Source organism: Hemiscyllium ocellatum, chromosome 4 (assembly GCF_020745735.1).
Source record: "Hemiscyllium ocellatum isolate sHemOce1 chromosome 4, sHemOce1.pat.X.cur, whole genome shotgun sequence".
In the NCBI taxonomy this organism is placed as follows: Eukaryota; Metazoa; Chordata; class Chondrichthyes; order Orectolobiformes; family Hemiscylliidae; genus Hemiscyllium; species Hemiscyllium ocellatum.
Window position 1 is genome coordinate 48,580,392 of NC_083404.1, and position 72,089 is coordinate 48,652,480.

The following is a 72,089-nucleotide window of genomic DNA, read 5'->3' on the forward strand; positions in this document are numbered from 1 at the left end:
ATTTTGGAAAGTCAAATCAAGGTAGGAGTTTCATGGATAATGGAAGGGCCTTCAAGAGTGTAGTGGAACAGAGGGATCTTGGAGTTCAGGTTCACAGTTCTCTGAAAGTGGAGTCACAGGTAGACAGGGCAGTGAAGAAGGCTTTTGGCACACTGGTTTAATAATTTAGGGCATTGAGTATAGAATTTAGGAAACTATGTTGCAGTTATACAGGATGTTGGTGAGGCTACACTTGGAGTATTTTGTTCAGTTTTGATCACCTTGTTATAGTAAGGATGTCACTAAACTGGAAAGAGTACAGAATAAATTTACAAGGATGTTGCCTGGACTCAATGGTCTGAGTTATGGGGAGAGGTTGGAAAAGCTAGGGCTTTTTTCTTTAGAGCAAAAGAGACTGTGGGGAGACCTTATATAGGTGTATATAATCATGAGAGGCATGGATAGGGTGAATGCACTCAGTCTTTTTTGCAGGGTTGGGGAATCAAGGACTAAAGGGCATTAGTTTAAAGTTAGAGGAGAAAGAATAAAAGGGAACCTGAGGGGCAATTATTTTACACAGAGGGTGATACGCATATGGCATGAGCTGTCAATGGAGGCGGTTGAGGCAGGTACATTAACAACATTTAAAATGCATTTGAACAAATACATGATTAGGAAAGGGTTAGAAGGATATGGACCAAATGCAGGGAAGTGGGGCTAGCATGGATGGACCAGTTTGGGCCAAAGGGCCCGTCTCCATGCTGTAGGACTCTATGACTCCATGATTGAACAGCCTTAGAATCTGCATATGTCAAAAGTTGTCTTAGAACTACATTTCTGTTTTGTCAACAGTCCTGCTTATTCAGTGGTATTTCTTATACCTAATACAATGCTATTTGAATGAGATTATCTTTCAGTTGTCCAAGCAGACAAAATTCAGCGAGATATATCAATGCCATCTGACAGTGTTCAATAATCTCCCTTTCCACTGAGTTCTGATGTTGGACACATACCATTCTTATGTAACATTAACCTTATTGTATGCTATAACCTTTTTTGTTTATAATATATATTATATAATTTAGATGAAGATGTTGGGGGATGATAAGTAAGCTTGCGGATGACACAAAGATTGGAAAGATAGCTGACAGTGAAAAGGAAGGTCTTAAGTCACTGGTCAGATGGGTAGATCAGTGGAAAGGTGGAATTTAACCCTGATAAATGTAAGCTGATGCACATCGAAAGAAGTAACAAAACAGAGAGGTATTCATTGAATGACAGGACACACAGAGGAACAAAGGGATCTTGGGTGCTTGTCCACAAATCTCTGAAGGTTAATAAGGTAGGTAAGAAGGCAAAGGAGACTTACATTTATCAGTGGAAGCATAAATTACAAGAATAGGGAGGTTATGTTGGAGCTGTATAGAACTTTAGTTCGGCCACAGCTGGAGTACTGTGTGCTATTCTGGTCACCACACCATAAGAAGGATGTGATTGCACAAGAGAAAATGCATAGGAGATTCACCAGGATGTTGCCTGGTATAGATTACATGAGCTATGAAGAGAGGGTGGAAAATCTCAGGTTGATTCTTTTTGAGCAGAAATAGTCGAGGGGGTATCTGTTTGTGGCATATAGATTATAAGGGGCATGGACAGAGTGACAAGAAAGGAACTGTCCCTTTTAGTTGAAGGTTCAATAAGGTGAAAGCCAAGAGGTTTAGAGGGGTGTTGAGGAAAACCCTTTTTCACACAGAATGTGGTGGGGTTCTGGAATACACTGCATGGGAAGATAGTTGAAGCGGGTAACCTCGTGTACCTTAAAAAGTACTTGAATGAGCACTTGAAATATCAAAGCGTTCAAGGCTACTGACCTTGTGCTGGAAGGTGAGACTAGTGTAGATCTATTGTAGTTTTAGCAGTACAGAGTTGATGGTCCAAGGGGCCATTAGTATTGCATAATGCTATGAAGGGTCACATTCTATCCTCAAAGCCTTCAAAATCTTTCATGTTTGAGATTTCTACTTCTTGGTGAGGTTTAGGGTGCAATATAGATTGTAGCTTACTTTCCCCAGCATGGATCAACGTTTCTATTCTTATTTGCTCAGTTTTTTGTTTAGCTCTGTGGCAATTTCGCAGTTTTGCCACTGAGTGTAAAAATAAATCCAGCTCTGTTTCAGGTTTCCCATAATTCCAGAATAGCAGGTAGAGGAAAGATCACAGACATCTGATTCAGCCAGCACTTCAGAATTGCAGACTGCAGTTTTAATGATTCTTTACTTTTGTTTTATAATAGCTGGTGCATTTACAACTCTGAAATCAATTCAACCTCAGCTTCACACTTCTGAAACCATGGGTAGAAGTTTTGTTCATACTTGGTGTCGAGGCAGGCTTAAACTGAGAGGTACATTTCCTCAGGATTTGTCATAAAATTACATTCTTCTCAGCTCATCATTTATGCATGTAAGGTGATGCAACAAATTTCACAGATTCATACATTGATGCAACACAGAAAAGGTCCTTTGGCCCATCCAGTCTGCACCTGCATAACTACCTCCAAAAGTGTGTTAATCTCAATTTCCTGTATTTGTTCCATATCCTTGAATGCTGTGATATTTGAAGTACTTATCCAGATGTTTTTTTAAGGTTGTAGTGATTCCAGCCTCCACAATTTTCCGAGGCAGATCGAACCAGAATCCCATCAGCGCCTAAGTGAAAAGATTTTTTCGCAAATCCCCTCTGAATCTCCTGTCCCTTACCCTAAAACTGTGCCCTCTTGTGATTGACCCCTCACCCTAGGAGAACAGCTGCTCTCTCTTCACCCTTCATAATCTTCTCCACCTCAATCATGTACCCCCATCATTGTTTACTCAAAAGAAAACAATCCAAACCTATCCAATCTCTCCTTATAGCTAAATTTCATTTTTCCCCTTGGGACAGTCCAAGGTGCAATTTCCAGGTACCAAATTTAAAACATACTTCGACAACATTGTGACCCAAGAGCATCACTGAACGTTTGCTCATCAAATCACCCATGCCTGGAAATTTCAGACAGCAGGCAAAGAGCAATGCTATGCTTTAGCAAAATCCTTCTAGAGGTTGCCCTGAAGTCTGTATAGGAGAGAGTGAAGTTATTTTCTCAAGGAATAGTAATAGGAAGCCCACGTAACTGATTAATTGAGTCTGCACAGAGGTGGTTGTGGAGGCCACAAGCATCTTAAGTGAACCAGGTACCAGTGTCATAAAGGGATGAATAATCTGCTATTCCTGCCAGGGTATGTACCAATCTTCATGACTGTATTATTGTCAGATAGCAGTGTAAGTTTGCCACAGCAGAGTACTATGACACACAGTATTGGGTGCAGGCATCTCTATCAGAATCACAGAATTGCTAGACTGCAGTCATTTGGCCCCCTCATGTCTGCACTGGGGGCAGGGTTGGTGGGGTGTGGGGTGCTTTCCAAATGAGCTTCATGACAATGTATTCATGCAGCCTTTTTCCTGTAACCCTGCATATTATTTCTACTTAAACAATTAGCTAATGTCCTCTTGAGTGCTTTGATTAAATCAGCCTCCTCCACACTTTCAGCCAGTGCATTCCAGATCCTCCATGTTCAGTCGAGTCTATTGTTTCATTGCGGCTACACTCCTTGCACTACAGTGATACTGTCTCCTATGGCGTTCACATGTAAAATATAAAAGGAACTGCAGCACTCAGCAGCTCATTATCATGCAAGACGTTCTGAGCACCGGAATAAATTTGTCTTTCTTCAATTGGGTAGAACACTAATGGGAGTTCACTGGGAGTATTGTGAGCAGTACCGGTCCCCTTACCTTAGAGGCAGCACAGCAGAGTTTCACCAGACTAATTCATAGGATAGTGGGACCCACCCAGGAGAAAAACTTGAGGAGACTGGGCTTGTATTTGGTGGAGTTTAGAAGAATGTGAGGCCTTCTCATAGATATGTACAAAATTCTTAAAGGGATCGGCAGGGTGGATGTAGAAAGGAAGTTTTGAAATAAAAACAGAAACTGCTGAAGAAACTCCACAGGTCTGACAGTCTGTGGATTGAGAAACTGAGTTAATGTTTCAAGTCCAATATAAGTCTTTTAGAGTCATAGAGATGTACAGCATGGAAACAGACCCTTCGGTCCAACCCATCCATGCCGACCAGATATCCCAACCCAATCTAGTCCCACCAGCCATCACCCAGCCCATATCCCTCCAAATCCTTCCTATTCATATACCCATCCAAATGCCTCTTAAATGTTGCAATTGTACCAGCCTCCACCACATCCAATGGCAGCTCATTCCATACACGTACCACCCTCTGTGTGAAAAAGTTGCCCCTTAGGTCTTTTTTATATCTTTCCCCTCTCACCCTAAACCTATGCCCTCTAGTTCTGGACTCCCCAACCCCAGGGAAAAGACTTTGTCTATTTATCCTATCCATGCCCCTCATAATTTTGTAAATCTCTATAAGGTCACCCCTTAGCCTCCGATGCTCCAGGGAAAACAGCCCCAGCCTGTTCAGCCTCTCCCTATAGCTCAAATCCTCCAACCCTGGCAACATCCTTGTAAATCGTTTCTGAACCCTTTCAAGTTTCACAACATCTTTCCGATAGGAAGGAGACCAGAATTGCATGAATATTCCAACAGTGGCCTAACCAATGTCCTGTACAGCCGCAATATAACCTCCCAACTCCTGTACTCAGTACTCTGACCAAGAAAGGAAAGCATACAAAACACCTTCTTCACTATCCTGTCTATCTACGACTCCACTTTCAAGGAGCTATGAACCTGCACTCCAAGGTCTCTTTGTTCAGCAACACTCCCTAGGACCTTACCATTAAGTGGATAAGTCCTGCTAAGATTTGCTTTCCCAAAATGCAGCACTTCGCATTTATCTGAATTAAACTCCATCTGCCACTTCTCAGCCAATTGGCCCATCTGGTCAAGATCCTGTTGTAATCTGAGGTAACCCTCTTTGCTGTCCACTACACCTCTAATTTTGGTGTCATCTGCAATCTTACTAACTATGCCTCTTATGCTCACATCCAAATCATTTATGTAAGTGACAAAAAGTAGAGGACCCAGCACTGATCCTTGTGGCACTCCACTGGTCACTGGCCTCCAGTCTGAAAAACAACCCTCCACCACCACCCTCTGTCTTCTACCTTTGAGCCAGTTCTGTATCCAAGTAGCTAGTTCTCCCTGTATTCCATGAGATATAACCTTGCTAATCAGTCTCCTTTGTCGAACGCCTTACTGAAGTCCATACAGATAACATCTACTGCTCTGCCCTCATCAATCTTCTTTGTTACTTCTTCAAAAAACTCAATCAAGTTTGTGAGACATATTTCCCATGCACAAAGCCATGTTGACTATCCCGAATCAGTCCTTGCTTTTCTAAATACATGAACATCCTGTCCCTCAGGATTCCCTCCAACAACTTGCCCACCACCGAGGTCAGGCTCACCAGTCTATAGTTCCCTGGCTTGTCTTTACCGCCCTTCATAAACAGTGACACCACGTTTGCCAACCTCCAGAATGGTTCATCAGGTTGGGTGGAGCTAATGCTCTGTTAGGACATAATAACAGTCTTTTCTTTTGGGATACTACCTTTACCTCACTTCAGATAACTAAAAAGAGGGGCTTCTCTGCATGTTTACCAGGAATCGCAGTAAATGTCTGGCATTCCATTCATTTGTCAAATCACATGTGAATTCCGCTTAGCCAGTTACCATGATTTTTCTATCCTGAGGCCAGTCCAATGCACCATTAATCTTTGCTGCTGGAAGGAAGGTGTCTACATGGCTCTGTGAAGATACAGGCTGCAATCATGTCTGATGACCCAAGTTTTAGTTGCCTTGTGTACAAGATGAGGACCAAAATGAAGGATTCCTCATTACAGTTTAGATCCTCTTCCCACTTAGCACTGTCGAGTGCAATGAACAGTGATCAAAATTGTCTATGTCAACTTTCATTATATGGCACCTCCACCCAAGAAAAATATTTCCTTCGGCACTTTACAGTGCCAATCTAGCATTCATTTTGCAAAAAATTGAGGTTTAGCACAACACTTCCAGCCAACTATTGGCATTTAAATTAAAACAACTTAATTTCCCTTCCTCTTCTCCCCATTAGTTTGAATAGTGTGAGATGTCATAACATTTGTATCTTCAGTGTTACAGCCGCCAATTAATATTTTCTACAAATGTGAATTTTTCTTTTATGATTTGAGGCTTCAGCAAATATAGCATTATTTTCTCCGTCATATACATTAATGTGATTATTTGAAAGTTTCCATTCTTGTGTTTGTCTTGAATGAACAACAAGAACAATTGACAACATTTCACTTTTTAGCAATATTAAATTATTACATGCCAAACAGTATTTGTCATAAAGCTTTCTGGCTTTGTTTCTGTCTGCCATTATGTCTCCACATATGCTTCTGCAACTTGCCTTACAATTCCACTGTCTCCTTTTTTTCCCATGGTAAAAGCACGTATTGTCTTGTTGATGTCTAGTTGTTCGACATCATTAAACTATAAGCTTTATATATTGCCTTTAAAGTTGGAAGACATCACAAAGCTTTTGTCTTGTGTTTTCTCAGCCACCATGGTGGAATGATTAAAGTTGAAATGATCAACTGACCAGAATTGGAGGAACAAAGAGATCTTGGAGGACTATAGGCTGGAGAAACTTACAGAGATGACAAGGGTGCGGCATAATAGAGGATTTTGCAGACCTAACTGAAAAATTTTGATGGAAATATTAATTCTCCTCTCCAGTGGCAATGACTGATATTGCTCACTGTTGTACTTCAAACTGTGATTTATACTGGATGTAATGTATTGATCTCTCCCCAGAGACTGATCTCCACCTGTAAATTGAATTGTAAAACAGATACTGCCAGACCTACTGAGTGTTTCCAGCAATTTCTGCTTTTGTTTCTGATTTCCAGTATTCACAGTTCTTTGGGTTTTTGTTTAGAAATTCATCAACCAGATAATCTTCAAGGAATAATAAAACAGAAGATAGCTATTCAATACATGTACCTGTGCTGCTTCTTCAGTGAAGTTATTCCACTAACTCAACTCCACTGCCCTTTGTCCATAGCCCATTTTTAAATGTTTCCGCTTCAGGTAATTATTCAATTCTCTTTTGAATGTTTAATTGAATCTGCTTTTGTTACTGTATAAAATCATTTCTTTTCATTTCACCTTTGTTCTTTTGGAAATTATCTTTCTGCCACTGGAAGCAGTTTCTCCTTAGTTAATCTACCAAAACTATTTGATGACTTTGGATACTGTTATTAATATTAAGAAAGATATAGGCAACAGTTTATGTATGGGGCATTGTGATTAATAGACCCATTGTTCGAGTTTCCCATTTCTTAATTTCTCTTTTTTAACATTGCCTCACACAGTAGCTTCAGACTGGTTTTTGTGACAATGTTCTAAGTTGGTACTTGCAACAGCAATTGAAAACATATCTGTGACAACAAGTTACTTGAGAAATTGGTAAACAAATTACTGGTACAAATGCTTACAAACTATATCTGTTTTGAGGCCAGAGGTTGCAAAAATTATTTTAAAAAAGACAGAGTTAGAGCCTTTGTACTTGAATGAATGTAGCATTTATTGCAAAATGGATGTATCTTTTGCATTGACCAGGAATAAATGTATATGACTTGATAGCCATTGCAGAGACATGGTTGCAAGCTAACCAAGACTGGGTCCTGCATATTAAAGAAAAGTTGCCATTTTGAAAAGACAGCATGACAGGAAAAGGTGTTGGAATGGTTCTTTTAATTAAGAATGTTATTAGTACAGATGTGAGAGTTAACCTTAGCTCAAAGGAGCAAGATGTGGAATTAGTTAGAGTAGAGATATGAATTAGGAAAGGTAAGAGGTCACTTGTGGGAGGAGTTTATAGATCCCCTAACAGTAGTTATGCTGTTGGGCAGAATATATAGTAACAAATATGTGGGGAATGTAAGAAAGGTACTACAAAAATCACAGGATATCAATTTAAATGTAGAATGGATAAATCAGATTGGCAGAGATAGCCTGGAAATAGAGTTCATAGAGTGTATTCAGGACAATTTCATTGAGCAATATATTCTGGAGACAAATAGAGAACAGGCTATTCTTCATCTTGTAATGTGAAATGGGAAGGATTAATCTGCAGATCTTCCTTAGGGTAATGTCATAGGCCCAACCATCTTCAACCATCAATGAGCTTCTTTCCATTGGAAGGTCAGAAGTGGGGATGTTTGTTGATGATTATACAATGCCTAGCACCATTTGTGACTCCTTAGATATTGAAGCAGTGCATGTTCAAATGCAACAAGACCTGGACTATACCCAGGCTTGGGCTGCAAAGTAGCAAGCAATATCTGCACCACACAAATGTCAAGCAATGGCCATCTTTAACAAAAGGCAATCTACCCGTCACCCCTTGACATTCAATACTTTACCATCACTGAATTTGGCGCTATCCACATTCTGGGAATTACCATTTACAAGAAACTGAACAGGACTCTCACGTAGTTACTGTGGCTATTGCAGTCAAGAGGTGAGCAATCCTGCTGCAAGTAACTCACCTCCTCATTTCCCAAAGCGTGTCCACTATCTACAAGGTACAAGTTAGGAGTATAATGTGCAATTGCCAGGATGGGTGCACTGCCGTTAAGCCCCCAAACGTGCCCATCCCATAAGCCCTAAAGGAGTCACAATTCCACAAGTGCCCCAATGAACCCATCTACACACACCAACACCTGCCTACTTATTCCACTCAAATTCTTAGCATATGAGGTGACCATGCCTGGTGTAATCATACACTACCCACCACTTCCCTTGAAATTAGGATGCTCATGACTGTGGATAATCTCCCTCATGCATTACACCCCTCACAGTTATGCTTTCCTGTGTGCACCCCTTACAAATGCTACTCTTTTACCCCTCACAACTTTACTGTGTCCTTCCCTACAGCATCAAGGCCTCAATGCCAAAGAATAACCTGCTGTGACTTTGCGCTTTGGCACTGGCATATGCACCTCCACCCTTCCCCCACATCCAGTGTTTGACCTACTGTGACATGACTGGATAGCTCATGGACAAGGCACCTCCTGATTCCTAATTGGTGCATACACATCGCCCCAGCCACATTAGCCCTATCTCTTTGGAGTGGCTGCTTTGGAGGCAGCAAACTAACTATCAGCCACTCATTGATAAAACCCCAGACATTGTGGCCAATGTCCTTGACTTGTATGGGAGGTGCCCTTGACTTACTGTGTCAGGACTATCTGACTGATGGGTGCCTTCACAGACTTCATTGAGACATGCTGCTTGCTTGCTGCATGTGCAGATATATGAGATTGACATAGCGGACCATCATTTTGCAAAATGTATGGCCCTTGACTGAGGACTGCTTAGCAGCAAAGCAAGCTGTTTATTTTTGTGACTGTGCTCACTGGTATAGCAAGGCAAGTCAAACAAGGCAAGGTGGCTGTGAACTTGCAGATAAGCATTAAGTTAGTGAGCACTAAGAGAAAGCGAGCAGCCCTGAGAGGCAATCTGGTCCAGTCTCCAGGCTAGGTCCCTGTGCCCGTGTAGAAGATCTCCCTGCTGTGACCTTTCAATGTTTGTTTCCAGTGCACCCTGAAATACAAGTTTGGGTTTCCAGATTATGCTGCCAGTACATTGGAGAAGTGCCAGCATGGCTGGGCATGATACCAATGTCCATGAATGAAGAGTGTGCGTGTGTTTGGTGGCCCATGGGTAATGTTCTGGACTGTTGTTTAGTTGTAGATAATATTGAGATTATTCAGAGCAACTGGTGAGCTAAATCTGCCAGATACAAGCCCTGGTTTCCTTGTCAAGTTTTCTCACAATCAAGCATGTTTGGAGAGTTTGATAAGATGGGAGTCTTTTAATGAGATGAGGTTTGCCATTAATAAAGTATTAATCCCCATCAGTTGGCATTTTGTCACTGCCTAGTGAAAATCTTGTCATGCTGCTTATGAAAAGCACAAGAGGTGGCAAAAGATGATTTTGATGTAGAAATGGGCCTTGTTGGATCTCACATCCAATTCTGCCATCGATCTCACCATGGATCACAATTGCTCAGAATCCTACAAAATACAACGAAAGCTTTTCAGAAACATGTGAAGAAAATCATTAACGATTTTAATCTACATATTAACTGGAAAAGTCTGATAGGCAAGTGGAGCCCAGGTGAGGAACTCATAGAGTCACAGAAGTAATCGAATCATACAGCATGGAAACAGACACCTCAGTCCAACTTGTCCAACACTGACCAGACAACCCAGTCTGACCTAATCCCATTTTCCCGAATTTGGCTCAAATCTCTAAACCCTTCCTATTCATATACCTGAGCAGTTGCTTTTTAAGTGTCGTAATTTTACCTGCATCCACTATGTCCTCTGCTAGCTCGTTCCATACATGCACCACCCTCTGTGTAAGTCTTTCCCCTCTCACCTTAAATCTATGTCCTCTAGTTTTGGACTCACTCCTGATCCCAGGGAAAAGACCATGCCTATTTACCCTATCCATGTGCCTCATAATTTTATAAACCTCTATAATGTCACCCCTCAGCCTCCAAAGTTCTAGGGAAAATAGTCTATTCAGCCTCTCCCTATAGCTCAAACTCTCCAGTCCCAGTAACATCCTTGTAATCTTTTCTGCTTCCTCTCAAGTTTCGCAATATCCTTCCTATTGAAAACAACCAGAATTGTATGCAGTATACTAAAGGTGGCCTCATCAATATCCTTTACAGTTGCAGCATGTTGTTCTAACTCCTGTACTCAACGTTCTAACCAATGAAGGCAAGTTTGCCAATGACCTTCTTCTTGGGATGGTTTCTTAGAATAAGCATGTTTTGGAGCTGACCAGAGAGCAGGTTATTGTAGACGTGGTGTGGTGCAATTAGATTAATTAATGATCTTATTGAGTGAGTGCCTTGAGGTAACAATGATCAAATATGCTTGAAGTTTATATTCATTTTGAGGGAAGGTTGGAGTCGGTCTGAGAACACTTTATTAAATTTAACTCAGAACAATTAAGAAGATATGAAAGCCAAGCTGGTGACAGCAAATTGGCAAATTAGGTTAAAGGATAAAGATGCAGTGGCAGACATGTACAGGAATATTTTAGACTGCATAGGATTTCTTACAAAAGGTGAGAAAATATCCATGAGATAAACTTGCTATCTCATGCTAATTAAAAATGTTAAAGTTTATAAATTCATTTAATTGTAGAAAGACAAGTGACAGTTCATAAGATTGAACAGAATATATAAAACAGCAAAGAATAGCTAAAAAAAGGAAAGAAATAAAGCATGAGAGAAAGCTAGCCAGAAGTATAACAACAAATAGTATAGACTTCCAATAATACTACCAATAATTCAAAAAGAAGATTGAATAAAGTGAGTAATGGTCCTAATGAAAACAAGACAATTGTTTTAACTACAGAAAATAAGGAAACAGCAGATGAATTGAACAGGTATTTTGCAATGATCTTCATGAAAGAGGATACATCCCAGAATTAATAAATCAAGAAATGGGAGGGAGGAACGCAGGGAATTTGCAATCACTAGAGAAGTGGTACTTAGTAAATTGCAGGTTGATAAGTGCCCAGGCTTTTTCATCTTAAAAGAAGTAGCTAATGACATAATTTATGCATTGGCTTTAACTATTCAAACTTAATTGATTACCAGAAGATCACCTTAGATTGAAAGCTAGAAAATATAATAGTTTTATTCAAAGAGGAACACTAAAAGCAAAATATTACAGTCCAGTTAGCATCTGTCATAGGGAGAATCCAGAATCTCAGAAGTTATAATTAAAGAGGTTATCGCAGGCCACTTGCATAAGTTCAAGACAATCAGATATCATCAACATAATTGTTAAAAGGGAAGTCATGCTTGACCAATCCCTGGTGTTGTTAACACATGCTTTGGATAAAATGGAACCAATAGAATTACGGTACTTGGATTCCCTGAAGGCATTAGATAAAGTGCCATTGAGAAAAAATAAAAGCTCATGGTGTAGGGTGCAGCATGGATAGAAGATTTGCTACCAGAAAGTAACTTTTTCAGGATGGAAAGATATACCAAGTGATGTGCCCTGGTGTTTAGTGCTGGGACCTTGACTGTATATAAATGATTGAGAAGAAGGGATGGAAGTTATGGTCATCAAACAATGGGTGGGAGATTGCAGAGTTCTGCCTTCCAAAGAAATCAAAATGTCCAAAGATTAGTACATAGGTGCAAAATGTAATTAGTAAAGCTAATTAAATGTTATAATTGTCATGAAGGGAATTAGTTACACACACAAGGAAGCTAAGCTTCAATTAAGTATTGCACTGGTGAGACCATGTCTGGAGTACTGTACAAATCTGCACAGTTACTGCCTTTTCTGTTTGAGTTCAAGTACCTCTGGACATCCAAGTATGTTTAAGAAAAAATTAACAAACAGCAAAATTCACAGCTGACCTTGGAGGAACCTGTGTGGGAGAGCTCACAGCACAGGAACAGATAAGTGCATAGTTTTTAATGTGTAACCTTGCAAGAAATCTGCAATAGTGAGTCAAGTGGATTCTTTTTTATTATGTTTTATTCAGATCTGTCTCTTGCTTAAATTTAAAAATGTAAAACATAGGTACTAAGTTAGCCTGGAGCAGTGTCTTTTAGAGCAATAAGACCATGCTATTTTCAGGTCTGTAGATGGAAAAGGTGCAAAGGTGCCCTTTAGTAGAGTGTCCTTCCAGTCAGATGTGGGAGATTAGGGAGAGTTTCCATGTTACTAATGATTATGTCTGAGTGGTGTTTTTGATAAGACATAACATTTCAGCTATACTTAGGGAGGATAGTCATGGGAATGCATGATAAGTTATTTGGTGGAACTGAGAAATAAGAAAGGGATGATCACTTTATTGGAATTGTATTGTAGACCTCCAAATAATCAGCAGGAAATTGAGTAACAAATTTGTAAGGAGACCTCAACTATCTATACAAAAAATAGGGTGGTTATGGTAAAGGATTATAACTTTGCAAACATGGAGTAGGACTTTGTTAAGAATGCACAAGAAAATTTTCTGAATGAATATGTGGATATACCTACTGGAGAAGATGCAAAACTTGACCTACTTTTGGGAAATAAGGCAGGGCAGGTGACTGAGGTGTCAGTGGGGGAGCACTTTAGGGCTACTGACCATAATTGTATTTGTTTTGAATTATTAATGGAAAAGGATAGACCAGATCTAAAAGTTGAAGTTTTAAATTTGAGAAAGTCCAATTTTGATGGTATGAGACAAGAACTTTCAAAAGTTGATTGGAGACGGATATTCACAGGTAAAGGGACAGCTGGAAAATGTGAAGCCTTCAAAAATGAGATAACGAGAGGCCAGAGACGATATCTTCCTGTTAGGATGAAACGCAAGGCTGGTAGGTTTAAGGGAATGCTGGATGACAAGAGAAATTGAGGTTTTTGTTAAGAAAAGAAGGAGATTGAGTAAATCGTAAGAGAAGAAGACAGTAGGAGTATATTTACGAGGGAAGTCAGAAAGGCAAAAAGGGGACATGAGATGGCTTTGGAAAGTATGTTTAATGAGAATCCAAAGGGTTTTTACAAATACATTAAGGACAAAAGGGTAACTAGAGACAGAATAAGGCCCCTCAAAGATCAGCAAGACAGCCTATCTGTAGCTGCAGGAGTTTGGGGGAGATACTAAATGAGTATTTTGCATTAGTGTTTACTGTGGAGAAGGACATGGAAGATATAGAATGTGGGCAAATAGATGGTGACTTGAAAAATGTCCATATTACAGAGGAGGAACTGCTGGATGTCTTAAAATGGATAAAGGTGGATGAATCCCCAGGACCTGATCAGGTGTACCCTAGAACTCTGCGGAAAGCTAGGGAAGTGATTGCTGAGCCCCTTGCTGAGATATTTGTATCATCGATAGTCACAGGTGAGATGCCAGAAGACTGGAGGTTGGCTAACATGATGCTACTATTTAAGAAAGGTAGTAAGGAAAAGCCAGGGAACGATAAACTGGTGAGTCTGACATCAGTGGTGAGCAAGTTGTTGGAGGGAATCCTGAGGGACAGCATTTACATGTATCTGGAAAGGAAAGGACTGATTAGGGATAGTCAACATGGCTTAGTGCATGGGAAATCATGTCTCATGAACTTGATTGCATTTTTTGAAGAAGTAACAAAGAGGTTTGATGAGGGCAGAGCGGTGGACATGATCTAGATGGACTTCAGTAAGGCGTTCGATAAGGTTCCTCATGGGAGACTGGTTAGCAAGGTTAGATTACATGGAATACAGGGAGAACTAACCATTTGGCTACAGAATGGCTCAAAGGTAGAAAACAGAGGGTGGTCATGGAGGGTTGCTTTTCAGACTGGAGGCCTGTGATCAATGGTGTGTCACAAGAATTGGTGCTGGGTCCACTGCTTTTTGTCATTTATATATATGATTTGGATATGAGTATAGGAGGAATAGTTAGTGAGCTTGCAGATAACACCAAAATTGTAGGTGTAATGGACAGCAGAGACAATTACCTAAGAGTACAACAGGATCTTGATCAGATGGGCTAATGGGCTAAGGAGTGGTAGATGGTAACCTAGATAAATGTGAGGTGCTGCATTTTGGAAAGCCAAATCAGGGCAGGACTTACACACTTAATGGTAAGGTTCTGGGGAGTTTGGAGCGCAGATTCATAGTTCCTTGAAAGTGGAGTCTCAGGTAGATAGGATAGTGAATTAGACATTTCGCATGCTTTCCTTTATTGGTCAGAACATTGAATATAGGAGTTAGGAGGTCAAGTTGTGGCTGTACAGGACATTGGTTAGGCCACTTTTGGAGTGCGATATTCAATTCTGTTTTCCCTCCTATTGAAAGAATGTTGTGGAACTTCAAAGGGTTCAGGAAAGATTTAAAAGGATGTTGCCAGAGTTGGAAGATTTGAGCTATAGGGAGAGGCTGAATAGACTACGGCTGTTTTCACTGGAACATCAGAGGCTGAGGGGTGACCTTAATGACATTTATAAAATTATAAGGGGCATGGATAGGGTAAATAGACAAAGTCTTTTCCCTGGGGTTGGGAAGTCCAGAACTAGAGGGCATAGGTTTAGGGTGAGAGGGGGAAAATTTAAAAGGGAGCTAAGGGGCAACATGTAAATGGTTGTACATATATGGAATGAGCTGCCAGAGGAAGTGGAGGAGGCCGGTACAATTACACCATTTAAAAGGCATCTGTGTGGATATATGAATAAGAAACATTTAGAGGGATATGGGCCAAATGTTGGCTAATGAGACTAGATTAGGTTTGGATATCCGGTCGGCATGATCGAGTTGGACCAAAGGGTCTGTTTATGTGCTGTACATTTCTATGATTCTCTATAAATGAATGGAAACAGTTCAGACAATGGCACAGTCACGCAGTGATTAGCACTGCTGCCTCACAGCGCCAGGGACCTGGTTCGATTCCAGCCTCAGGTGACTGTGTGGAGTTCGCACATTCTCTCTGTGTCAGTGTAGGTTTCTTCTGGGTGCTCCAGTTTCCTTCCACAATCCAAAGATGTGCATGTTAGGTCCATTGTGTTCAGGGAAGTGTAGGTTAGGTGTATTAGTCAGGGATAAATGTAGAGGAATAGAGGTGTGGGTCTGGGTGGGTGGGTCACTCTTTGGAGAGTTGATGTGGACTTGTTGGATTGAATGGCCTATTTCCACAGTGTAGGGATTCTATGTTTCTACAATAAGGTTTACCAGAAAAATACCTGAAATGGGATGGTTATCAATTGAGGAGAGGTTGAACGGGCTAAGTTTGTTTCCATTGGAGTTTAGAAAAATATTAGGTAACTTTATTGACAAGTATAAAATCATGAGAGGTCTTGACAGAGTGAATGCAAAGAGGCCATTTCCTCATCTTGGGGAATCTAGAAAAGGGGTTACTGTTTAAAAATCTGGGATCACCCAACTGAACATAGTTTTGCTATGATGCATGTTTCTTCGACATGAATCGGCTTTAACATGATTAAAGAATTTAGGCTGTTATTTGTAGAAAGTGAACTTACCCTTGGTTAAATGGTGGGGTTATTGCATGATTTTTTTATAATGCAAGAACACATAAGAATGGAACTAGCGCGTTAAATCAGAATTGATTGTATTTTCTTTTTTCTCTCTGAGGGTTGACAAATTTGAAAATCATACGACACCAGGTTATAGTACAACAGGTTTATTTGAAAGTACAAGCTTTTAGAGTGCTGCTCCTACATTAGGGTAGCTGATGGGGCAGCATCACAGGACTCAGAATTTATAGTGAGAAATCAAAGTGTCATACAACCGAAGCGATGCATTGAAACAACCTAGATTACTGTTAAGTCTTTAATCATTTAGAATGGGTTGCAGGTTTTGATTCATTAATATGTAAATCCCAGAATTTCTTTAAAGTCACATTTCCAAGATAACTTAAAGTTTTATATTAAAAAAGTGACATCTCAGCTCAGACAATGCATTAAAGGTGCGAGGTTAGAATCTGTGTGTATTCCAACCTTGAGTCAGAGCAGTTCTACTTCCAAAGTAGGAATTTATAAAATGTCACATGGACTGAGTACCTACAGATTGTGTGGTTTTTGAACAAAGTAGAATGTACCTGCAAATACAAATCTGCAAATGCAAATTCACATCATAGACATATATGTGCTTGTGCATGCATGTGAGTGAGAGAAAGAACGAGCAAGAGAGAGAGTGTATATATGTGTGTGAGTGAGTGTGACGGAGTACATGCCTGTGAGATGGTATGCGCATGAGTGTGGTGTGTGTGTATGAAAGCATGTGTATAAGAGAGGGTCTGTGTGAGTGTGTAAGAGTGTGTGTGCGTAAATATAGTGTAGTGGGGTCACCTGTACTGTGACATGAACCCAAGATCCCAGTTGATGCCATCCTCACGGATACTGAGCTTGGCTCTGCTCGATGACTCTGCGTTATTGCGTATCTGAAGTCCGCCTTGGAGAATGGTCACCAAAGGATCCGAGGCTGAATGTCCTTGACTGCAGAAGTGATCCCTAACTGGGAGGGAACGTCCCTGTCTGGTGATTGTTGCACAGTGTTCATTCATCCGTTGTCACAGAGTATTCTTTGTCTCACCAATGTACCATGCCTTGGGGCATTTTTGCAGCTTTTGAGATAGACAACGTTGGTCGAGTCACGAGTACCTGCCGTACACATAGTAGATGGTGTCCCAATGTGTAATGGTAGTATCCATGAAATCACTCTGACTTATCTTGCAATGGTTGCCATGACAGGTTTGTATGGTGTTGTGGTCGATGTTGTTCTGAAGGCTGGGCAGTTTGCTGCGAACAATTGTCATGTTTAAGGTTGGCGACTGTTTAAAGGCATAGGGAAGATCTAGGTGAGGTGCTCATCCTCACTAATAATGTGTTCCAGGTTGTGAAGAGCATGGCGTAGTTTCTCCACTCCCAGATAGTAATAGACAACGAAAGGTACCCTATCGGTCACATCCCATGTCTGTCTCCTGAGAAGGTAATTAGAGTTTCTTGCTGTGACAGGGATGTTCCCTCCCAGTCGGGGAACACGTCAGCGGTGAAGAACATTCAGCCTCGGATTTTCAGGTGACTGTCCTCCAAGGTGGACTTTGGGATACCCAACAATGCAGAGTTACCGAGCAGAGGCCAATAGCCAAGTTCAGTACCCATGAGAATGGCCTCAACTGGGACCTTGGGTTTATGTCACACTTCAGATGACCCCACTACACTATACATACAGATAAACACACACATATACCCTGTCTCATACACACTCGCTCTCTCAGACACACACATCCCCATACTCACTTGCACACCCTCTCACAGGCATATACTCCGTCACACGTGCACACACACACTTCCTCTCTCATACGCATGCACACACTGATATAGGTCTGTGGGTTGACTTTGCATTTGCAAATTTATATTTGCAAATACATTCTGTTTTGCTCAAAAGGACACAATCTGTAGGCTGTCAGTCATGTGACATTTGATAAACTCTTTCTTTGGAAATAGACCGGTCTGACTCAAGGTTGGAATTCAGACTCACATCTTTAATGCATCGTTTGAGCTGAGATGTCACTTTCTTAAAAATGTAAAACCTTAAATTATCTCAGGAATGTGACCTGAAAGAAGTTCTGCAATTTACAGAGGAACCTCGATTATCCGAATGAGATGGGCGGGCACTATTTTGTCCGGATAATTGATTATTCGGTTAATCGATTTCCTCTGGGGCTCGGAATTTTCTGTGAAGTCTGTTCCCCGTTCAGGAGACTTGGCAAAAGCACACTGCGTGCAAAACCCCGCTTGCCCCAACCCCGTCCGACCCCACCCTGCCTGCATCCACCCCACCTCCCCATCCACTCCCACCCACATCCAACACCACCCCCCTGTCCATCCCCCCGCCCACCTCCAACCCCGCATACCCGGCAGGTGCCCCCCCCACTCCCCCGGGGCAGCCGGACTGTAAACCAACAATAAGACTGCTCCTGCCTTTTGCAGGGTAAGTCTCCAAATAGCACATGCACCAACCACACACACACACAACCTTTTGACAGGTTCTACTGCTCTCCTGTACAGGACAATGTTGGAGAGATTATCTGGGGAAGGGGGGGAGGGGAAAAGAGTGTGGTTTAGGGTTCACCCCTGTGTACAACTCCAGGGAAAGTGTTGGGGAAGAGAGAGAGAGGGTGGGGAGGTCAGTCATTTAGAGACAGTGCCTGGACTGTCCAAAACTGTTCTCGGCAGCATTTCAAAGAGCTGAGTTCATTTTTAATCATTGTACCTATAAACAAAAGACACAATCAAGGTTGAAACAGCTCTTTGACGTAATGTTTCTACTGGGACCTTGAGATCCCCTTTGAATAATGCGATATTCGGATAATCAAGGTTCTTCTGTACATATTAATGAATCAATAAAACACATAAAACAGATTCTTATTAAGCAAAAAGGTTATTGGAGTGGACAGGCTTGTGGATTTGTGGTTACAATTAAGATTGCCCATGATCTTATTGAATGGCCTGTGTATACTCCTTGTTCATATGCTCATATTACCTCATGTTTTTCTCAATTTGAAAGAATATAATTGCATTCTATTTAATCTTTCCACATAGGATAACCCCCCATTCCAGGAATTAATTTGGTGATCCTTTCTGGCACTCTCTCTATGGCAAGTATATCTTTCCTTAGGTAATAAGGATACCAAATCATGAAGGCTCTATTTCTAATTGTACAAAGTTAAAAATCACACAACACCAGGTTATAGTCCAACGGTTTAATTGGAAGCACACTAGTTTTCGGAGCGCCACTCCTTCATCAGGTGGTTGTGGATAACCACAACCACCTGATGAAGGAGCAGTGCTCCGAAAGCTAGTGCGCTTCCAATTAAACCTGTTGGACTATAACCTGGTGTTGTGTGATTTTTAACTTTGTACACCCCAGCATCTCCAAATCATTTCTAATTGTAGTGAGACATCTTTCCTCTCACATTCAAACCCTCTTGTGATAAATGCCAACATACTATTTGCCTTAATTACTTGCTGTACGTTAACTTTCACTGACTTCTGGACCAAGTTCCTTTGGAGTTCAGTGCTGACCACAATCTCCTTACTTTACAAATAATCTGCATTTATTGTTCCTACTAAAGTGGATAATCACATTTTTGTCCACATTGCATTCTAACTGCCAAATTTTTGTTCACTCATGTAGTCTCTCCTAGCCCCCTCGAAACATCTTTGCATTCTCCTTTCAACTCACCCTTCCACCTAATCTTTTGCTGTCTGCAAACTTGGATATATCGTTGCTAATTCTCCCATTCAACTCATCAACATGAGTGTGAATAGCTGGATCCAAGCACCAATTTTTCTGGTACACCACTAGTCACAGCCTGTCAACCTGAAAATACCCCAATAATTCTGAATCTGTTAACCAGTATAGTCATGGTGTAGGAGGAATCCGTTTGGCCCATCATGTCTGTTCCAGCTCTCCAAGCGAGCATCATGACTTACTGCAATTCTCCCAATCATTCCCCTAATCTTGCACACTTCTTAATACTCTAATGCCCTATTGGTACTGTCAATACCACACTTAGAGGCAGTCCGATCTATACTGAACCACTCACGTTTACATTTTTCTCTCACTTCACATTTACTTCTTTCACAAATCATTTTAAATATTTCCTCTTGTTCTTGATCCATTTGTTTTGTTTTTCCCTGCATCAACTGTCCAGACTTCTCATGGTTTTGACAACTTTGATTAAAAGGGCGACACGGTGGTTAGCACTACTGCCTCACAGCGCCAGAGACCCGGGTTCAATTCCTGCCTCGGGCAACTGTCTGTGTGGAGTTTGCATGTTCTCCCTGTGTCTGTGGGGATTTCCTCCCACAGTCCAAAGATGTGCAGGTTAGGTGAATTAGCTGTGCTAAATTGCCCTTAGTGTAAGGTGATGGGGGGAATGGGTCTGGATAGGTTGCTCTCCAGAGGGTTGGTGTGGACTTGTTGGGCTAAAGTGCCTGTTTCCACACTGTTTTTTTAAAAAAAATCAGTTTAGACCTCTCCTCTTTGAGGACAAAGTCCCAATTTAATCAAACTATCACAAAAACCCAACTTCCACCAATCCTAAATTCAGGTTGCGTATGTTCCCAGGGCCAGATTTCTAATTTTTGTGAAATCTGTGTTTGATAACTTATTGAAAGCCTTCTGAAAATCTACATCCACCAATTCTCTATCTATTCTGGTAATTATATCCTCAAAAAAAAGCCAAGTAAGTTTGAGATTTGTCAAGAATAATTTCCCTTCCAGAATTCCATGTTGACTTCAGGACTATAGAAATCAGCAATCCTTATGAATCACAGTACAGACTGACTTGAAACCCAGGGAAACTGCATTCTGAAATGCAGTGCTATTAAGAATGTCAGTTTTTCCATTAGAAATTAATTTCCTGTTATACATATTCAGAAATGCAAATGTACTCTTTTTATTGGGAGAATACAAGGAGAAAGTCATGAGCACAGTAAACACTGCTAACATGACAAAAGAAAAATATGGCAGATAATGCAAACTATTTAACTTATTAGAATTCTGAATAATTAGCCAATTTGTCACAAATGGCTTCATATTAATCTTAGGATGTTGCCAGGGATAGTGGGTTTGAGATGTAGAGACTGGAAAGGCAAAGACTGTTTTCACTGGTGCCTTAGAGGTTGAGGGGTTACTTTATGAAGTTTATAAATTCATAAGGGGCATAGATAAGGTGAATGACAAGAGTGGGGAGTTCAAAACAAGGAGACATATTTCTAAGGTGAGAGGAGAAAACCCCTTTTACAGCGATTCATTTGAGGAATGAACTGCCAGAGAAAGTTGTGGATGCAGGTACAGTTACAATGTTTAAAAAACATTTGGATAAGTTCATCAATAGGAAGGGTTCAGAGGGATATGGGCCAAGCACAGGCAGGTGGGACAAGGTTAGTTTGTCTGCGTGGGTTTCCTCGGTGCGCTCCGGTTTCCTCCCACATGCTAAATTGTCCATAATGTTAGTTGCATTAGTCAGGGGTAATTATAGGGTAGGGGAATGGGTCTAGGTGGGTTACTCTTCGGAGGGTCGGTGTGGACATGTTGGGCCAAAGGGCCTGTTTCTATACTGAAGGGAATCTAATCTAGTTTGGGAATGTGGTCAAAGTGGATTGGATGGATTGAAGGGCCTGTTTCCATGCTGTATGACTATGTGCACAAGTTTCACATGGCCAAATTAACAAGCTGCCATTTTCTAACAAAAACCAAGTTTCACCAATTGGAGCTTCTTTTCATGTGCTGCTATACAATACCCATATTAGGTAATAGCAAGCAATGTCAGAATCTCTCTGAACAGAAATTGTAGCAGAAAGAAGGACTGACTCATTATTTCATTTCTGAACTCCCAACCTTGGTCCTGCAAAGATGCTATAAAAATATCTGCAGTTCTTCCATACCATTTTAACCTTCATGTCTCTTGAAAGTCTGGTGAGTTATTACACCTGCTATTGCCGCTTATGTAGATTTCAATTACTGAGTTTGTTCCATTGACAACCAGTGATGCTCAGACACTAAACTGAGAACCATTATCTTAATTACAAGACACCAGCCTTCAGTAGTACATGTCTGAGTAGCTGACAATTGAGTAACACTCATCAATCAGAACTATCACAGAACAAGATGGATTACTATTATGACATTCTTTGAAATGAGCAATGTATTTTTACATAAACGTATTAATTAGCAGTTCATTTGACTACAAAATAATAGTTGAGTTGCAACAGTCGAGTGTTATCAATATCACTTCCATTATCCTTTCTGTCAAATATGAAATTATTCATTAACACTACTGAATGTAATTAGCACAAAAAAAAGGAAAAATCAGTGCTATTCACTTCTAAATGGTGACCATGAAGTTAAGCAATACATCTGAGTAAATGAAATATGATGGGGTTGCTTTCAGATTAAGGCACTTGACTTTTGAACAGAAGGTGAGGCTCACATATGCAAGAAACAATGACCTTAATCAAGAAATGATAGAATTTACAACATTTCAAACACATGGTCATTTTGATTAAATTCAGTTATTTGCCAAATTAACTGGTTGGTACAGCCCACATGTTTCGTTTATGGGTGTTTATTTAATACAAAGAGGAGACACTACATACTGAACATCAATATCTTATGAAATACACAATAACAAGATTTTGTAGTTTGTGGACCTCATCCCTAGCTCACAAAAGACACTAAGGCACATAATTGCTCTTTTTTTTGGGTGGGAGTTAGAGAATAATAATAATATGTGAAGGCTATGCAGTCAGGAATAAATGCAGGGAGCAATGATTCTTGTCAACAGTTGAAGTTAATACTCATTTTCACACAATCAATGCTTGCTGAAAATTTAGCCGAGTACTCGGTAGGGTTTATAAAAGTATATAATCACTGTTAATAAAAGGATTGGTGGTTTATTTCTTCGACCAAAATACTGACAGAAACTTTAATTGGGTTTCCATCTGTAGAATGACTGGAAAACCCAAGTCCAATCATGTGGCATTGTTCAATTTTTATTTGGATATTAAGAAAGTGCAAACTATACTGAATCAAATATTCAAAAGTATTCTGCCCAAAATGTAATATTACCAGATATGGGACAGTTACATAATTTATTATTTCTGTAAAAAAACAATAATGGTAAATAAATCAATTTATATTTATCACAACAAAAAATATTTTAAAAACATGACTTTCCATTCATATATAGTCTATGAATTGGGTAGTAGATAATAGTGAAGGTATCCAAGGCAAACATACAAACAGATGCATTTTGAAAGTTGGTGCGTCCTATTCGAGAATGGTACTTCCAGGATGAAACTTATGGTAAACTGTTCAGCTGAACATACATAACTCCTCAATATCTATATTTGGTGGAATAGTCCTTTGGAGATACCACAAGACCCCTTCCTTTGCGTGCTCCTCTGTAAACTGTCTCAACAATGTCAATCATCTCCTGCTTGTCTTCCATGGGCCAATTAATTTTGTTATTGTTGCCTGTGCCCAAATCAATCATGATGTGCTTATTTCTGGAAAGAAATAAAGAAATGTTAAGCAAGGATATTTTGTAACAAAAAACCCTTTTGGAGTGTGCAATGTTTTTGACTGTAAAACATGCACATTGATTTTTTTTTATTCATTCGTGGGACGTGCGCCCCGCTGACCGGCTAGAACTTATTGCCCGTCCCAAGGTCCAATCTGCTGTGGGTTGACCCACAATTTGCAATTTCTTTGAGTTCTCCTGATAATTAAAACTGAGTACAGAAGCACTGACAATGCTTCATCATCAACAGGTCAAAAGTCTGGAACTCCCTACCCAATAGCAGCGGATATTCCTACATCACAGACTGCAGTGGCTCAAAAGCAGCCATCCACCAATTTCACAGCAATTAATGTATGAAGAATTAAAAATAAATTGTCCAAGACCCCCAAGGTTTTAAATCTTGGGGAGAGAAGGCTAAAATAAAAGTAAAATAATATTTAAAGCTTAATGGCATTATTTTTCACAATAAATAGTCTGTTGAAAAATTGGTTTTAAAAAAAAGTCCAATTTGCTTTAATTTGTTCAACAAGTCAGTACTTAAACTGGATTGCAAATTAAATTAACTGATCACTCCATGAACTGCAGCAATCTATAAGGGAGTGTGAGAAAGTTCACTTTAAGTGATACAACTTAACTGAGTACTTAAAACTTAAGACAGTAAGAAATAAGTGGGGCAAGAAATGTATATTTAGTATGGCAGAATGTCAATGAAAATGATCAGAACAAGTATAAGCCATCATCTACTCATAGTAAATTGACCAGCTCATAACACAAGTAATGAAAAAGTCACATGCTTCCTTCAGAGAGAACGGGGTGAAGAGAGCGAGAGAGAGTGCGCGAATGTGCGTGATGGTGGGGGAGAGAGCGCACGCGATGGTGAGGGAGCAAGAGCGCGAGAGCTTTTCCCTTATAGCCTTAACTGTCTCAATAGCTGTTTTATAGTAGAAACTCCTCAACGTGCTTTTGTGTTAAAGAAACCCAACTATAACTCAGCACAAAGTGCTGCAATGTAGCTTTAGTGCTACATTGCTCATTTGCAAGAACTGGTGAAGTACTGTCAATAATTTCAATCTTGGTACAGGCAAAAGTAACGGACAAGAAATGCATTTTATTAATCAGTCAGAGTATTTATCGCACAGAAGCGGCCATTCAGACTATCATGTCCCTGCCAGACACATGCAACAGCAACTCAGTTAATCCTCCTCCCCTGCCTTTGACCTCCTAGCCCTTTATTGAAATACTTCTGCCACACTCTCAGGCAATGCAATAACTCATTGTGCAGAAAGGTTTCTCATGTCACCATTAGTTCTTCCGTCAATCTCCTCAAATCAGAGTACACTGGTCCACAAATCTTCCATCAATGGGGCTAGTTTCTTTCTACTCTGTCCAAATCCCAAAGTATTTTGAACACCCATCAATTCCCCTCTCACCATCTCTTAGAAAAAAGAAAATTACAGCACAGGAATAGGCCCTTCAGCCCTCCAAGCCTGCGTCGATCCGGATCCTCTATCTAAACCTGTCGCCTTTTTTCTAAGGATCTGTGTCCCTTTGCTCCTACCCATTTGTGTATCTGTCTAGATACATCTTAAATGTCACTATCTTTCCTGTCCACTACCACCTCCGCTGGCAACACGTTCCAGGCACCCATCACCCTCTGCGTGAAGAACTTTCCACGTATATCTCCCCTTTGGGGCGGCATGGTGGCTCAGTGGTCTCTCAGAGCCAGGGACCTGGGTTCAATTCCCGACTCGGGCAACTGTCTGTGTGGAGTTTGCACATTCTCCCTGCGTCTGCGTGTGTTTCCTCCGGGTGCTCTGGTTTCCTCCCACAATCCAAAGATGTGTAGGTCATGTGAACTGGCCATGCTAAGTTCCCCATAGCGTTAGGTGCATTAGTCGGGGGGGGAAATGTGGCGAATAGGTCTGGGTGGATTACTCTGCGGAGGGTCGGTGTGGACTTGTTGGGCCTAAGGGCCTGTTCCCAAACTGTAGGGAATCTAAACTTTTCCCCTCTCATTTTGAACTCGTGACTTCGAATAATTGAGTCCTCCATTCTGGGAAAAAGTTTCATGCTATCCACCTTGTCTCCACCTCTCATGATTTTGTAGGCCTCAATCAGGTCCCCCCTCAGCCGCCTCCTTTCCAATTAAAATAATTCTAATCTACTCAATCTCTCCTCCTAGCTAGAACCCTCCATACTGGGCAACATCCTGGTGAACCTCCTCTGCACCGTCTCCAAAACATCCACAACCTTTTGGTAATATGACAACCAGAACTGTACGCAATATTTCAAACGTGACCAAACCAAAGTCTTATACAACTCTTGTATTGAAGACCCCTGTATGATGAAGGAAAGCATGCTTTATGCTTTCTTGACCACTTTACTGATCTGTGCTGCCACCTTCAGGGAACAATGGACCTGAACACCCAGATCTCTCTGTACATTAATTTTCCCCAGGACTTTTCCATTTAGTGTATAGTTTGCTCTTGAAATGGATCTTCCAAAATGTATCACCTTTTGTTTGTCGGGACTGATCTCCATCTGCCATTTCTCTGACCCAACTCTTCAATCTATCTACATTCTGCTGTATTCTCTGACAGTCCCCTTCACTATCTGCTACTCCACCAATCTTAATGTCATCTGCAAACTTGCTAATGAGGCAACCTACAACTTCCTCCAAATCACAAACAGTGGTCCCAGCTTGGATAGCTGTGGAACACCACTGGTTACAGGTCTCCACTTTGAGAAGTTCCTTTCCACCACTACTCTCTGTCTCCTGTTGCCTAACCAGATCTCTATCCATCTAGCTAGAACACCCTGGACCCCATGTGACTTCACCCTCTTCGTCAGCTGACCACAGGGAACCTTATCAAACGCCTTACTACAGTTAAAGTATATGACATCTCCATCCCTTCCTTCATCAATTTTGTCACCTCTTCAAAGAATTCTATTAGGTTTGTAAGACATGACCTTCCCTGCACAAAACCATGCTGCTGATCACTGATAATCTTCCAAGTGGGTAAATATCCTATCCGTCAGTATCTTCTCTACCACTGACGTCACGCTCACAGGTCTGTTACCTGGATTATCCCTGCTACCCTTCTTAAACAAGGGGACATTAGCAATGCCCCAGTCCTCTGGGAACTCCCCCAAATTCAAGGACACTGCAAAGATATTTTTAAAGCCCCAGCTAATTCCTCTCTCACTTCCCTTAGCAACCTGAGATAGATCCCAGCCAGACCTGAGGGCTTGTCTACCTTAATGCCTTTTAGAATATCCAACACTTCCACCCACCTTATGCTAACTTGACCTACAGTAAACAAAGATCTATCCCTAACTTAAACAGCCACCATGTCTCTCTCCTCGGTGAATACCAATGCAAAGTACTCTTCATTATGGAAAATAAACTTAGCTCCTCTAATCTATCCATGTGATTAAAGTCAATCATTACTGAATCATCTAACAAGAGAGAAACAAAATTTTCCAAAACAGGTAATTAAAAAAATTGGGGTTAGGACAATCAAAGGAAACGTAATGAGGTCATGAAACGCAGATAGATTGTTGAAGATATTAAAAATTTCTCTTGTTAACTCTTGTTCTGAGTGTTACCACCCTCCCACATTCTTTACCTAAGGTCAAAAGGTGGCTTGCTCCCTGCCAACGTGCTTTTACTATACAAATGAAGTTGGAGGGAGACAGGATGTGACACTTAATAGATGTTCTGTGATAGATCATAAATGCAGATTTTACACTGCAGTTTTCCTGACAATCTGCAGTGAAATTCTTAAGATAATGGACATTTACACCTTTACCAACAATACGTGTTACAAACACCTGAACTATTTAGAATTAATCTGAATATAACAGTAACTTGAGTTTGCTGACTAAGTAGCCATTTCAGCGTACAAAATTAACATGTTCTCTTTCTCAGCAAAACTGCCTTACAGGCAAGATACATTTCAAAGCTTGCATGAGGTTCCTTTTAGGATTTGGCTCTCAAATTGATAGAAAAGAGTGATCAAGATGTGCCTGACATTATAATCCAAGCTGCCATGGACCAACATGAGTTAACAATGCAGCAATACAATTTGATTTACTGGAGCAATACCTTCAGAAGCATAAACTCCCACCCAAGCGTGAAAGCTTGTGGATGTCTAACTTGGCTACAGCCAAAAACCTGCAGATACTGGACTCCAAGGTAGACAAGCAGGAGGCTGAAGAAGACAGCAAGTCAGGCAGCATCAGGAGATGGCAAAGTTAACATTTTGGGTGTAACCCTTCTTTGGGACTTAACTTTGCCACCTCCTGATGCTATCTGGCTTGCTGTATTCTTCCAGCCTCCTGCTTGTCTACCTGTGAATATCTAACTGGCCACATATCCAAAATCTATTAACTCAAGGTTTGTGCGAAGATTTGTAGCTCGGGTGCTTGTTGTTGTGGTTCTGTTCGCCAAGCTGGAAGTTTTTGTTGCAAACGTTTCGTCCCCTGGCTAGGCGACATCATCAGTGCTTTGGAGCCTCCTGCAAAGCGCTTCTTTGATGTTTCTTCCGGTATTTATAGTGGTCTGTCCTTGCCGCTTCCGGGTGTCAGTTTCAGCTGTCCGCTGTAGTGGTTGGTATATTGGGTCCAGGTCGATATGTTTGTTGATGGAGTTTGTGGATGAATGCCATGCATCTAGGAATTCCCTGGCTGTTCTCTGTCTGGCTTGCCCTATGATAGTAGTGTTTTCCCAGTCGAATTCATGTTGCTTGTTGTCTGAACAAACAGCCTGACCACAAATTCAACCCAAACTCTAGGTCAGATATGTCGATGACACGTTTGTAATCATCAAAAACACGGAAATAGAAAATACACACCGGATCATCAACGCCACACTCACAGAAATCCGATTCACGAGAGAAGAAGAAAAGGATAGCCAACTCCCATTCCTAGACGTGATAGTACAGAGAACACCGAATGGAGAATTCACCACAAGGGTACACAGGAAAACAACACACACAGACCAAGTCCTAAACTATGAAAGTAACCACCCCAACACACACAAACGAAGCTGCATCAGGACACTATTCAAAAGGGCCACAACACACTGCAATACACCAGAACTGCAGAAAGAGGAAGAGGAACACCTATACAAGGTATTCGCCAAAAACAGATACCCACGCAACTTTATCAACAGATGCCTAAGAGACAGACCATGGAACGAGGACATGCCACAACCAAAAGGACTAGCCACACTACCATACATCAGGAGCGTTTCAGAACTGACAGCCAGACTACTGCGATCCTTAGGACTCATAACGGCACACAAACCAACAGCCACGCTCAGACAACAACTCACTAGAACAAAGGACCCGATACCCAACATGAGCAAAACTAATGTAGTTTACAAAATACCATGCAAGGACTGCACAAAACACTATATAGGACAAACAGGAAGACAGCTAACAATCCGCATACATGAACATCAACTAGCCACGAAACGACACGACCAGCTATCCCTAGTAGCCACACACGCAGACAACAAGCAACATGAATTCGACTTGGAAAACAGTGGATACGTGGAGAGAGCAGTAAATAAAGCATGTAGTGTTCTTGGCTTTATTATTGGGGCATGGAATACAAGAGCAAGGAGTTGATGTCGATCTTATATAAATCACTTGTTAGAGCTCAGCTTAAGCATGCACACAGATGTCAGTGCCATGTAATAGGAAAGACAGAAATGCATTGGATCGTGCGCAGAAATGAGTTACAAAAATTATTATAGGTATGAGAAACTTCAGCTAAGAGGACAGATTGAAGGAGTTGGGAATATTCTCCCTAGACAGGTGTTTGAGAAAAGATCTGAGTGAGGTTTCAAAATCACAACCACCTGGACAGAATACATTATGGTGAATCTGCTTCTGCTTGCAAAGGAAACACAAACAACAACATTGATTTAAAGTGGTGTGCAAATGAAGCAAGGGTAACGTGGGGGAAAAGAAAACTTTTTCAGACAGCAACTTGTTAGAGTATGGAATGCATTGTTTGAAAGTGTGGAGGAGTCAGATTCAGTTGAGACATGCAAAAGGGCATTGGAAAATTAATTATAACCAGAAATGGTGTGCAGGAATATGGGGAAAAGGCAGGAATTGGCCATTTTGGGCACCTTTCACAATGTACTGAAATTTACCAAATCGGGAAACTTGATGTGGATGTGAATTGCTCTGCTATACACTAAAGAAAATGGGGTGTTACATGATTGATAATATATAATTATAGTCATACCACAATTTAAGAACACAAGACTTTTAATGCAGCTAAGATTCCTATTCTTTGCATACTGCAGGATTTTGGCTGTGTCTATTCAATTACCAAAAATATAAAGTCATAAGTTTTTATAAGGATTGTTATTTATTCTTGTTACATTAGTTGTTTAAGAACTTTAATGACACATACCTGAAAAAAAACATAACAGTGCATGGATCATACAACTCGTACATCTTGTTGAAGTCTGGTACCTCTGTGATATCCACTAAATAAATAACAGCAAAGTTTTTCACCTAAGAAAAAAGATAAGAGGAATACACTTTTACAACTACAATAAGAACCTAAAATCTGGACTCCCTAGAATGCCATGAAATTAAGTATTATATAAAACAAAAAACTGTGATGCTGGAAATCTGAAACAAAACATAAATTGCTGGAGAAACTCAGCAGGTCTGCTGATATCTGTGGAGAGAAAGGAGAGTTAATGTTTTGAGTCCAGAGACCCTTTAGATTGCTAACTCTGCTTTTTCTCCAAAGATGCTGACACACCTGCTGAGTTTCGCCAGCAATGTCTGTTTTTGCTTAAGAAAGTTTTACATATAGTCAGAGTTGTACAGCATGAAAACAGATCTTTCGGTCCAACTTGTCCAATGCAATCCAAAGTAAAATGAGTCCCATTTGCCAGGATTTAGCCCTTATCCCTCTAAACCCTCCCTATTCATATTCCCTACCAGATTTTAAATGTTGTAATTGTACCAGCCTCCACCACTTCCTCTGGCAGCTCATTCCATACATGCATCACCTTCTGCGTGAAAAAGTTGTCCCTTAGGTCCTATTTAATTCTTTCCCTTCTCACTTTAAACTTAGTCCTTCTAGTTTTGGACCATCCTCCATCCCTAGGGAAAACACTGTCTACTTACCCTATGCATGCCCTTCATGATTTTATAAACCTCAATTTTTCACCCCATATCCTCCAATGCTCCAGGGATATAGCATTAGTTTTTTCAGCCTCTCACCATAGCTCAAACCCTCCAACCCTGGCAACATCCTTGTAAATCTTTTCTGAACCTTTTCAAGTTTCACAACATCCTTCCTATAAAAGGGAGGCCAGAATTGAACGCAGTGTTCCAAAACTGGCCTAACCAATGCCTTTTCAGCCTCAAGTGACCTTCCAACTCTGATATACAATGTATTGACAAATAAAGGCAGGCATACCAAATGCCTTCTTCACTATCCTATGTACCTGCAACTCCACTTTAAGGAATTATGAACTTGCACTCTTTGTTCAGTAACACTCCCCAGGAACTAATGTTTATAAATGAACCATATCCAATGCCATCAGCCATTTCATACTTCCACATAGAATGAACTGAATTCGCTGAAGATTGGCAAATGTGATGCTGGGGAGCCCTGGAGAATGCCCTGACAGATCATCCACTCTGCACACCCTGTTCAAGGTGGACATAAATACTTTAGCTTTGTCTTTGTCTTTTCGCACACGAGGCTGTTGCCAATATCATATTTGAGATGCATTCATCCTTTGCTGATTGGTGGTGGACGACAAAACACTCACAATTGGATAGAGCAAGATTGTACTGCTTAGATCTAATTTATTCATCCGTGACCATTTAATTCTGTCTAAGGCATACTGATTACACTATCTGTGCTGCGCATAGTCATTTGTCACCAGGTTGATATCTCATTTTTAGGATGGCTGGTGCTGCTGCTATACTCTTCACTGAATAAAGGTTTACTGTCTACTTGATGGAAATGAGAGAGTGGTAACTGGGGTATGAAGATACAGATTGCAGGTGAAGATAATTCTGCTGCTAATGCTCCTTAGCACCTAATCAATGCCCAGTTTTGAGTTAGGAAAAAGTGAGGGCTGCAGATGCTGGAAATCAGAGTCAAGAGTGTGGTGCCGGAAAAGCACAGCAGGTCAGGCAGTATCCGAGGAGCAGGAGAGTCAACATTTCAGGCATAAGCCCTTCATGAGGCTTGTGGGTCAGGGTTGAGAGATAAATGAGAGGGGGCTGGGGTTGGGGAGAGGTAGATGGGAAAGCAATAGGTGGATGAAGGTGAGGGAGAAGGTGATAGGTCAGAGCGGGCAGTGATGACTGGGTTGGAAGCTTGGGACTGGGATAATGTGGGGGGAGGGGAAATGAGGAAGCTGTTGAAATCCACATTTATCCCGTGTGGTTGCAGAGTCCCGAGGGGGAATATGAGGTGCTCCTCCTTCAGGCATCGGGTGTAACGGTTTGGAGGTGGAGGCGGCCCAGGACCTGTATGTCCTTGATGGAGCGGGAGGGGGAGCTGAAGTGTTCATCCACGGGGGGGGGAGAAGAGGGGGTTGTTGGGTGTGGGTGTCGCAAATATGTTCTCTGAAACAATCCGCAAGGGGTCCTGTCTCCCCGATGTAGAGGAGATCACACTAGATGCAACGGATGCAGTAGATGACATTGGTGTTTTGATGACAATTTTGAGTTGCTAAATTTGTTCCAAGTCTGCGCCATTTGGCAGAATAGTAGTGCCATACAACAGATGCATGGATTCATAATGTGAAAAAGGCTCGTAAAGTGGATAATAAAGAATGGAAATTACAGCATTTTCCTCATTGAATGGAGAGTTATAGCATACTGCTGAAGATGCACTACATTTCATCTGGTCAAAAAGGAGCACTGGTAGAGATCTATGAATGTAGCTTGCATCCTTCCTCGGTGAATCCAGACAAAAATAAATGTACTTTGAAAGAAATCCATGAGACTGCGCAGATTGAAGAACAGAGAACACAAAGATTGGCCCTGGCAGAGCCCAAATTGGGCCACTCAGTTCCTGAACTAATTACCTGGTACAAATGGACAAAATAGCTGAATTCCAGAGGTGAGGTGATGTGATAGTGACAGCTTTAGACAGAGGCCACATTCAACCAAATGTGGCATCAAGAAGCCTGAGCAAAACTGGAATCAGTGGGTATTGGGGGTGAACTCTCTGCTGGTTGAAGTCAAAACAGGCACATTGGAACATGGTTATGGTTATTGCAGGTCAGTCAACTCAGCTCCAGGACATCTCTGCAGGAGTTCCCCAGGATAGTGTCCTAGGCCTAACCATCTTCAGCTGCATCATCAATGACCTTCCCTCCATCATAAGATCAGAAGTGGGGATGTTCGCTGATGATTGAACGAGGTTCAGCACCATTCACAACTCCTCAGGTAGTGAAGCAATGGATGTTCAAATGCAACAAGATCTGGAGAATATCCTGGCTTGAGTTGGCAAGTGGCAAATAACATTCAACACCATAGAAATGACAGGCAATGACCATCTCCAACTAGAGATGAGATAAGAAGGAAAACCACAATCCCATGATTGTGTTAACATTAATATCAACAACATCTTGGGGGTTACCATTAAACACAAACTCAACTGGACTCGCACAAAGACAGCGGCTAGAAGAGCAGGAGAGAAGCTAGTACCTCACCTCCTGACTCTCCAAAACTTGCCTATCATCTACAAGGCACAAATCAGGAATGTGATGGAATACACCCCACTTGCCTAGATGGGTTAGTAGCAAAAACACTCAAGAAGCTTGACACCATTCAGGACAAAGCAGCATGCTTGATTAGGACCACATCCACAAAGATCCAGTTCCTCCAGTGATGCTCAGAAGCAGCAGTGTGCACTATCAACAAGATGCACTGTAGAAATTCCTAAAGATGCTTACACTGCACCTTCCAAACCCACAACCACTTCCATCTAAAAGGACAAAGGAAGTAGAAACATGGGAACACCACCATCTACAAGTTTCCCTTCAAGCCACTCAACATCGTGACTTGGAAATATATTGCTGTTCCTTCGGTCACTGTGCCAAAATCCTGGAATTCCCTCCCTAAGTCATTGAGCAATAACCTACACCACATGGACTGCAACAGTTTAAGGGAACATCTTCCCACCACCTTCTCAAGGGCAATCAGGGCTGGGCAATAAATGCTGCCTGACTAGCGACGTCCATATCCCACGAATGATTAGAAGAAATTTAATTGAACATTGCATTTTAATTGAATACAACTTTACCTAACCCTGGAGCACTTGCTGATATTTACAAAGGCTTACCTTTTCAGCAATACTATACAACACCTCATCCATCTTCATACAAGTTGGGTCCCAATCATGACCAAAGCGAATGACAACGACACGATCCTCCTCTGACAGAATAGCCTGGTCCACTTGCCAGCCATTGTGGAGATGTGGCAGCATATACGACATTGTGACAAAGAGTTGTACAACGTCTAACACCTCTTGTAACTACAAAACCAAAAAAAAGTGAAAATACTTGAATCCTACAAAGAAAAACGTTAGTCTTATGAATAAAGGCTCCATGCTAAGAGAACAAGTTCTTAAGACACAGGCAGACTGACGTAAATAGGTTACAGCTGAGGCCTTTGAAGGTTTTAAAAAGCAGAATCCAGATCAGTCGTCAAGAAGTTAACAGCTTGTATTTTAATAGTCTTTGACACCATAAAACTTACCATAAACATGATAAAGTCTGCCACCAAGCCACACAGAAAGACATTTTAGTACTTATGCTTAAAACCTTGTTCAATGGGCAAGTTTCAAAGCAAGCTGAAAATGTGTTGCTGGAGAAGCGCAGCAGGTCAGGCAGCATCCAAGGAGCAGGAGATTCGACGTTTCGGGCAGGAGCCCTTCTTCAGGAAACCCTTCTTCGGGCTCATGCCCAAGATGTCGAATCTCCTGCTCCTTGGATGCTGCCTGACCTGCTGCGCTTTTCCAGCAACACATTTTCAGCTCTGATCTCCAGCATCTGCAGTCCTCACTTTCTCCTAGAAGTTCCAAAGCAAGTCTGAAAGTAAGAAGGAAGGGCGGTGAATGAAAGAGTGGCAGACAGTTTTAAGGAAGGAGATCCAGAGCGTGGGGCCTTGGCAGCCAAATGCACAGCCACCACTGTTGGAGTAATCAATGTTGGGATGCTCAAGACACCTGAAGAAAGGAATGCAGCGATCTTTTATACTGTTGGGGGTGGAGGTGGGGGAGGGGGAGTGTCCTCTGAAGGACTGGAGGAGATTACAATGAAAAATATTCACTGATAAGTAAAAACATACATAATACTTTATAAAATATCCCCTCCTTATTGTTCCATGCTTAACATTAATCAAATTGGTTAGATTTGCATTGAAGTTTGCATTTTACACTGTAGTTGAAAACACGACAAATTCCAATTTTAAAGAATGAAACAGCAACAAATTCACTTTTAATTTTTTTTTCATGGTAACTGTCTGATTCCCTATCACATTGCATACTCCTTGGTCATATTACAACATAGGGAAATCGCTATGAGTAATGTTTGTGTGATTCCCCGACAGTCTTTTGCTTTCTTGTGAACTTCCATGGCTTTGTTCATGCCTTCAAGAGGGAGCACAGAGTGTCTGTGACCAATGAAACTGGAGCGGAGTGGACAGTTGAGATGTGGGGTAAAAACAAAGGAGTTTAAAAGTGACCTCTGTCTTATGGTCCCAATTAACCAATTCCCTCGAGAAGGGTGAGGGATGATCACTTTTGTTTTGCTTTGATTTGGAGAGGCAGTGGGAACAGAGAGAAAGGGAGGCACAAATATGCTGCCATTTTTCTTATTGTAAAAGCCCACTTCAGGGGTTGCCATAGGATTCAAGTCCCTCCCAGCTTGTCATAACGACAAAGAGTCAGAGATGTACAGCACGGAAACAGTCCCATCAGTCCAACTTGTCCATGCGAACCAGATATCCCAACCTAATCTAGTCCCGCTTGCCAGCACGAGGCCCATATCCCTCCAAAACCCTCCTATTCATATACCCATCCAGATGCCTTTTAAATTTTGCAATTGTACTAGCCTCTACCACTTCCTCTGGCAGCTTATTCCATACACGTACTACCCTCTGCATGAAACGGTTGTCTCTTTTATATCTTTCCCCTCTCACCTGAAAAGACTTTGTCTCTTTATCCTATCCATGCCCCTCATGATTTTATAAACCTCTACGAGGTCACCCCTCAACCTCCAAAGCTCCAGTCTGTTCAGCCTGTCCTTATAGCTCAAATCCTCCAACCCTGGCAACATCCTTGTAAATCTTTCCTGAACTCTTTCAAGTTTCACAACATGGTTCTGATGGGAAGGAGATCAGAATTGCACACAATATTCCAAAATTGGCCTAACCAATGTCCTGTACAGCCACAACCTGACCTCCCAACTCCTGTATTCAATACTCTGACTAATAAAGGAAAGCATACCAAGCGCCTTCTTCACTATTCTATCTACCTGCGACTTCACTTTCAAGGAGCTATGAACTCCAAGGTCTTTTTGTTCACCAACACTCCCTAGGACCTTACTATTAAGAGGATAAGTCCTTCTAAGATTTGCCTTCTCAAAATGCAGCACCTCACATTTATCTGAATTAAACACTATCTGCCACTCCTCAGCCCATTGGCCCATCAGATCAAGATCCCGTTGTAATCTGAGGTAACCTTCTTCGCTGTCCACTACACCTCCAATTTTGGTGTCATCTGCAAACTTACTAACTATACCTCTTATGCTCACATCCAAATCATTTCTACAAATGACGAAGAGTAGAGGACCCAGCACCCATCCTGTGGCACTCCACTGGTCATTGGCCTCCAGTCTGAAAAACAACCCACCACCACCACCACCCTCTGTCTTCAACCTTCGAGACAGTTCTGTATTCAAATGGCTAGTTCTCCCTGTATTCCATGAAATCTAACCTTGTTAACCAGTCTCCCATGGGTAACATTGTTGAACGCCTTACTGAATTCCATATAGATCACATTTACTGCTTTGCCCTCATCAATCCTCTTTGTTCCTTCTTCAAAAAACTCAATCAAGTTTGTGAGACATGATTTTCCACACACAAAGCCATGTTGACTATCCCTAATCAGTCCTTGCCTTTCCAATACATGTATATCCTGTCCCTCAGGATTGCAATAACTTGCACACCACCGACGTCAGCTCACTGGTCTATAGCGCCCTGGCTTGTCCTTGCCACCTTTCTTAAATAGTGGTACCACATTAGCCAACCTCCAGTCTTCTGGCACCTCACCTGTGACTATTGATGTTACAATTATCTCAGCAGGGGACCCAGCAATCACTTCCCTAGCTTCCCATACAGTTCTCGGGTACAGCTGATCAGGTCCTGGGGATTTATCCACTTTTATGCATTTCAAGACATCCAGACTTTCTCCTCTATAATATGAACGTTTTTCAAGATGTCACCATCTATTTCCCTACATTCCATATCCTGCTCCACAGTAAACACTAATGCAAAATACTCGTTTAGTATCTCCCCCATCTCCTGTGGCTCCGAACAAAGACCACCTTGCTGACCTTTCAGGAGCCCTATTCTCTCCCTAGTTATGTATTTGTAAAAACCCTTTGGATTCTTCTTAACCCTAATTGCCAAAGCAATATCATCTCCCCTTTTTGCCCTCCTGACTTCCCTCTTAGGTATACTCCTACTCTTCCAAGGATTCTCAATCTATCCTGTCTATACCTGACATGTTTCCTTCTTTTTCTGAAACAAACCCTCAATTTCTCCAGTCAGCCAGCATTCCTTATACTTACCAGCCTTATCTTTCACCCTAATAGGAATATACTTTCTCTGGATTCTCATTATCTCATTTCTGAAGGCTTCCCATTTCCCAGCCATCCCTTTACCTGCGAACATCTGCCCCCAATCAGCTCTTGAAAGTTCAGGCCTAATATCGCCAAAATTAGTCTACCTCCAATTTAAAATTTCAATTTTTAGATCTGGTCTATCCTTTTCCATCACTATTTTAAATCTAATAGAATTATGGTCACTGACCCCAAAGTGCTCCCCCACTGGTACCTCATTCACCTGCCCTGCCTTATTTCCCAAGAGTAGGCCAGGTTTTGACCATCTCTAGCAGGTACATCCACATACTGAATCAGAAAATTTTCTTGCACACACTTAAATTCCGCCCCAACTAAACCATTAACATTATGGCAGTCCCAGTCTATGTTTGGAAAGTTAAAATCCCCCACCATAATCACCCGATTAATCTTACAGATAACAGAGATCTCCTTACAAATTTGTTTCTCAATTTTCTGCTGGCTATTAGGGGGTCTACAATACAATCCCAATAAGGTGATCATCCCTTATTTCTCAGTTCCACCCAAATAACATCCTTGGATGTATTTCGAGGGATATCCTCCCTCATCACAGTTGTAATGCTATCCCTTATCAAAAACACCACTCCCCCTCCTCTCTTGCCTCCCTTTCTGACCTTCCCGTAGCATTTATATCCCAGAACATTAAGCTGCCAGTCCTGTCCAACCCTGAGCCACTTTTCTATAATTGCTATAATATCCCAGTCCCAAGTTCCTAACCATGCCCTGAGTTCATATGTCTTCCCTGTTTGACCTCTTGCATTGAAATAAATGAGTTGAATTAATCATTCCTACCTTGTTCTCTGCTTTGTCCCTGCCTGCCCTGACTGTTTGACTCGAGGAGAAAGTGAGGTCTGCAGATGCTGGAGATCAGAGCTGAAAATGTCTTGCTGGAAAACCACAAGGGATGAACTCAGATTTCTCCAGTTTCCTCATTTCCCCTCCCCCCACCTTGTCTCAGTCGATTCCCTCGAACTCAGCACCGCCCTCCTAACCTGCAATCTTCTTCCTGACCTCTCCGCCCCCACCCCACTCCGGCCTATCGCCCTCACCTTGACCTCCTTCCACCTATCACATCTCCATCGCCCCTCCCCCAAGTCCCTCCTCCCTACCTTTTTATCTTAGCCTGCTGGACACACTTTCCTCATTCCTGATGAAGGGCTTATGCCCAAAACGTCAAATTTCTTGCTCCTTGGATGCCGCCTGACCTGCTGTGCTTTTTCAGCTCTGACTGTTTGACTCACTTGTTTCTCAACTGTGCGAGTCTCAGATTGATCTCTTTCTTCACTATCTCACCCCAGTTCCCTCACATCTAGCCCTGAAGGAGGGTTATACCTGTTAGGTTTACTTCTCCACCTCCAGAAGCTTGCTGTGTTCTTCCAGCCTCCTGCTGGTCTACTTGGTCTCTAACTCAATAACCATGGCTGGTGACTGAATCTGCCTCTTTAAAAGCAAGCTGCTGCCAGGAAATAGGTGGACAGCAGAGGTGAAGGAGGCTCTTTAACAAACAAAACAACCGTTTAGGAGATAGTTGATGGTGGTTAATATTAAGCCCGGTGTGTGTTTGAATGACTCTGAGGGGAGGGGGGAAGCAATGGTCAGATGCACCACGTCCACCATCTCTCTATCGCCGTAAAGAGACGATAGAGAAATATAAATACTCGACCGACGAGGAGTCTGTGTGCTGGCCGGGCTCACCTGAGGCACCAGTCCCCCGGTATTGACACCGAGCAGCAGCAACCCCCTCCACCTCGTCCCGGCCCCGGCTCCGGCTGCAGGGCCTCTGATAACCAAGATGGCGGCCGCCGGGCTGGGGGGGGAAGGGGCGCACGCGCGGGATCTCTGGGCCCATGCGGGGGAAAACTCGCGATGTCTCCTTGAGGCCCTCTGCTGGCGCAGTGACAGATTGTACGCTGGTGGCCCTTATCGCGATGCGTTGGCACTTTGCCCCCTCTGAGGGGCAGCCAAGTGTGTGTAGGGAATGCAGCAGCCAATTAGCACATAGCAAGCTCCCCACATCCAATAATATCCAGATGATTTTTTTTTGCAAAATTGGCCCAGGGATAAAATATTAGTTTGGATGTGAGGGATAACACTTTCAAGTAATGGAACAGAATCTTTTACATCCAACCAAGAGTTGATGTTTCAACTGAATGATCTTAAACAGTGCAGCACTCCCTCGGTATTGCACTGGAATGTTAGTGCAGAGATTTGGAAAGGTGGTGAAACCCTCACACTCAGAGTTAATGGTGCTGGAAGGCTAACAAGGTAATGGCAGCATCAATAAAGTTCTGGAATAAAACCGGTTATGAGTTTGACAAAATGTTACAGATCTGAAACATCTCTTCTGATTTTTGCACCAAAGACGATGCCTGACCTACTAGTGATTACCAGAGATTTAGTAATGTCAGTGAAATTGAATGCCAAGGGGCGATGGTTGGATTCTTTCTTGTTGAAAATGGTCATCATTTGGAACTTGTGTGGTACAAATTTTGCTTGCTATTTGTCAGCACAAGTTTGAATTTGTCCAGGTATTGCTGCACACAGACATAAATGGTACTGTAAATTGTGTAATCATCAGCAAACATCCCCACTTCTGACCTTATGATAGATGGAATCATTGAGTCACAGAGTCAAAGAGATGTACAGCATGGAAACAGACCCTTTGGTCCAACTCATTCATGCAAACCAGATATCCAAAATAAATCTAGTCTCATTTGCCAGCATTTGTCCCATATCCCTCCAAATGTTTTAACTGTACCAGACTCCATCACTTCCTCTGGCAGCTAATTCCATACATGCACCATCATCTGCATGAAAAATTTGCCTTTTAGTTCCCTTTTAAATCTTTTCCCTTTCACCTTAAACGTATCCCTTCTAGTTTTGGACATTATTGACAAAGTAGCTGAATATAATTGCCATGGATTGGATTCCCTGTAATTGGTAATTAATTTCCGGATACCATGTTGCAAAAATATTTGAAGTAGTTGATTTTCAAGCTGAGTGATACACAATGACTAGTTAAAATGCTAATGAGTCCTGCATTTCATTATTTTCACTTACACAGCTGGATGCCAGATTTATAGGTGTTTTTGTGAAATAGTCTTGGATTGGTGATTGCAACCATCTACATCCTGGGATGAAATAACTTCATTGTATTGCAATCAGAACTCTTTCCTCAGTACTTGTGAAAAGCAAAATTCCTCTGAATGTGATTTATTCAGTTGTCCAATGACTTTTTCCAACTTTGAATGCTGGGAGACTGGTTTATCTAAAATGAATATGTCCCACTATTCATCCTAACTCTTTCCATTTCATCATCTACTAAGAAACTACAGTGAAAGTTACTTGTATTTTAAAGTGCATAGCTTCCATTCAAATTCATAGATTACATTGAAAGATATTATAGATTGTACCTCATCTTACTTTGATGCTCACAGCAACGATCTTTTCAATATGAGGGCATGATTCATCCAGAGCAAGAAATTAGAGTTGGAGAAATTCAAAGAGATGGCTGTTCTTCCTAGGCAGAAGGAAATTGTGCTGAGCATGATAAATTTGCCCATCTGCAATGCCCCCAGGTTCAGAGAAGAAAAAGTGCTTACTCATAATTTAATTTACTCTATTTTGTTACTGGACAGTCTGCTAATGTGTGGCACAGATCTGGCATGGTTAGGATCAGTTTCCTCTTGATTATACAGGAAACACAGAATGAGGAGGAGATTATTCACCAATAGGAGTCTAATCTATCATTAAGACATGTACCTTCTTATCCTTAAGTTCTCCATACAAAAGCCAGTCTGGGCACAGCACAGCAATCTCTCCCCCACCACCTTCCCTGCCAGGCAGAACAAGAAAGCAGGTCATGAATCCACTCCTCTCAGAATGGGAGTCAACCCCCATTTTGTTTCAATCTATATATTAACTTCATCTACATAACCTTTAGTACCTTCTAAAGAAAGTCTTTCAAATCTGGTTTGAAATTTTCATTTGACCTACTTTACGAGAGACTTTGCGACTAGCCATATAAATACCAAGTAGGTCAGAGGCTGAGAATTCCATGGCAAATAATTCACCTCTTTACTCCCCAAAGCCTGTCCACTATCTACAAGGCACAAAGTCAACAGTGTGATGGAATACTCACCACTTGCCTGTTGGATGCAGGTCCAACAGCATGCAAGAGCCTCAACACTGTCCAGAACAATGTGAATTGTTAAACTGAGTGCTGGTGTTTTGCAGGCATTCCTCTTTGAGGTCAGCCATGTGTGCCCTTACTTTGATAATCCCAGATCAATGATTTCCTGGTTCAGCATCTGCACAGAGGTAATTATGCCAAGGTGGAAAAGCTAACTTTGTGCACATGTATGATGGAGGGTGATTAGCAATCGGCTGAAGACAAAAGTAACAATCCCGTTTGAGAAGAATGAGGAAAACTGAGATATTCACAGTCTCAGATAGTGACTTTGATGAGGACCATTTCAGTGCTGTGATGGAGAGAAATCTAATTTGAGAGCTATGACCATGGATTTCTAGGAAAAATGGGCATATATTTAGAAGGTTAGATAGAAAGGAAGATTGGTGATTGTGTAGTGGTGTCCAAAGACAATAACATACTTTGTTTTTTTAGAGGGGTATAATTTCAATAGTTTTAAAATGCAGGGCAGTTGTATCCAAGGAAAGGGCACTATTTATATTAAGAGATTGCATTGCTCTATGAGGGGAGGTTAGTTTGCTATTGATCAGGAATGGAGTCAAGAAATGCTTAGGCGTTAGCCACACAGCAAAAACACTTATCCACCATTTGTTACCATTATCATCTTTATTTAACTGCCTCTGTTTTTTTTATCACCCATACATATTTCGGCTTTTCCACAGCCCGAGTATCTCAGTTCAGTTCTTTGTCCTTTCATCCCATCTAATTTGGAGTCCATATTCCGTTTATACCTTTGTATCCCACATTTTTGTCACATTGTCAGTACTATCTTCTTTCTTTACTCCACTATGGAATCAGAGAATTTTAGGGCACAGAGGAGGCCATTTGGACCATTCTACCTGTGATAGTTTCTTGAAAGTCAATCAGTACACTCCCTGCTCTTTCACCATATCTCTGAATTTTATTTATTTCAAGCATGTATCAAAGTGGCCCTTGGAAAGTTAGTATTGTATATGCCTTTTCATACCTTTTCCAGATCACTGATTTGTTAAAAAGTCCCTCATGACTGCATCTACATTTTTGATTTAGTAAGAGTTCTGCTAACAAAATGAATATCTCACTGTTCTATGTCTCGATCTGTGTTTTTTTTGTTTTAATGATGTTGGGTGTCTTTTAGAAATAAATGTCATGAAATATTTATTGAAAACATTAGATGGCGCTATATACCAAGAAATGACATTCAATTGTGGCAATATTTTAATTTCTTCGATATAAATTGTGTACTATTCTACATTTAAAGCCAAGTGTTAGCTGTACTTGATATGAATTTGCCTAATGTTGATGATACTGATAAGCATGAAAATTGAATATTACAGAGCAGCACAGCAACTGAGCTCATCTCCATCGGAAAAGACTGCAATTAGTTGTCAACCTTTTGTCAGAAGTGGAAACTGTTATCATAGAAAATCTGTTCTAGCACCTATGGAAGGATACACTTGCTCCTAAAGGGTGTGCACAGAAGATTCACCAGACTGATTCCTGGGATGAGGGGATATGAGGAGAGATTGAGTAAACTAAACTTTGATGTAGACTTCAACTGTCCCTCTAGAAGGTGTATTGCCAATCTGTTATCTCTGTCTGTCACTGTCTCCTCTAGGAACCTCTGACTAATCTTGTGAAACACTTTTCCATTGATGATGTTGTGTCTCATTAGAGACTATGAGCAGGAGCAGGCCATCTAGCCCTTTGAGCCTGCACCACCATTCAATGGGATCATGGCTGATCCTCTATCTCAATGCCATATTTCTGCTTTCTCCCTCTACCCTTTGATGCCTTGAATTTCTAAACATAATTTTTTTTCTTGAATATTTTCAGTGACTTGGCTTCCACAGTCTTCTGCGATAACAAATTCCACAGGCTCACTGCATTTGGTACTACAATGAGCAGGATTGCGTGGCCACACTATGGGGAGCCACTAGAAGATTGATGCTGCTTAGTTCATTCTGTATGGATTTCAATCTCGTCATCATTGTCCCTGGAGATTTTGCTCCCATGGGAAGTGATCAATGTCCTCGATGCTCTGTTAGCTGATGGTGATTGGCGTGCCTTGCTGTAGCCTTGATTTCAAGCAGGTACTTACTCTGGTATATTGCAGGACAGCCCGGCATCCCCAGGCAGTAGATTAAAGTCTTCAAAGACTTATACCTGCTTCTAGTTGCTGCCTCCAGACCAACATGGGTTCCTTCAATATCATCACTGGAGAATGGCAAGGCTACATATTCTCCCCATTGCTTTTCATTTTTCATGATTTCCTCATGTGGAAGGTCGCAGTGTATGCAGACTCTAATTGACAGACCTGGTCTTCACTGTTGATGTACATTGCCTTGCTGGCAGAAGAACCTCACACATTCCAAGACACGACCTTCAGCCTTGAGTGGCACCAAACTGGGTCTGCACATCACCTTGTAAGAAGATGAAGACAATGAAGACTGGCCATTAAAAAGACTCTGCCTTTATTCCCTGCAATGGAGAAGAATGAGAGATGATCTCATTGAAACCTCTTCACTTTTTAAGAAGACGCATTGTTAATTATGAGAAAATATTTCCCTTTGGGAAGTTGCAGCAATGGGCTCCCAGTCTCAGAATAAGTTGTTGATCATTAAAGATTGGAATAAGGAGAAACTTCTTTCCTCAAAGAGTTGTAAATCTTTGGAATCTCTACCTCAGAGGCCTGTAGCTGATTGGTTGGTGGATATATTCAAGATAAAGATGTAGAAATTTAGTTCCTGAGAGAATTAAAGGGATATAGAGATAGTGCGATAACAAGGTAGAAGTATATCACCCCATGATCTTGATGGAGCAGGCTTGAAGTGCCAAAAGGCTTCAGATAGCTTTTGTTTCTTATGTTCCTCTGTGAAGTGATTCCCTAAGGGGATGAAAATTAATGCTTATCTTTGTCACTCAGTTCTTTCCAATCGCAACTAGAGGAATTATCTCACCTGGAGAATCGTGCAGGACACTGAGAACCTAAAAAGAGGGAAAGTGATGAAGTAGGGTTGGAATATTATTCTTTCAAATCTGATTAATCAATAACATGATGAAGGCCACCTCCAATATGTGCATTCAAACTATCCTCGGGTACAAATGCCACACTCTCTTCATGTGCTTATTCCACCTCTTTTGTTGGGAATCCCTCAACATTTCCATGCATGCAGTAAATTACAGGAGATGTCGAGAGATGTGTCAGAGAGTAGCTTAAGAGAAATTGGAAAAAAACACCAATCACCCTTCAGTGACCATTGCACTCCTCGGGTAACCCATCTAAAACTATTAAAAAGGCATTTGGCATGCTCACATTCATTGCTCAGTCCTTTGAGTATAGAAGTTGGGAATTCATGTTGAGGTTGTACAAGACATTGGTGAGATCAGTTCTGCAGTACTGGGTCTAGTTCTGGTCGCCCAGTTATAGGGAGGATATTATTAAGCTGGAGATAGCTCGGAAGAGGTTTACCAGGATGTTACCGGGTATGGAAGTTTGAGTTATAAAGAAAGGCTGGATAGGCTGGGATTTTTTTTCTGCTATAGCATAGGAGGTTGAGAGGTGAAGGTAAATTTATAGAAGTTTATAAAGTCATGAGAGGTATAAATAGAGTCAATGGTAAGTGTCTTTTCCCTAGGATGGGGGATTTCAAGACTAGGGAACATGTTTTTAAGATGTGAGGAGAGAGATTTAAGAAAAGACATGGGCAAACATTTTACTGAGATTGTGGTTTGTAAGTGGAATGAACTTCCTGAGCAAGTGTTTTTTTATGGGCACAGTTATAGTATTTAAAATGCATTTGGATAAGTACATGAATAGGAAATGTTTGGAGGGATATAGGCCAGAAGCAGGCAGGTGGGACTAGTTTAGTTTGGGATTATACTCGATATGGATTGTTGGACCAAAGAGTCTGTAGCCATGCTGCATGACTCTAAGATTCTAATGCTTCTTTCTCCGAGTGTCAGCTATTGGAGACCAGGATTCAAAGTGAAAAATATTTACATCCAATACTCAACATTGCCAGTTAAACTGACCTCTTTTAAGAGAATGAAAAAATAATTCAAAACATCTTCAAATCATTAGAGCACATTTTGTGAGGTTCCCGCAATGCAGATCCAGCATTTCATATTTTGCATTTTTTTTCCAATGAGGCTTATTCTATTTTGAACTTCCAATCATGTGTATTATGTCAATAATACAGCAGGAGTGTTTATGATGCTGTGCATATGTCTAAAATAAATTGTTATTCCTTCAATATTTACTGAGAGCACAGCTTCAAATATCCTTGTACAATTTTGGATGGCTGCAGATAGGCCAAGATAATGTATGTGATTATTTTATTGCATGTAATTTTTCTCTTATAAAGGCTTGTTTGGCCATGCCTCAGTGAGTATACCCACTTCTGGGGCAACATACCCCATTCCAGAGGCTTCTAACCCCAATCTAGGCTGATACGCTTTCATAGAACTGAGGGGGTGCCACACTGTCAGAGCTGCTGTTTCCCAAATGATACCGAATGCTGAGGCCAGTCTGCCTTCAAAGTTGAATATAAAAGATCTCATGGTACTATTACAAAAAAAAATTAAGATTTTTATCCACAGTGTCCTGGCTAATATTTATCTTTTGAACCATTTTATAAAAGAAACTGCTGCAAGTACGCAGCAGGGTCTATGCAGAAAGAAAATGAATGCTTCAGGTCTGTAATTTTCATCCAAACACCAAGAAAAGGTCACAGGTTTTATTAAATGTTTGTCTCTCAACAGATGCTGCCTGGTCTGTGGAGTATTTCCAGCATTTTAGAACATAGAACAGTCCAGCACAGGAACAGGCCATTCTGCCCACAATGTTGTGCCAAACAGGACACCAAATAAAAGTAATCCCTTCTGCCTACCCATGGTCTATATCCCTCCATTCCATGTTTGTTCATGTGCTTACCTAAAAGCCACTTAACTGCCCCTATTGTGGCTACCTCCATCACCACCCCCAGCAGCTCGTTCTACACACCTCAAGCCCTCTGTGAAAAAATTGCCCCTCACATCTCCTTTGAACTTTCCCCCCTTACCTTAAATGCATGCCAAAAAGACAGGACCCCCTGGTTGTCACCTTCCACCCCACCAACCTCCACATAAATCGCATCATCTGCCGACATTTCCGCCACCTCCAAATGGACTCCACCACCAGGGATATATTTCCCTGCACACCCCTATCTGCTTTCTTCAAAGACCATTCCCTCTGTGACTACCTGGTCAGGTCCACACCCCCCAATAACCCACCCTCCCCTCCCAGCACCTTCTTCTGCCACCAAAGGAATTACAAAATCTGCACCCACACCTCCCCCCTCACCTCCATCCAGGGCCACAAAAGAGCCTTCCAGATCCATCAAAGTGTTGCCTGCACTTTCACACATCATTCATTGTATCCGTTGCTCTTGATGCAGACTCCTCTACACTGGGGAGACAGGACGCCTCCTCGCAGAACGCTTCAGAGAACATCTCCAGGACACCCTCACCAATCAATCCCACCGCCCCGTGGCCGAACATTTCAACTCCCTCTCCCAGTTTGCCGAAGACATGCAGGTCCAGGGCCTCCTCCATTGCCATGCCCTCACCACCCGATGCTTGGAGGAAGAACGCCTCATCTTCTGCCTCGGGACCCTTCAACCCCTTGGCATCAATGTGGACTTCACTAGTTTCCTCATTTCCCCTTCCCCTACCTTATCCCAGTTCCAGCTCAGCACTGTCCTCATGACCTATCCCACCTGTCAAGCTTCCATCTTACCTATCCGCTCCACCCTCCTCTCTGACCAAGCATCTTCACCCCCACTTCTGTCCACCTGTTGCACTCTCAGCTACCTTCTCCTCAGCCCCACCCCTCTCCCATTTATCTCTCTAGCCTCATTCCTGATGAAGAGCCTTTACCCAAAACATTGATTTTCCTGCTCCTCGGATGCTACCTGACCTGCTGTGCTTTTTCAGCATCACTCTAATCTTGACTTAAATGCATACCGACCGACTCCCACAGCTACTTTACTACAAACCGACTGACTTCCACAGCTATCTAGAGTACACCTCCTCCCACCCTGCCCCCTGTAAAAATGCCATCCCATATTCCCAATTCCTTTACCTCTGCCGCATCTGCTCCCAGGAGGACCGATTCCACTACCGAACAACACAAATGGCCTCCTTCTTCAAAGACCGCAATTTCCCCTCCAATGTGGTCAACGATGCTATCCACTGCATCTCCTCCACTTCCCGCATCTCCACCCTTGAACCCCGCCCCTTCAATCGCCACCAGGACAGAACCCCACTGGTCCTCACCTTCTATCCCACCAACCTCCGAATACATTGTATCATCCTCCGTCATTTCCGCCACTCCAAACAGACTCCACCACCAGGGATTTATTTCGCTCCCCACCCATATCAGCGTTCCGGAGAGACCACTCCCTCCGTGACTCCCTTGTCAGGTCCACACCCCCCACCAACCCAACCACCACTCCCGGCACCTTCCCCTGCAACCGCAAGAAGTGTAAAACTTGCACCCACACCTCCCCCCTCACCTCCCTTCAAGGCCCCAATGGATCCTTCCATATCCATCACAAATTCACCTGCACCTCCACACACATCATTTACTGTATCTGCTGCACCCGATGTGGTCACCTCTACATTGAGGAGACAGGCGGCCTGCTTGTGGAACATTTCAGGGTACACCTCTGGGACACCCACACCAACCAACCCAACCGTCCCGTGGCTGAACACTTTAACTCACCCTCCCATTCCATCAAGGACATGCAGGTCCTTGGCCTCCTCCATCGCCAGACCCTGGCCACATGACGCCTGGAGGAAGAGCGCCTCATCTTCCACCTAGGAACCCTCTAACTACACGGGATGAATGTAGATTTCTCCAGCTTCCTCATTTCCCTTCTCCCCACCTTATCTCAGTCCCAACCCTCAGATTCAGCACCGCCCTCTTGATCTTCTTCCCGACCTCTCCACCCCCATCCCCTCTCTGGCCTATCACCCTCACCTCCTTCCACCTATTATATTCCCAGTGCCTGTCCCCAAATCCCCTCCCCCCTACCTTTTATCTCAGCCCGCCTGACACACCAGCCTCATTCCTGAAGAAGGGCTTATGCCCGAAATGTCGATTCTCCTACTCCTCGGATGCTGCCTGGACTGCTGTGTTTTTCCAGCATCACATTTTTTAACTTAAATGCATGCTCCCTAGTATTAGATATTTCAACTCTGGGAGAAATATTTTGACCATCAACTCTGTCTATATCTTTCATAATTTTATAAACTTGTATCAGGTCTCCTATCACCTCCATCCCCACCCCCATTCACCTATTGTACTCTATACTACTTTCTCCCCTCTCATTTATCTCTCCACTTGGCAGGCACCCTGCCTCTATTCCTGATGAAGGGCTTTTGCCTGAAACATCTATTTCCCTGCTCCTCGGATGCTGCCTGACCTGCTGTGCTTTTCCAGCACCACTCTAATCTAGACTCTGGTTTCCAGCATCTGCAGTCCTTGTTTTTACCTCAGGTCTCCTCTCAGCCTCTGCCACTCCACAGAAAACAACCCTAGTTTGTCCAGCCTCTCCTTATAGCTCCTTATTTTCTGGTTTAATTTCAGATGTTTCCAGCAATCAGGTTATTTTGCTTTAGTTTGGAATCAAGAGCAGACTACAAGCTGACTGTCAACTTGACATTAGTAGGATTTGTTGTGTAAAACATTACAACATTGACTGCACCTAAATAGCATCGGATCTCTTAAAGTTGTTCTCATTATTTGTGCAATGTGCAAAAAGCACAAGAGATGGCGGTATTCACTAAAAAATAACAGATAGAAGCTGCAAGGAAGCACTTCTGCAGAAGTCTGCTGAATTGGTTCCTCAGAATGTGCATTTATTCCATTAAATTGGAAACAAATGGAAAATGAAGACACTGAATGAACAATATAAAACATATAATTTGCTCACAATCATTTCACCTCCTTCACCTTCAACTTCTGAACAACGTATAATACTTTGATAGGGAAAAAAACAAAAGGAAATCATAAAAGGGTTTTACTGAATGAATTTTAAAGAAAAAACCATTATTCTATTAATGTGATCCAATCCCTCTATGTGTTTGAACTTCCAGTAGAATACAATATACAATACTATACTAAAAGACTATTCATTTCAAAAGCATCTCAAAATGACCAGTAAATAACATACGGCGAGCCACAAATCAGGTTATTAATATTGTTAATTATTTGAATTACATAAAGTACTAGAAGTGTTGAATTTACATCTTAAAACCCAATTAATCACTTTCATCCTAAACATGTGATTTGTGTGTTGCTGCGGAGGAATTTCCACTTGGACCCAAAGTGAATGTGATGTGTCCACCTTTTATTGTGAGCTCTGCATTATTCATTGAATGCAGTGTTTGAAAGAAATTCTCGTACAGTACGTAAGTTATGTGACAAACATGGCCAGCTGGGATCGCAAGGTTAGCTATGATTAGGTGATTGCCTTGAATTCCTTACATTTTTGTAATCATAAGACCCATAAGACATAGGAGCAGAAATTAGGCCATTCAGCCCATTGAATCCATTCTGCCATTCAATCACGGCTGATAAATTTCTCAACCCCATTCTCCCGCTTTCTCGCCGTAACCCTTGATCCCCTTGATACTCAAGAACTTATCTACCTCAGTCTTAAATATGCTCAGTAACCTGGCTTCCACAGCCTTCTGTGGCAGTGAATTCCATTGATTCGCCACTATCTGGCTGAAAAAGCTTCTCCTTATGACCATTCTAAAATGTCTTCCCATTACTCTATGCCTTCGGGTCCTAGTCTCTCCTATCAATGGAAACATTTTCTAAACATCTACTCTGTCCAGGCCATTCATTATTCTGGATGTTTCTATTAGATCCCCCCTCGTCCTTCTAAACTCCATCAAGTATAAACCTAGAATCCTCAAACGTTCCTCATATATTAAGCCTTTCCTGGGACCCTCCTAGGACCATTCTCATGAACCTCCTCTGAACACGCTCTCGGACCATTACATCCTTCCTGAGATACGGGGCCCAAAACTGCACACAATACTCCAAATGTGGTCTGACCAGATGGATGGTTTAAAATTGCCATAGTCCCAGAGGACAGCTGTATCATCAGAGAGAGATAACTAGTGGCAGTATAATCTGAGAATCACAGCGCCTCAAACAAGAGGAAAGGTTGAGAAAGCAAGTCCTTCATGGTAATCTCAAACAGTGCAGAATCGAACCCATGTTGTTCATATTATTTTGAATTATAAACCTGCCATCCAGTCAGCTGAGCTAATGGACTCCCAATGAATTTATAGACTATGTGCAAGTGATAAAGTTTGGTTCTGTCTTTGTTTTTGTACTACTCACAGTTTTGTGTCATGGTTTCAATTGCCGGTATACCTCCTGCTGACATTCATAATTAATAATCTCAACAATTGATGGCCGTAACATCAACTGCAAGTTTGTGCAAAAACATGACTGTTTTGTTACAGTGAAATGTTCTAACCATACTATAACTTTATGGTGTGTCTCAGAGAGGGCTGAAATCATCTTAAAGTACACAAAGAACTCACATCCAGTCAGAATCAGAGACTGCCTGTTTGGATTCCCTGTTTTTTATATTGGTAACTCTCTGGAAATGCTTTTACTTAATGGTCTACAAACTACTGCACAATATATGACTGAAAATATACCTCTGTAATCTCCTGCAGTTTGACAGTGGAACGAGATCTCTGCAACATTCCCATTCTTGCTTCTTACACATCTCACATCCTCATTTCTCCATGACTGGCATCATTTACCCTGGGTCCGCACATGTATGGGTCTGCCTCCCTTTAAGACACCACATAGCCTTACTGACCAAAGGTTTGCCTATTTTTCCTAATATCTCTTGAAATGGCTTGGTGTTATATGCTTGTTTGATAATGCTCTTGTGGAGCACCTTCAGGTGTTCCGCTATCTTAGTGACATTATGTGAAATCAGGTTGTTGGGATGAAATGTTGTCTGCAGTGACCTCTGGTGTGGAGTATTTTGCCACTTCAGTGGGCTGGGACATGCAGATAACAATCCCATTGTGTACAGGAAAGCAATCTTTCCACTTCTCTTAAAAGTCAGACTCTTAATCATTTTAACTCTAATATCACTTGCTTTGGATGTATAAAACTTTTCTTGGCCCCAAAAGTAAAAACAAATCTCCTTGCAAGTGCAATTGACAGGACATAGTTGTTTAGGTTGGTAAATGTCTAGCATTCCTCTGTTTGAAATTATCTTGTCCTGATAAGGGATCACAACTAGCTCATCTCCTTCCCCCAATTCCTCTGATATGCCTAGTCAGGTCATTTAGACCACAGATCAGAAAGCATTGAACAGGTCTTTAGAAATGCAAATATTTGTATTAGGTACAGTGTTTTGTTCTTTGGAAAGATGAAGAAAAGATTCCTGCAGCTGAATTTCCAGGTCAGCTAGCTTTTGTGGGGCTGTTTATGATGCATTTTGTGAGACAGCTAAACCTCCACATTGAAGAACTCTTTGCAATTCTACCGACTTTTAACAGATTTGACTGACTCCCTTTAATCACTGCATTGATAACACAACTTTCCATTGTCTTTCAGTGAATGTCAGTGCGCATTAGGGAAGAGTTGTCACAGGCCAAGAATGAAACATCATACAGCAGCCTGACCTGAGTCAGGTATGCCATTGTTTAGCAACTCCTTCTGCTAATGCCTCAGAAGATTCTTTTCAATGACAATGGGGTCCACAACATTGTTCCTGTTAGTGCCTGTATTCCCATTGGGATGGTCTTTTCATTTCTCATATCCACTGGTACGTGGCCTGTCTTAGTGAGTGTCAGTTTAAGGTACAGCCACCTGCAAGAGGTTCACATTGATGCAAAACAATTTCAACTTTGTAGTTTGCTGAAACAACAGAAAATAAATCAGGAGCCTGAGATGAAACCAGAGTGACATAGAGAAGTGGTTGTGGAGGGGAATCATACACCGCTCCAGTCTGGGTGAGGTCACGTATGATTTGTTGAGTTCCCTGAGCACATAATAAAGTTATTTTATCTTAATGTTAATTCTGGCCAAAGCCGACCAGGATCTGCATTGAAACTGCTCAAAATTATTTAATTTAATAAGGATATAGCAACTAACTGAACAAGGAGAATTCTATCACACCTACTTAGATTGGATTAACTGACAGCTCCCAAAGATTAAGAGAGTACACTAGGCCAGAGGATCCAGTTATTCATTTTTTTTCAGAATCAAGATATATTTTGGAATCATGAAATCAGAACTTTTCATCTTGTATCATCAGGACAGAAAGGTATAAAAGCCATAAAGAGAACAATTGATACAGCATGAAAAGTGCTGATTGGTTAGATGATTGTTATTAGACCTTTGACCCTAAGACATAGAAACAGAGCTAGGCCATTCAGCCAATCGAGATTGTTCCACTATGCAATGAGATCATGGCTAATCTTATAACCCCTCAAGTCCACTATCCTGTCTTTTCACCACTATCCTTGGTCCCCTCACTGATTAAAAATCTGACTGTCTGAGTTTAAATACAACCATTTAACCTTTACACCCCTCTGCAGGAAAGAATTCCACAGATTCACTACCCTCTGAGAGAAGAATTTCCTCCTCTTCTCTGTTTTAAATGCACAATCTCTTATTCTGAGATGATGCCCTCTGGTGCTCGTCTTTCCCATAGAGCAAACAACCTTTCTCCATCTTCGCCATGTGAAGGCCCTTAACAATCTTAAATACACAAATGTAGAAATTGCTAGAGAAACTGAACAGATCTGGCAGCATGTCTGGAGAGAAAACAGAGTTAACTTTTCGAGTCAGTGACTCTTCAGAGCTCAATGATTTCCAATATCCACAGGTTTTTGTTCTATTATCCCTTATGAATCTTATATTTTTCAATAAGGTTGGCTCCCATTCTTCTATATTCCAATGATATAGGCTCAATATACTCAACTTCTTCTCATAAGACAGTCCCTTCATACCCTTGTACCAGTCTAGTAAACTTCTCTGGTCTACCTCCAATGCCAGGACCTTTCTTAGACTGGGGACCAAAATCTGTTCATAATATTCCAGCTGTGGTCTGGCTAATGCCTTGCATAGTTTTCACAAAATCTTCTTATTCCATTTCTTTCAAAATAAAGACTAACATTCCATTTGCCTTCCCAATTACCTGCTGAATTTGGATGCTAGTTTCTTTATGACATACAGATGAGGACTTCCAAATCACTCTGTTCCATTGCTATCTGCAGTGTTTCTCCGTTTAAATAATATTCAGCTCCTCTATTCTTCATGTCAAAGTGAAAATAGTCAAGGCTAGTTCAGGATTGGCATGAAGATGTAGCAGGAAATGGTCAGGGTGTTACTATATGATTGCAGTAGGAATTGGCTATCTCCATAGCCATTCCTGAGGGAAAAAGATATACATTGCATTGTCATAATTCCCTTCACCTACAAAGAACACGGCCCTGCGTGTAAATACATTTAAGATTATCAGTTGGACTTGCAGTGTGATTCGGTTGCACATAGTAGCAGCTATATTTATTCATATTATTAGCCCTGCTGTACTCTCCTGACAAATGATTTAACATGCCTAGTTTTGAATTTAATCAAGTTAACTAAAATATTTAATATTTACAGGTAGATCCCCATGCCGAACATAGTCCAACAAATTGGCATCCTTTTCTTATTCCATGTAAGTTATTGTGCCTTTCCTAAAATTGGTTTTCTTACATTTCAGTCATGATGAGTGCAAACAAAATATTCTGAATTCATACAACTTTTAAGCAATGTTTTAAGTTCTGTGCTACCAGAAATTATAAATTAAAGCATCGAAACACCAACTATGTTTATTGAATAATACTGCAACCACTATAAAAACTTGCAATTATGTGGTTGCTTATCATAGGTGTCAGTCTATTCTCAGTGGTAACATTTCCTTTCTTAAGTCAGGAAATTGTGAATTCAAAGTGTGTTCCGGAGAGTTATAGAGGCATATAGTTGTACAGTCCAACTTGTCCATGCCAAACAGCTATCCTAAATTAATTTACTCCTATTTGCCAGCATTTGACCAATATCCCTTTCAACCCTTCCTAATCATCTACCCATCCAGATGTCTTTTAAATGTTGTAATTGTACCAACCTCCACCACCTCCTCTGGCAGCTCATATGTACCCCACTCTGCGTTAAAAAGTTGTCCCTTAGGTCCATTTTAAATCCAGAGATTTGAGGACACAATTAAGGCTGACTCTTGAGTGTTGCACTGTTGAAGATACTGGACCTGATTTTAACTGCACTCTGCAGATGATTGGGTTTTGGTGACCCTCCCATGGTCTTTCAAATGGGATATGAAACAATGACCTACCCTCTGGGGTCGATGTGAAAAATCCATGATATTAATTGAAACAAGAGTATTGCTGTTGCCAGGATTTATTGCTTGACCAGTTTATAACTGATAAACAAATTATTTGATCAAAATAAAACTAAAGAGCTGCAGATGCTGGAAATCTGAAACAAAACCAGACATTTCTGGAGAAACTCAGCAGATCTAGCAGTATCTGTGAAGAGAAACAAAGTTAATGTTTTGGATCCACTGACCCTTCTTCAAAACTAGCTGCATGTAGGAACAGGCTGGTAGATATACTGAAGATGAGATTGGTGGAGGGGGAGAGATGTTTAAACAATAGGTGGAGATGGAGTCCAGAGAGAAGGAACAACAACTGGGCAGACAAAGGAATGAGTTAAGGTCAGCATGGGAGAATCAATAGGTGTTCATGGGGACCACTAATAGGTGACAATGGGTTGGTTGTGGTAATAGCCTATGTGACCATGCAGCCATGACAAAACCTAATGTACAGATTGAGAGAAGGACATGGAAGAAGATGCTCAGGCCCTAAAGTTATTGAATTCAATATCAGGCCCTGAGAAAATGAGAACCCATTCATCCAACTTGTGCTGAGCTTCAACTGGAGCACTGCAACAACCTTAGATAGAGATGTTGGTCAGAAACGTGATGGTGTGTTGAAGTGATAAGCAGCAGGAAGTTCAGGGTCATTTTTGCGAACAGAACATAGTATTGTACAAAGTGATTACTCTGTTTGTGATTTATTTCACCTGTATAGGGGAGGTTACATTGTGAACAACGAATGCAGTAGACTAGATTGAATGAAGTACAGGTGAATTACTGCTTCATCTGGATGTTGTGTGTAGCATCTTGGATGGTGAGGAGAGAGGAAGTGACCAGGCAGGTGATGCACCTTCTGGAATTACATAACAAGGTGTCCTGGGGATATAGGGAAGTGTTGGGAGTGGAGAAGGAGTGGACTTGTGTGGCCCACAGGGAATGGTCCCTGCAGAAAGTTGACAAGAGAAAAGAGGGGAGTATATCCATCACTGACTCCTCCCTTCTCTTCTTCGATATCTCTGTTTCCATTTTTGGGGATAGGCTGGCCACCAATATGCACTTCAAATCAACCGACTTGCACAATTACCTTAATTATACAACCTCACACCCTGCTCATATAAAGACTCTATTCAATTCTCCCAGTTTTTTCATCTCCATCACATCTGTTCTGATTATGTCAGATTCTGCTGGCTGGGCCTCCGAATGTTCCCCATTCTCAACCAAGGATTCCCTGCTACTGTGATTGATAGGGCCTCCAGCTATTTCCAATCTGACCCATCTCCTACACTTTGGCCCTCACCTCCTCTCCCACCCACAATTGAATGGGAAAGGGACCCCTGGTTCTCACTTACCACCCCACCAGCATCCATATTCCAAAGGACAATAAGCTGCCATATCCACCATCTCCAGTGGGATGCTACCATCAGACACATATGCCCCTCCCCTTCCTTGCCAGCCTTTCACCGAGATAATTCCCCCTTGCATGTGTCCACAAAGTGACCCTGAGCCTCCGGTTGCCTGCCACTTCAACACACCACCATGCTTTCCAGCCAACATCTTTATCTTGGATTTGCTGCACTGTTCCAGCGAAGCTCAAAACATCATATCATTTTCCACTTCGGGCCTTCAGAACACAATAATGAGTTCAATAATTTCAGGACCGGAGCACCTTCTTCTTGTCCTTTTCCCAACTCACATGCACCAGGCCTTGTCATCACATAGGCTAATATCAAAATAACCCATTGCCAATTACTAATGGTACCGATTAGCAGCTATTGATTCTCCCAGGCTGACCTTTACCCTTCCTTTGTCTGCCCAACTGTTGTTTTCTCTCTCTTTCTGGGCTCCATCTCCACCTATCATTTTCTCCTCCACCTCCTCCCTCCACCCCATCTTCAACAAAAACACTAACCTTTTCACAGCTACGATCAGTTCTGAAGAAGGGTCATTGGACCTGAAACATTAACCCTGATTTCTCTCCACAAATATTGCTAGACCTGTTGATTTTGTCTGGAAATTTCTGTTTTTGCTTTAAATTATTTGATTACATTTCTGTGAGCAATTAGCAGCCACATTTGCATCCAACAATACCTATACTTCAGTGCGTACATTGTTGTTTGTGTAATAATTTGGGATGTCCTTGGTATGATAAAGGGTATGGCATAAATGCAGGTTCATTCTTAACAAACATATTTCAAAGTGTTTCACAGAGAGGTTGTCAAATAAATAAATAGGCGTTGAGTCAAGAAGGTGACATTAAAAAGCAAGATTAAAAACTAGTTCAAAGAGACTTCTGAGTGGGAATTTTGTCTTTTTGTCTCCTGAAAAATTCAAATTTATAATGTTAAAATTATGTGTTTTTTTTTCAGATAAACATCTGGTTAGATTGTTACAACATTCAAGGAACAGAAAGTTTCTCCAATAATTGTCTGAGTTGCAAAAGGACTGTTGAATTTACAGAGGTCACAGCTAACAGGAAACATTTTCAGCTTTGATTAATCAGGGTTTCCAGATGCACAGTAATACAGTACCTTAACACAATCAATGGGAATTGAAATGAGCATATTAAAGGAGTTTTTTTTTAGTCAATCACTTCTGGCTATTTCAAACTTTCTTGATCCACAAATACAGAAGATCCAAAAGATTTATGTTACAATTGATCGTCAGTTTGACATACTAGTAATGCTATAAAATAAAAGGTACTGGCCTAATGACTAAATGTTTGGTATGTGTTATTTTCTTATCGAGAAAATGAAGAGCAAAAAAGAATTTTGGATAATTTTTGTCACGGTTATATATCATGTTAATGATTTTCTGATAAATGATTGTGCATTTCACATCCCTTTGTTTCTTTCAAAATTTATTTGTTGTTACCCACAATAAATTTGTACTTTTTCTGTTAAAACCATAAATTGGCATTGTATATGCCGCTACACTAAGTGGACTGCAGAAGTTCAGGAAGGCAGCACACCCCCACCTTCTGAAGGGCAATAAATGCTGACCCAGCCAGTGACACACATCCCAAGATAATAAAAAAAAGTGGCACCTGTGGAAAATCTCCTGTCAGATCTGAGGTTAAACATCCACCTAAAAGGTCTTATTTTTATTGTATATTTTGCTCAGAAGTGAGTATCACAAAAGAATTTTAATTTATGGGTCTGTTTAATCAGCAGATTTGAAATAAAAATTTCCAGTCTAATGGTATCGTGACTAGGCCTGCTGACTCCTACCCCTCAGTTCCCATTATTTTGGATCTCTTTCACACTGCATATACATATCTGTCAGTGATTGAAACTAGCTACTGTCCTGGCAGCAGTCGGATTTTGTTGAATCTAAATAGCAGATTGGTGAAGCTCATCATATCTGTTGAGTTTAAACATTGTTGGCTGATGACTTTTAAAAGTAACAACCTTTTCACTACCAGGCTTCTCTGCCATATTACCTAAAACAAATGAAGTGGCTTAGTTTGTGCCTAATTGATTTGCTGAAGAGTTAACTATTATGATAGATTGTAATCAAAATATGATTATAGAATCACAGCTTTAGAAAAAAACAACACACGCTGGATCCATCAGTAAATTATTTCAGGTTGTCCTCTGATCTGTACATCTAAAAATTAGATCAATTGCTGGGCTATCAAGTCAAGGCATCACTCATCTTTTCATTCAATGATTTACGCGACTTTTTTATGATTTCTCCCATTGAAATAATAGTCAGTATAAAAATTAAGTTAAAATTAACAAGTTGAACAGTATGAACGAGGGAAATAAAAGTTTGGGGTTTTTGGTTGAACCTTCAGTCTTGGCGACTCATATGTCATTTTATGTGTGCAGTTATCTTGCCACTTCTGGACCACTGAGACACAGTGTCTGATGTTAAGAGAGTAACTCTAGAGTGCAGCAGTCTCTTCTCTGCCAGGCTTGATGATACATGGAGTATTGCTCCAAAGTTATGTCAAGACAAGTTTAAGAAGTGCTCGTTGAATTCATTGGACCTAGTAAGTACTTGTAATCTAAAAGCAGTGTTTATGTTAATGATTTTCGGGAAGGCAGATCCTGCCACCTGTACTTAATACTTTAAATTTACTGCGTGAAAACAGAGCTCTTTCCTGGCTGTAAGAGTTATATTCATAGCCAGGCATTAAAAATGAAGGGCTGCTGGCTGTGCATTGATACTGTAGCTGCTGAGATCAGTAGCTACTGTATAACGACAGCCTTAGGGTTTATGACATCACCATGTCCTGTTGATTGAATTACAGCCTTTTAATATATACAAGTTACTTTACCTCTTCGCATTTTCTGAAAATTATCTCCCTGTAACCTATGCAGTCATTGGTCAGAATGCATAAATTATGTTTCTGTCAGTTTTCCTCCTCTGACATCAGATACCTATCATTGTCTCATACTTGTGACACCACAATCCCACTCCAAGTTATTATCTAACATGATGAATGACATTTTTCACAAAGAAAGTGGGAATAGGGTGAGAGTGTGACTGGGGACAGAAGATGGGGAATTTGTATGTCTGTTGGTGACCAATTATAAATAAGCATTGGAGCAAATCGGTGACTGGGGTGCATCTAGTCAGTGGTGGATTTTTATTTTAAGAAGTGATCCACATGGATCTGTCGACCTGCTGGAGCATCTGGTGCTATTGTTGGATGGATATCGAAGGTTGTCGAACAAAGTTTGAGTAACAGAAGTGGTGAGGCTGACTAGAGTCTAGCCATAGCCTAAGCTTGTCTATCGTCCATAACCTTTGTTGCTTTTATGTGTGGCATACAGAATTTGCTCCAAACCGCCACTGCATGTCCAACATGTTTGTAATTTGCTCCTCACTGGTTCCTATTTGACATGAATTTATTCAGCTCCATCCCTTATTTTGAACAAAACTTCTTCTGCCCTGTCCTTTATTGAATGTCTATTTTACAGTGTGATTCTTAATACCATCATATTCTTCCTTTGTTTAAACCTTAGTTTAAAAGTGTTCATGTCTCTAATTCTTGGCATATTTTCTGCATTGTCCTGAAAGATTTCTCTTCACACTAACGAGGAATCAGTATCCATTTCCTGATTTTGCACCATTCCCTTTCTCATCCTTCCACCTATCCCTGCCATGTGTGTTATCTCGCTGATTTATTTGATCCCTGTACCCTTCTCTTTTTAATGTTTATCTCTGAGGCTTTCTTTGCACTGCTGTTTATTCTCATCTATTCTCTCCTATTCCTAATTCTGCTTATACTTCTGCTGGCTTTATTAATTGTGATTACAACAGTCGTTGAGTGGATATACACGTTTTAAACATGGAAACTAGTGCATATGGATTTCGAAGCAAATGCAAAATGACCTCTTACACGACAATGCGTGGAGGATAACCAACCGTCCTCTCACTTGCTGGGATATAGCTAAAGTCTGTTCACGCCTTGCATGACTTCCAACTTGACAGTCCTGCGTTTTAAAGTATGGGGGCGAAATTGAACTCTTCCCTCAAGGGCGACATACCCCATAATGGAGGGCTAAGGGACTTTTAGATGCACCCTGAGTGCCCGTTTTGCCTGGTTTAGATATCAGCGGCGCTCGAGACTCAAGTGTACTCGATACTGTGCCAAAACTGCATGTGAATACATTAAAGGGAATTTAGCGACAAGAAATACGAGAAGAGCAAGAGTTAGATCCGTTTGACAGATTCCAGGTGCTGGTTCCAGCCTGCCAGTTGCGTTATTGCAGGTTTTATCCTGCTCAGTGATTGTCCAAATCTACTCCAATAATGCATTTTGATTTTGCAGTAATTCCACCCTAGTAGACAAGTGTTTTCACCCAGAAATGCATTTGTTCCTGACGCATTGAGGCGAGGGTTATCTTCCCGGTCTTCAAAAAGCGTCAGTCCCCACTGACTAAGGGACATCGGTGTCTGGGTCGACTGTGCTCCACTGACATTCAGCTGGTCGTTTCCTCTATTCAGCAGATCTTGGTGCATGTGTCAAAGAGACAATAAGAGAATGGAATTGGATTAGTTGACCATTGGGAACTTTATTCGACAGCGCCATCCAAAATTGCAACACAGCTCAAAATCCTTCAATGCCCACCTAGTTTTACTGGACCTTTGAGGTGCCCGTTTTGTCCTGGGAGCCCCTGTCTCTTGTGTTCCATCTTTACGTCTGATACCAGCTGTAAGTGGCTTTTGTTGGCACAAATGTGCAGCAAAATGGAGAGGATGGACTTCACATTGTTCCGGAAACTCCATCCGCCCCACGCACAATTCGCAACCACAATAATCTTTCAAAGAAAACTGAATGTACACGAGTTAATAGTCAGCACTGGCCTGTTCCTGGCGCACTTTCACGCTGTGTATTTACAGATACACAGAAGTATGACAGCGACAAGTCGATAGGGCGTTACACTAAGCTTCTTCTGGCGTAAACCAGAAAACCCAAATTCAATTCCCACCTGCCTCACATTTCTGCTGCAGCAAGGTCATAGACGCAAGCAAACAAGAGTACCTTTGCATAATTAGATTGGAGATGAAAACTGTGGTGCTGGAAAAACACAGCAGGCCAGGCAGCATCCGAGGAGCAGGAGAACCGACGTTTCGGACATAAGCCCTGAAGAAGGCCCTGACGAAGGGCTTATGCCCGAAACGTCGATTCTCCTGCTCCTCGGATGCTGCCTGACCTGCTGTGCTTTTCCAGCACCACATTTTTCACCTCTGGTACTCCAGCATCTGCAGTCCTCACTTTCTCATACTTAGACTGGCCTGTGCTCAGTACCCACGTAAATGGGATCTGGATAGGTAAGGTTTCAAGTGCAGATGTAGCAATACGTCTGTACTTTATACTTGTCTGCGTGGTCAGAATTCAGACTCCCACCAAACACATATCCACTTGAAAAGTGAAACACTTGCTGCAGGAAAGGTTGCACCGACAGTATCTCTGCTTCATTCCAATACATTCATTGAGTTCTGTAACTCCACCCGAGTTACACACCAGGAGTTCTCTTGTTTGTGTTCAATATGCATATATTAACACCCTTTAAATTGTCTCTAGTAATGTATGGAAGGCAGCCTAATGTGAGAACGTAAAATCTCTTGTTTGTCTAAAGGAAGCCCACTCTGCACCAATACAGACCGTTAAAATGGGGCAAATTCTGCAAATTAAAGGGCGCTGAAAAAAAAATCATTGACTAAAACTAGAGCGCATGGCTTTAAGGTGAGAGGGGAAATATTTAAAAAGGGCCTAAGGGGCAACTTTTTTCACTGCAGAGGGTAATGTGTGTATGAGTTGCCAGGGGAGGTGGAGGAGGCTGGTACAATTACAACATTAGAAGGCATCTGGATGGGTATATGAATAGGAAGGGTTTAGAGGGATTTGGGCCAAATGTTGGCAAATGGAACCAGATTAATTTAGGATATCTGGTCGGCATGGACGAGTGGGACCGAAGGGTCTGTTTTCATGCTGTACACATCTCTGTGACTCTACAACTGTGAGGGAGACCTCGCACACATTGCACTGTTGAGATTTCACCTGCGCTGGATGTGAGCCAGAGGTAGTCCGTCACCTGATTCCAATCCCTTGAATGAACAGTTATCAATATTTTGAGGAGGCTTGAGGTGCAGTCATATTTTAATAATTGGCTTCACATGCAGAGAAAGGATGACACTTCAATTATATTAACCAGGGTACAATGAAAAATGGTCATTGCGAATTTGAAGTCCGAGAAATTGACTGCAGTTTTTCCAAGCTGCTGGAACTGGGACCAATGTCAGAATGCTCTCACACCCTCGAAACATTTTGATTTTCGTTTTTAAAAGGCCCTGAAAGTATTTATAAATTTGTTAAGAGCGAACACCTAACGGGCCGTTTTAAAATATAGAGCTTTTTTTTAAAGTAAAGGTGTTTGACTGTGCTATCGAGGTATCGAACTCTTCTCAATCGCATCGTCTCGATTTCGCTCCTCGATGCAAATGCAGTCAGTTCGAGTTTGTCTTCTGAGCATATTAAGTGTCTTTAATGTGAAAACGGCTCCTCAGCGATGACTTTCAAGGTGCAGAATTCGCTAGGTAAACGAACAAGCTGCCTGACAGAAACATTGGAGAACGGGATGGGGGGGTTTCTAATGCGATGGTATCGAGTTGAGGAAATCGCCTTGTGTCTCTTCCAGCCCGCACGGCCAAGCTCTGAGACAGACCCGGTAGAATTGAGGCGCAATCCTCAACTAACCGGTTGCATTTCTTGCAAACGCAGGCAGTGAGAAGGATGCTCCTTCAATCAGATGCCGAATCGGGCTGTCAATTTGATGTTCTCCCTGAAACAAAGTTTTGACCCACACTGCATTTTGTACAGCCCAAGTTTCTGATTTAACAGTGCTACCTGTGTGAATCAGCGGAAGAGAATCAAATAATTCATATTATTACAGAGTGCACCTTTTAAATGTTTTGTTTGTGACTAAATTCGATCGTTTTCCTCAGACTTATATTCACATGATTGTGATAACGAACGTTTCAAACCAAACACTGGGACGGCCGAGCGGTGAAGTTTAGCTTTCAGAAGTCCACTCACTGTTTCTAGAGCGTGACCCGGGATCAAACCAGGTAAATAAAATATGAGCATAACATCATCACTGCAAAAACCAAGGTATCATCATCCACATACGGATGATTCCAATTTGTTTACGAAGAACGAAAATTCTATGATTATTAGATCCAATTGCCTTTCATCGAAAGTTATAACAATTTGAGGTGGACTATATTTTAAACAAAAACTCCCGTCCCCTGATGCACTATTTTCATATTTCTTTGGCTGTCTTCCAGTCCTTCTGACCCTGTGTGTTCCTTGCAGAGTACATATATCACAATGTGCAGTGATGCTGTTGCGTGGTTTTTTTGAAGAGGAGCCATATTCGCCGATATTAGACCCTGTTGATCAGCAATGTTGGAGCTAAGCTGTTAAAATTGGTGCAACATTAGCTATGGAGAGTTAGTGCAGCACACGGATAGCTGAGAATGTCCGTCAGTGTATGCTGAAAGTTTCTAAGTTTAATTACAAACTTTTGAGCAGGTTGTTCAGTGACTGACGAAGGCCTGGAGAAGACTCTGCTCATAAAATGTAAACAGAGATTCGCTTGCCTGGTTCTTATTCTCCTCTCTAAACGGTAACAGAATAAGTTGATGCCAGCATTGTAATTAATTTGTGAGCTGTGCTAATTCTGGTAATTTGAACCAGCCTCAATAATCTGGCTAAGTGCAGGCAGCCCCGGTGGGATTCACACATTTCATGCTTCATTACTCAAGTCAAGCACCTCCTCTCAGTGTAACCTGAATGCGGACTGCTCTTTGAGATGAAAAGTGAGAAAAGAAAATCACAACAGAATTTTAAATTGAAACTTATCTTTAAACCTCCACCACCCCCTCCATCCCCACCAACCGAAAACATCCGATTCAGATAAGATTAGTGATTTTCCCTGGAATTTAAGTTCAACATTACCTTGAAATTATAAAACAACAGGAAATACTGCCTGGAAGGTGCGTCTTTAAATAACGAGGCTGATGCACCTCAGAAGAGGTGGTAACTGCAGATCACAGACAATCCTGCACTCAGGAGGATTTCTAACATGACATTAAGATTGGCCAGAATTTGGTCCATTGTGGCCTGGTCTGTTGTACTTAACATTATAAGGAGAATAACAGAGACGGTGAATCTATTCCACAGGTACAAATGATTGCGCGAGTGTCTGTTTGCCGTTTCCAACAACTGTCGCTTGCAAAGAGAACGGTAGTTCCCAATGTTAGCCATCTAGCAGTGCGCTGGCAGGTACCTTTTGATATTCCACCAGGTAATGGCAAACATGGAACGGCCCGAAAATTCCAGTGTGCCAACACTAACAGGGCACTCCTTGGTAGTGCCACTCGCTTAACGGACATGCACTTCCGAGCTAAATCGATCTAAAATAAGTAAGAGAGATAGCGTCGTGAAATGCATTTATTAAGAATTCTGAGACCAATAAGATTCTTGTGGAGCGATTTCCTGCTGCACAGAGCGCATGGTCTTGTGTAGTTGAAGTCTGATATGAATATGCTGAGAAGTGCATACATCTAAAACTATAAGCGTATCATTAAAATAAATATATCTACTTAAAGACGAATAACAATTAACCTCCAACATATATACGAGCAGGTAGTTCACGTGTAGGGAAGGAAGCCATGCAAATATTATCAATACTTTAGTAGTGAGTGGCTGTTTAGTTTAAGCACGGAGGAGATTATATCTAACATGCACACAACAGAATATGCCTGAAAATATACACAAAGACATTGTGCACTGGACATTATTCCGTCGACCTTTTGCATTAGCGCAACAAGTGTCGGTCTGTTACAGTGCAAAGAAATGTAATTGATACTGGAGGGGACTGCTGAACAGAGGGAACAGAATTACAATGTTTCAACAAGCAATCTGCTTAGAGCAAGCAGGCTTTAGTATAAGTGCGGGTACATTATGAGGATATCCCAAGGAATTTCCTCAGAAAGTTGGAAAATAACAACAAAAATTCTAATTGCCTGAAGTCACCAATGCTTCCACTAACCCTAATTGGATTAAGTGATTAAGGGGATGGCTTTTGCTAAATAGCTAGAGAATCGAAATGTGAGACCTGGGCAAAAAAATGACCATTTTGAGTAAGGAGGTTATTAACGTAGCAGTAACTAACCTTACCTTACCTCAACTTTTTTAAAAATTATAAACACCAGGAGACTAACGCAAAGCAATTGTAAAGTTGACGTAAAACACCTGTCGAATCCAAAATTAGCAAAACAGTGAACATTAGTAAATAATGAAACATTGATTAAAATGTTTTGAAACCTTATGCATATCCAGACATTGCTTTCTCACTGGATATATAATACTGCTTAAGTATTGCATATCATTTCATGGAGCTGGAATCATCCGTTACCCACTCCAAACGTCCTCATTGCAACTATGTATCTAATTTCTGACCCTGCGCCTCACAGTGTACTTGTCAATGCTGATTAATTTATTTGGCCGACTTTTATTTTGACATGAGCGAATCCAATCGCAGAAATTATCCGCAATAAGAATTCGATTAAAGTTAACAACGTTAAACAACCGCCGACGCCAGCGCATTGCTAGGAATCAGAGCAAAATCAAAAGGCACGCTGGTTCGATTGTAGAGAAGACCCAGCGGGTCGCATTTGTCCTTTATGTCGCAAACAGGTCCTTTTCTGTTTGTATACAGGTAACACAATACACGAGCAAAAAATGAGCAAAGCAAAGAGAGACAAAAAAAAGCTACCCAACCATTCGGTGCATGTCGATTCATTTCCATCTGCCCTCTCTTTTCTCTCCGAAAAGCAACCTCGCCAGTTTTGTTTTTGCATAAATTCCGCCGAGCGGTTGCGCTTTCCTGCTGATGCTTTCCATTACCTGAACCGCCCCCCCACCACCCCCCCAACCCCCTCCGCTCCTCCTTCCACAACATCCCCAGTCATTGCAGAAGTCTCTGTCTATTGTAGGCGCCTGGAAGACAAGGAAGCTCCCGCAAATTCACCGAGGTGTGACTCCTTTTTGTCATGAGTAGCCTTTGTTGGTGTTGTTGGTTGTCATTGAGGTCTGGTTGCCGATGGAGCTTCGTGGTACATGGCTGCTGTAAATCCATCAGTGCTGAGACAGGCGATTTTTTTTTGAAGCTGCTAGGTGCTGACATTCCTGAGGAGTACGCAGGCGCGGACAGGTGGCACCCAACACTTTATGACCAGGTGAGATGATCCTGGAGAGGTAAAAGGAGAAATTACTCAACAGCTCGCAGATCCTTTGACGACACCACGGACAACTCGAGGCGATATGTCAATACTGGGCAAAATGGGGGACTGGCAGGTATGCAAACTTATCTATTAACTGCACTCCTTTGGCATTATTACAGAAGTCCCAGTAGCTATTGAAAGTTGCAGTCTGTTCCAGCGGTGCCTAATGTTTTATTATGTAGATACAGCTCATTGACAAAGCCAAGAAACTGGGACAGTTACAATTTGTAAAGCAGTCAATGAATCCAAACTTTCTATCAGTACCTGCATTATGTTTACCTGCATGACGTAACTGATACAAACTCTATAAAGTTTGCGGTTGAAAAAAAAAGATTAGATATCCAATATACGGTACTGCAGGCGAAACTCTTGGTTTAGTTGATTTGCTTGGTTTAGTTGATTTGTTTGAATGGGCCCTGAAAAGGTTAACTCCATAAATACGCCTCAAACCTTTCTGTCTTTTCCCTTTTGCGATTTGAATTAATTTTCCTGTGAGTTTGCTATCGCTACGGTACTCCAGATCCACAGAAAGTAGCAGCCTAGTGTAATCTTCGCCATGTTACAACTTTTCCTAACTTGGAACCAATCACAATGAGATTAAAAACAAGAAAGATTAGCGTCTAGTTTAACATAGCGATTATATGACTTGTATTGGTCTAAAAGTTTCTTAGAACAACACGAATCTTGGGCAAAACAACTATCTGATGAAGGAGCAGCACTCCGAAAGCTAGTGCTTCCAAATAAACCTGTTGGACTATAAAAATCTTATGCGAATTTTAACTTTGTCCCCCCCAGTCCAGCACCGGCTCCTCCACATCATCGTTTTCTCAGGACAGATTAACTGATGTTAAATTTCATATTTTCTGTTACATTTAATTTTTAACTACTTTTCAGATTGAGGAATGGCAGTTTGTCTGTCAACTACCTTTTCACAAATACTCACGCTGTTTCAGGTTCATTGGAAATTTTACTTAATGTCAATAATTTTTACAACGGGATTGAAATAGCAATGGATTTAACTTTGTTTAGTGTATGTGTTAAACTATACTAATTAATAGAGTACCCATTCAAATATATTTCTGTGAAATTTATGTACTATTTGATCCGTACAAAATGTGTAACCTAATCCCATTGTTTCATGTTTCCTAGATTTTTCTGAAAGATTCAAAGTAGTCTGAAATAATGTGATATTGCTTGCGGGTTCCAATTGAAGAGTCATGCTCTCTGTATAATTTCCCCAACATTTGAGTGTATTTTCTAAACTGGAGTTATATAAACTAACTTTGTTAAATAATTTAAAAGTTAGAACAAGCTTGACGTACCTAAAGTTTTGAAATGAGAAGGGATAGTCTGTTTTAGTTGACACAAAAAGGGGTGCACCAAAGATCGTGTTTGTTAGATGCTGATTATTAACGCAGGTATTTATCATATTAGAATGCATTGAAATCCATCGTTTTATACAATAAACATAACGACAGCAGCATTCAAACAAAAGTATTTGCTGTACCTTGTAACTATTCTCTAGCTTGTTTATGGTTTCTCCTGCAGAACGAAAAAAAAGTCAAAATATCTAAAGCACACGTATGACCAGGTACTATAATGTTGTAGGATAACTGGATCTTAAAAGTCCCCTTCACCTGTGCACCAAGTATGTGAATGCACAAATATCACGTACTTGAACATTGATTTAATAATCAATGCAGACTGCAACAGGTGTTGGAAAATTATTTTCTTTTTGCCTATTGTGAAAAAACAAATTGGGCAAATACTCTTTTTTAAAAAATCCGTAAGGAGAAGATATTATTGTGGTTAATGGCATTTCACCTCCCTTCTCACACTTTAACGGAGAGGGCTACATTTATTCTAGTCCACTCTATCAAGACCTTGTGACCAAATGAACAGATGTGAATATTTCCCTCACCACAAAAAAAATCGCTGGCATTTCTAAACGAAGTGAACCTTGTTATGGCTACATGTGTATAGAATTACATTTAATTAAAAGAAGTGCAAATTAGGGAAGGGAGGAGCTGGAATACATTTCACCGGTTTAGGCTGCTCAGAAACTGCTCTACAAAAGCAGAAATAAAATCAGCATTGCACCACTCTTCAGATAATAAGAGCTTCCACTCGACAGGAGCAAAAATTTTAATTATTCATTGTATTTGCTATAGCGATCGATTAGAAGTTAATTTTATACATTATTCTCAAATGAAATCACTCACTGTGTTCTTATACTCCATGAGTCTGTCAGCACAGGAATGAACATTAAGTGATTTCTAAAATAACTAGCATCAGTTTACCTGAGCTCAGCAAATTATCAGTTGATAAAAAAGAGGGAGACCTCACAAATATCTATTCTTTAAAGTAATCGAGATTTGTACACAGGTAACACAGAAAAGCTCCAAATTCTTTGCTTTAAATCAATGTTCTTGCAAACTCGTTATCTGTTTTAATACGTTGTTATTTTAAGAGGTTACATCCCCTCCACAGCTCATGCAAGCAGCTTGTTATGAATAAATATTTCACAGTGGAAAGTGAGCAAATTAGGGGGAAAAACAAATAAGTTTTAAAGGTAAAAATGCTGCCGGACTATTTGCAAGCGCCTTAGGAGAACAGAACGCCATCAAGAAAAAAAAGACATTAGATGCGTGATACTTTAATGTCATTGCATTGATAAATTTAAAAATCCAGGTGTAAACAAAATCTCTTCGCCCTTTAAGACCAAAGGGTGATTGTGACTCCAGCAATAAAAAATATTTTGTATTTAAATTTCAAAGTGTTCAGCCTTTTGGAGCGAGGTGTTCTGAATCGGTTGATATGTCGGGCCATCTAATTAAAGACAATAGGTTCTGATGACATCTTTGTCCTAGAGCTCCACCAAAAATGCTAATGAAGATTAGCTGAAGACGACGCCTAGATCTGGTCACCCAGATTACCTGGGTTGATAGTTACCCTTACACACTTTCTCACCTTGAATGAAAGACTGCGATGCAACCTTCTGTCTCAATTCATAATTCATCGTCAGATAAGCATATATTATGATAATAGCTTTAATGAAGCGGCTGTGAAGAGGTTTGCAATACGACGTTAGGTCAAAATAGTTTGCTTTTAAATTCCCTGTCCATGCATGAATTGAACAGCTACATAACAAACATGATTTCCACCTCAATGGCACCAAACCAACAGTCTACACGCTTGTTGTTTAAAGCCGCCAAATATCAAAGAAAGGTGAATGCCGAAAGAAGCTCTGGCGCACAAACCTAATATCTCACAGATAAGGAAAGGGACACGGCCACCGAAACAATCTACTAGTAAAATCATCTGATTATCAATGCAATTCAGCATTACTGAGGTTTTCCACTCTGGTAAGCGTAAACGTGGAAATAACTTGCTGAGGGAATGTTAAAATTGCCCTTACTTTATCCTGAATTTTCCTGAAGAAAGTCAGCAAAAAAGCAAGGTTATCGGAACCAGCTCGGTTTAACTCCATCCATTGTGAAATGGGTTTATTCTAAACTGCTAACTTAGGTAAAAGGGCATGTGGATGGAAATTGGGTGCTTGATGTGCAGGGGAATATGAAGTTAACAGTTGAATGAAATATGGGTAATATTTATGTATTAATAATTATCGCTATTTAATATAATGAAAATGTGAAGAACATTTGCCCTGTAATTACATAGTAAACGATTGAGTTCGGAGTTTCAGCAAGGTTATTGCCTTCATTGGAAGGCACAATCAGGTAACGACAAAACAGTGCATGATCATTGCGTCTGCTGGGAAAAGAGTTAACCAAAAAGAAAGTCACATCTATTCTGTGCATTGGTACAATGGAAGGTAAAGGGAGGGTTTAACAAGTAACAGAACAAGTAGCTCCATGTACATTTATTAACTGTTGTCCACCGCCAATGCATTTATGTTGACGTCCATTGCCAGGCGGCAGGGCAAGCTCTCTACCTGTGTCCATTGGAGCAGTAATGTGGTTGAATGAGTGTTTGGCTGGCGTTCATATGCTAATTGGGCTGTTATTAGCGAGTTACTAAAGAGCTGAGAGGGGAACACGATCGACCATTAGAGGGAGATCTCAGAGCACATACAGAGCGCTAAACCAACACACACTCTCTGTACAGGACTGTCCGCTCTCTGAGACATCCAGTCAGCCACTTTTACACCAATCCATGAGAATGCTGTGGAAATTAGCGGACAATATCAAATATGAGGAGTGTGAGGTAAGCAATTTCATATTAGCTTCAAAAGACTTAAAATGCAGCTTTCAAAGCCCAGTCGAATGAAAAAAACAGCTGTGCATCACATTTCATTTAAACCGAATATTGCAAAGTTTTATTTTAAACATTAAGCATGTTTCACAATTAAATATTTTACAGAAAAAATGTAGCATGTTTAAAACAAATGAAGCACTAAGGCATTCGGTTTAATAATACTGTAAACTAATGCAAACGCCGAATGCAGTGTGCGTACCTCCGCTCTATTGTGTTGCAATAGCTCACGTTTGTAAACAATACAGGAATCGGGAGTTAAGAAACGACGTCCACTAGATTAAGCATGCGAAACGACAAATGTTTAGACAACCTGGCAGAACACGTTCGCATACAAATTCTTAACAGAATCCTTAAAAACGGCCGAACTGCTGGCGATGTTTGTGAGAGTCGAGGCAAAATTTAAACATTAAGTTTGCTGCACTTATTGTCACAGAACGCTGTGGAAAAGTAACATTTTGATCAAGCGAGGAAAAGGAGTTTACTTTTGTAGTCAATTGTCATGAACTCGTCTAAATTGTATATCTGTCTGCGTTTGTTGCTGGAACGTTCGTAATCCCCAACCCCCACCCAACCCCCCCCCCCCAAAAAAAAGAACCGCACATGGAAACATTGAAATCTGCACAAAATTGTGTCTTGCTCAAGATGAAAGGTTTTTTGTGTGGAAATGGCAGAAGGCGTTATAGATGGTTCTAGCTAAAGGCCGTGATTGTGCCCGGATTGAGAAAGTTGATCTAGAGTTTGCGAGGTAATA

The 72,089-nt window shown here is 41.2% G+C and overlaps 2 protein-coding genes across 5 annotated transcripts in view; one reads left to right on the plus strand and one right to left on the minus strand.

The window, feature by feature from the left end:
* Window positions 1-22,691: 22,691 nt before the first annotated feature.
* On the minus strand, window positions 22,692-39,413 carry txnl4a (thioredoxin-like 4A). Its single transcript, XM_060824254.1, has 4 exons — window positions 39,293-39,413; window positions 34,018-34,209; window positions 30,100-30,203; window positions 22,692-23,650 (listed from the first exon to the last, which is right to left on the minus strand). Exons 2-4 carry the CDS (start codon window positions 34,168-34,170, stop codon window positions 23,479-23,481), a joined length of 429 nt encoding a protein of 142 aa, XP_060680237.1. The 5' UTR covers window positions 34,171-34,209; window positions 39,293-39,413; the 3' UTR covers window positions 22,692-23,478.
* A 31,727-nt stretch (window positions 39,414-71,140) lies between these two features.
* The window catches only part of tfap2a (transcription factor AP-2 alpha), a 14,208-nt gene continuing 13,259 nt past the window's right edge, over window positions 71,141-72,089 (plus strand). For 2 of the 4 annotated variants that reach the window (XM_060823134.1, XM_060823141.1), the window contains exon 1: window positions 71,141-71,287. In XM_060823134.1, coding sequence (XP_060679117.1) covers window positions 71,237-71,287 — 51 coding nt within the window. In that variant the 5' untranslated portion in view covers window positions 71,141-71,236. Of the gene's footprint in view, window positions 71,288-72,061 lie in introns of those variants that run through there. The other 2 variants (XM_060823131.1, XM_060823128.1) reach the window with 2 other exon arrangements.

Bases quoted from the DNA above. Each gene is read 5' to 3' on its own strand.
- txnl4a (XM_060824254.1), bottom strand. From the start codon at position 34,170: ATGTCGTATATGCTGCCACATCTCCACAATGGCTGGCAAGTGGACCAG. The intron at 30,204-34,017 runs GTAAGCCTTTGT...CTTTTTTCTTAG, and splicing joins TGTATAGTATTGCTGAAAAG to GTGAAAAACTTTGCTGTTAT. The intron at 23,651-30,099 runs GTATGTGTCATT...ATTTCTTTCCAG, and splicing joins ACTGTTATGTTTTTTTTCAG to AAATAAGCACATCATGATTG.